Source organism: Ovis aries, chromosome 21 (genome assembly GCF_016772045.2).
Source record: "Ovis aries strain OAR_USU_Benz2616 breed Rambouillet chromosome 21, ARS-UI_Ramb_v3.0, whole genome shotgun sequence".
Classification (NCBI taxonomy): Eukaryota; Metazoa; Chordata; class Mammalia; order Artiodactyla; family Bovidae; genus Ovis; species Ovis aries.
Genome location: NC_056074.1, coordinates 37,018,707 through 37,077,345, shown reverse-complemented (window position 1 = coordinate 37,077,345; position 58,639 = coordinate 37,018,707). Strand labels below are relative to the sequence as shown.

Here is a 58,639-nt window from a genome sequence, read left to right as displayed (position 1 = left end):
ATAGTGAATCCTTGAACAACGGGTTCTGAGAGTGTCTGATCCTGAGAAACTGTCAGCAAAGGAAGTGTAGCCGAATCCCCCCCAAGACTCACGGTGCTTGTGCTAAGCCACTTCAGTCGTGTCTGACTCTGTGACTCTATGGACTGTAGCCTGCCAGGTTCCTCTGTCCATGGGAATCTCCAGGCAAGAATACTGGAGTGTGGTGCCATGCCCTCCCCCAGGGGATCTTCCACACGTGGGAATCAAACCCGCATCACTTACATCTCCTGCACTGGCAGGCGAGTTCTTTACCACTAGTGCCACCTGGGAAACCCAAAACTCACAGGGGATAAGGAATTATCCTATGGGAGAAGCCTAAAAACAGAGACGGTGAAGGGCCATTCATGGCTGGGAAGGGAGTGATTATTTGTGGTCAGAAATGCTTAGAGGGCACTCACTCACTCTAAGGGCACTCTAAATGCACTCACTCTAAGCTGAGTGCTTAGAAAGCGGTCTTCTGGTTCAGCAGGCAAAGGTGAAGGAGGCCCAGATTGGAAGTTTGGGACTGACATTTACACGCTGCCATATTTGAAATAGATAACCAACAAGGATCTACTTACTGGACAGCACAGGGAACTCTGCTCAATATTCTGTAATAACCCAAATGGGAAAAGAACTTGAAAAAGAATAGATAAGAGGAGCCTGGTGTGCTCCAGGCCATGGGGTTGCAATGAGTCAGAGACGACTAGGCAACCGAACATGTATGAGCGGAACTGAATCACGTTACTGTACACCGGAAATCAATTGCAACTGGGGTTTTTATATTGTATCAAAGTCTGATCTGCTCATTTACAGAATAGGTTTGAGGACCCATGCTTTAGACAAATAGATGATCTGAGCTCAGCTTCCAGGCTCCAGTGGCTAGGGCAGCCGTCCTTCCAGAACAAAAGGCACAGGACTCTCTTCAAGATTTCTTCTCAGAACATCTTGTCGTGTCCACTACCATGAATCGCAGCATCACCAAAGCCTCAGACTCACGTCCATCAAGTCAGTGATGCCATCCAGCCATCTCGGCCAATCAGTCCTTCCAAAGAAATCCCAGGGCTGATCTCCTTTAGAATGGACTGGTTGGATCTCCTTGCAGTCCAAGGGACTCTCAAGAGTCTTCTGCAACACCACAGTTCAAAAGCATCAATTCTTCAGCACTCAGCCTTCTTCACAGTCCAACTCTCACATCCATACATGACCACAGGAAAAACCATAGCCTTGACTAGGCGGACCTTAGTCGGCAAAGTAATGTCTCTGCTTTTGAATATGCTATCTAGGTTGGTCATAACTTTTCTTCCAAGGAGTAAGCGTCTTTTAATTTCACGGCTGCAATCACCACCTGGAGTGATTTTGGAGCCCCCAAAATAAAGTCTGATTGTTTGGTTTTCATTGTATTTATTTTTCTCACCAATATCTATTTATGGTAATGATACTGATTTTTCATCTAACTGTATAGATTTTCCTTTTAAATAAACCCACTAAGTTGAAAATGAGACAACTTAAAGTATCAAATAGAAAATAATAGAGGTAGCATATTGTACGGCAAATGCAGTGAGGGTGATGTGTGTGGCTGTGTTTTGATGCAGGGCTCCTGCGGTTGTGCCTTGATCCTTCTTCTTAGCTCTTCCTCTTCCCTCTGCAGATTTGCTAGTTCTCCCCACTCAGGCCATCCGCTCCCAAGAACCACTTATGCTGATGACCTCCAAGCCCACATCACCAGTTCAGCTCCTCCTGAGCCCTAGAATGGATAATCAACCACCAGTGGGACAGCTCCACACCGGTGACCCATGGGCACCTGAACTAGAAAGCTTCCAAAAGCAGACTCTTGGTCACAACCCCACCTCTTTTTTCTGTGTTTGCATCCCAGGGAAAAGCATCTTTATTGGCTCAGAGCTTAGTGAGTCCTCCCTTCCTGGCCTCTACATCTGAACCATCTCCATGACCTGTTGTTGATTCTACTCCCTAAATACCTTTTGAACCTATCCATGTGTCCTTCCAGCCACTGCCAAACTCTGGGGCCCCCATCTCACACTTGGATATACCCGGCCACCTGGAATGATCTTTCTAAACTTCACCCCCACCCTGCTTGTTGTCATTGCCATAAGGATAGAGTTCAAAGTCTTCCAGTCCGCATAGGAGTCCTGAATGGCCCAGCCCCTCCCCGCCCAGGCTCAGCTTCCAGGCTTGGCTCTCCTGAAATACACTGAACTCTTCAATTTGCTAAATATGTGCTGTTCCTCTTCAGCCTGAGGCCCCCACATCTGTGTTTCCTCTTCTTAGAAGTCTCGATAGCCAGCCTGTGTTAATTCCCTCTCATCCTACAGAGCTCCAGAGGACCACTGATTCCCATAAAACAACTTCAGAAATTTACAGGCAGGGCTTCCCACGTGGCACAGTGGTAAAAAAAAAATCTGCCTGCAATGCAGGAGACACAGGTTCAATGCCTGGGTTGGGGAGATTCCCTGGAGAAGGAAATGGCAACCCACTTCCAGTATTCTTGCCTGGGAATTCCCATGGACAGAGGAGCCTGGTGGGTAACAGTCCACGGGGTTGTAAACATGTGGACGTGACTGAGCATGCACTTGTGCACGTATCCGCTGTCCCCGCTCATCTGTGCTGTCCAACAAATGAAACATTTTTAACAAAATAGGAAAAGAAGTCAGTTTATGGAACATGTAAATGAGAAGAAAACAAAACTGCCCCCTTGTCTCCCAATCCCTGCTTCTTCATCCCTGGCCCTGGGCAGAGGGTTGTAACTGGTCTAGTCTCATTTTTTTCCTTCACAGTGGCTGTGGTTCCCAGGGGACAGCAGTTCCATTCAGCTCCCCAGCCGTGGATCCTGGGGGAAAACCAGAGAAACACGATTGGGCCTGGAAGAGCCATCTGAAGCAGACGGATGTAAATTCAACTCTGCAGTCCCTTCTCCAGCCAGGGCTAACCCTCCCCACCACCCCTGCCCCCCGCCCGACAGCTTCTTCCATTGGAAGAGAACCTGATTCTTGCTCTCGTGCTCTCCAAGCCAGGGTCTCAGGTATCGCGTGATCCTTTCCCACTCCTGCCCCCAAATGAGGCACCACCGCACAGTGGTTAGATCTTGAGTCAGACAGACATGGTTCAAGGGTCCGCTTAGTATGTGACCTCAAGCAAGTTGCATAACCTGAAGCCACACGGTTTACTGAGAAGCCCCCTGTTTACTGAGAAGAAAAACAATGAGACAATGGACGTTTCGCACTTAAACAATCAGGTCTGTGGGGAGAAAATGTCAGCCATTATCATCATTAACTTTTTATTTAAAAAAAAAATCACTACATAAAAATTGACTTATATTATGTATGATTCTTTGAATTTTAGCACCTGTATAGATTCATATCCCTGGAGAAGGAAATGGCAGCCCACTCCCGTATTCTTGCCTGGAAAATTTCATGGATAGAGGAACCGGGTAGGATACAGTCCATGGGGTTGCAAAGAGTTGGACATGACTGAGTGATAAACATATAGATTCTTATAATTATCTCCATAACCAGATACATAACTGTTCTGTTATTTAACCTCCCCCACAGAGAACCAAACCATTCTCCTGCTCTGCGGTATCCTGACCCCCACTCATAACCCTTGACAGCCACTGATCTACCCTCCTTCCCCATCCCCCTGTTCTCAAGAATGTCAGATAAACGGAATCTCACAGTATACAAACATTTGCGACTGGCTTCTCTCAGTCAGCATAAACACCATTGTGATTCATCCAAGTGGGGCGAATCAATGCTTCCTTCCTTTTTCTTGCCCAGGAGTACATACTTGCTGAAAATTGCTTTCTCTTTTTTCATCCCAACCAACTGTTCGGGTCAGATAAATACAAATAGAGTCTACAGGTCTTGACCTAGGAGTCACTTTCCGTAGGGAAGCTGGTAGCCCCATATTTTGCTGGGTCCTCTTCCTATTGACCAGAGAAGGAAATGGCAACCCACGCCAGTACTCTTGCCTGGAAAATCCCATGGATGGAGGAGCCTGGCGGGCTGCAGTTCATGGGGTCGCAAAGAGTCGGACAGGACTGAGCGACTTCACTTTCACTTTCACTTTCCTATTGACGCCTCATAAGTCCTCCTGAAAGAAGAGCCCTGAATCTAAATGTACATTTAAAAAAATCATCTTATTTACTAATATTTATTCATTTACTTTTGGCTGTGCTGGGTCTTTGTTGCCGCGAGGGCTTTTCTCTAGTTGCAGCGAGTAGGGGCTACTCTGCAGTGGGCGGTGTATAGGCTTCTCATTGCGGTGGCTTTTCTTGTCTCTGAGGGTACAGGCTTTGCTAGTGGCGGCTCCGGAGCTCTGGAGCACAGGCTCAGTAGTTACAGGGCACGGGTTTATTGGCCACACAGCATGTGGGATCTTCCCACACCAGGGACCGAACCCAAGTCTCCTGCACTGGCAGGTAGATTCTTTGCCACTGAGCCACCAGGGAAGCCAAGTCTAAATGTACAGTTTGCTGGAGAGAAAAATCACTGGTCCCCTTAATGGTAGCAAATGGAAGATCCTAAAGTGCTGGTAGGGAAATACGATTCTGAGCCTGGAACCCCTTAGGCTTCATGAATGACAATTTGCAGCCAACTGGCCAGGGAGAGTCAGGTGGCCAGTTCTCCCATTCCCCGCCCCCACTATACAATCACGGGGCAGCAAGGCTGGTGCCCGTGGGTGGAAGGAGAACTCCAGAGACCAAGAGGAGGGGGAGACTGAGCAGGAGAAAGAGGTTGTTTGTGGCTCTGAATAGCATCCTTCTTTGCACTGTTTTCTTCCTCCTGATTGGCCTGGGGGCACATCCCAGCCACTCCCTCGGCTCTCATTCAGAGTTATTATTGTTATTATCCTTTCTTAGCACCATTAGAGAACAGATATGACACTGCAGCTGTGGAATTGAAAGATGCTTGCTTCTTGGAAGAAAGATGATAACAAACCTAGGAAGGGCATTAAAAAGCAGAGACATCATTTTGCCAACAAAGCTGTGCTTTTTCCAGTAGTCATGTACGGATGTGAGAGCTGGACAAATCAAGCAGGCTGAGTGCCAAAGGACTGATGCTTTCAAAGTGTGGTGCTAGAGAAGGCTCTTGAGAGACTGCAAGGAGATCAAACCAGTTAATCCTCAAGGAAACCAACACTGAATATTTATTGGAAGGACTGATGCTGAAGCTGAAGCTCCAATACTTTGGCCACTTGATACAAACAGCCGACTCGTTGGAAAAGACCCTGATGCTGGGAAACATTGAGGACAGGAGGAGAAGGGGGCGACACAGGATGAGACGGTTGGATGGCATCATCAACTCGATGAGCAGGACTTTAACCAAACTCCGGGAGAGAGTGAAAGACAGGAAGCCTAGCGTGCTGCAGTCCGCGGGGTTACAAAGAGTCGGACATGACTGAGGCTGAACAGCAACAACGCGATACTGGCCTCCGAGTTGCCCCTGTGCTCAGCTGCTCAGTTGTATCCGACTCTTTGTGACCCCAAGGACTGTAGCCCGCCAGGCTCCTCTATCCATGGAACTTCCCAGGCAAGAATACTGGAGTGGGTTGCCACTTCCTACTCCAGGGGATCTTCCAGACACTCTGAATTGCCCTAGGAATGTATTTTGTCTGTCCTTCTGTGCATTCCTGGGTGGTCTAGAGCAGAATATTAGAGCAACTGCTCACGGGAGAGGGAGAAAGAGAGGAGAGATTGTCTTTGATTTCTAACTGAAAAGTCCATGCCCAAGTCTCAGAGTCTTCCCAGTGCCTCTCTGGCCCTCGGGGGATACACCACAGCAGTGGCGCTCACAGGTGACCCAGTTTTGTTTGCTAGGAAGCTTGTGAGCTCTGGCTCAGGGGAAATAAGCTTGTCTAGGATTGCAGAGCAAAGGTAGCGGTGAGGCTGAGCTGTGGCCAGCTGGTCTGCGTGTCCCAGCTGGGGCTGAGGCCAGCTTTCACTTCCTTTGGAAATCCCACACACTGGGCCTCAGAAGCTTCTGCAACATGCATAGATCCTAAATTCCCTGGGGAGTTTTGGTTGATGGGTTTTCTGAGCAGTAGGTCAACTTCAGTAATATGACACTCAAAGTTAGAACTTTCTGACCCAGGGAACAAAGATTACAATCCCAAGAATCCTAACAGCCAGAAGACCAAATGTGTGACTTAGAAAATACGTACTCTCTTACAAATGAACTTACTCACAAAACAGAAAGAGATTCATAGACTTAGAAAACGAACTCACAGTTCCTGGGACGGTTGGGGGTTGCGGGAGGAGGTGCGAGGGTGGGGGGCATGGTGCAGAGCGGGTGGGATGGGGCTGTGAGATGGATGGATAGTTAAGAATTTGGGGAATTCCCAGGTGGCTCTGGTAAAGAACTGGCCTACCAAAGCAGGAGATGTAAGAGACACAGTTTCGATCCCTGGGTCCAGAAGATCCCCTGGAGAAGGGCATGGCAACCCACTCCAGTATTGTTGCCTGGAGAATCCCATGGACAAAGGAGCCTGGTGGGCTACAGTCCATAGGGTCGCAAAGACTCGGACACGACTGAAGCAACTTAGCACGCATGCATGTACACATTGCTGTATTTAAAATGGATAATCAACAAAAACCTATTGTATTGGCCGCAGAACTCTGCTCAGTGTTATGTGGCAGCTTGCGTGGGAGGGGAGTTTAGGGGAGATGATACCTGTGAATGTGTATGGCTGAGTCCCTTCACTGTTCACCCGAAACTATCACAACATTGTTAATCGGCTATATCCCAATATCAAATGTTTTTCTCATGTTAAAATAAATAAATAAATAAATAAATTTTTAAGTACATATTCTCATCTGGACTTGGCAACAGGGGAGATCTAAGTAGTGTCATGAGCTCAAATACCAGCTCTGCCTACAGTCTGGAGACCTTGGATAGACCCTGGGGTTCAGGCTCTTGAGGTTAGGGTCCTCTGGGTTCTGCTGTACATTCTGAGTCACTTCACACATGTCCAGGTCTGTGCAAGGACCTTTTAAAGACATGGAAGGGGAATGGGGGTGGTCCTTGCTTCCAAGGGCAGGTGGAGACTCAGCCCACGTATAAGGTAGGACAGGAATGTTGGAGAAGGAGATAAGGAGGACATGATTCAGGTCAATAAGCACTGTAGGAATCAAAGGTGTGATGTTGGTGTTTGAGGAGGATTTTCGGAGGAGCAAGAAGGGGACCTTGGAGGCAGGGGAGGTGCAGAGGCAAAGACACCTATGGAGAAGGGTGTGGTTCATCCTGGGCCAGCAGGAGGCTATAGGAGACTCAAGAGTATGTGAACTGAGAACTTCCAGATGTAGTACAAGCTGGGTTTGGGAAAGGCAGAGGAACCAGAGATCAAATTGCCAACATCCATCGGATCACAGAAAAAGCAAGAGAATTCCAGAAAAACATCTATTTCTGTTTCATTGACTATGACTGTGTAGATCACAACAAACTGTGGAAAATTCTTAAAGAGATGGGAATACCAGACCACCTGACCTGCGTCTTGAGAAACCTGTATGCAGGTGACCAAGCAGTTAGAACCGGACTTGGAACAAGGGACTGGTTCCAAACTGGGAAAGGAGTACATCAAGGCTGTATATTGTCACTCTGCTTATTTAATTTCTATGCAGAGTGAAAAGTGAAAGGGTTAGTCACTCAGTCATGTCTGACTCTTTGTGAGCCCATGGACTGTAGCCCACCAGCCTCCTCTGTCCATGGATTTCTCCTGGCAAGAATACTGGAGTGGGCTGCCATTTCCTTTTCCAGGGGATCTTCCTGACCCAGGGATTGAACCCAGGTCTCCTGCATTGCAGGCAGGTTCTTTACCATCTCAGCCACCAGGGAGAGTACATGCAAAATGCCTGGCTAGATGAAGCACAAGCTGGACTCAAAGATTGCTGGGAGAAATATCAACAACCTCAGATATGCAGATGTTACCACCCTTATGGCAGAAAGTGAAGAGGAACTAAAGAGCCTCTTGAGGAAAGTGAAAGAGGAAAGTGAAAAAGCTGGCTTAAAACTCAGCATTCAAGAAACAAAAATCCAGTCCCATCAATTCACGACAAATAGATGGAGAAAAAATGGAAACAGTGGCAGATTTTATTTTCTTGGGCTCCAAAATCACTGCAGACAGTGACTGCAGCCCTGAAATTAAAAGACGCTTGCTCCTTGGAAGAAAAGCTATGACAAACCTAGACAGCATATTAAAAAGCAGAGACATCACTTTGCCAACAAAGATCCGTCTAGTCAAAGTTATGGTTTTTCCCGTAGTTGTGTATGGATGTGAGAGCTGGACCATAAAGAAGGCTGAGCACCAAAGAATTGATGCTTTTGATCTGTGATGTTAGAGAAGATGCTTGAGAGTCCCTTGGACAGCAAGGAGATCAAACTAGTCAATCCCCAAGGAAATCAACCTTGAATATTCATTGGAAGGACTGATGCTGAAGCTGAGGCTCCAATACTTTGGCCACCTGATACGAAGAGCCAGTTCATTGGAAAAGACCCTGATGCTGGGAAAGACTGAGGGTAGGAGGAGAAGGGGGTGACAGAGGATGAGATGATTGTATGGCATCACCAACTCAATGGACAAGAGTCTGAGCAAACTCCGGGAGATAGCAAAGGAGAGGGAAGCCTGGTATACTGCAGTCCAAGGGGTCACAAAGAAGCAACTGAACAACAATGAATAACAGGAGACTCTATAATACAGATGCCCATCCAGATCCCCGTCACCCACTCCCCAGAGCTGTGAATGTCTGCTGCTGCTGCCCCACAGAGCATCCTTCTCCAGAGAACTGCCTTTGGCTGAGAGGAGCCACCTGGTCCTTACACTCCCCAGGGAGTGGCTGGCAGCTGATGACTGGGTGATACATGGTTACAAAGACCCACCCTCTCCTGTCCTGGTGGAACAGCTCTGTGGGGCTGTTCACACTCCAGAATTCCCAAGAGATCAGGCTGTTTTCAGACTAGAGCTGAAAACAACTCTGCTTGGCTTGTTCACCTAACCTGCCCTGCTTGCCTCCTTCCTGACCAGTTTTCATAATTTGCACAAAAACCCCATTCACATTCTGCCTCTAAGGAACCCACCAACTAGGTCCAGCACTGGGCAGAATTAAGGGGTCCTTGGATACTAGACAAGGATGACAGGGTATGAGATGGTTGGATGGCATCACTGACTTGATGGAGTTTGAGCAAGCTCCAGGAGTTGGTGATGGACTGGGAAGCCTGGCGTGCCGTGGTCCACGGGGGTTTGAAAGAGTGGGACACAACTGAGCGACTGAACTGAACTGAATGCTAGGATATCTGATTTGTAGGCAGACCAAATAGAAGGAAAACTGGCTTCTTCAACCTGTTCTCACCTGTGCCACTTTACTTTTTTTTGTTTTTTATGTAGGCCAGTTTTAAAAGTCTTTACTGAATTTGTTACAATACTGCTTCTGTTTCACATTTGGGTCTTTTGGCCATAAGACATATGGGATCTTAGCTCCCCAACCAGGGATCGAACCGGTTCCCTCTGCATTGGAAAGAGAAGTCTTAACCGCTAGACCACCAAGGAAGTCCCTGCCACTTACTTTTAAAGTTCAGCAAGTCAAAGGGAAGCCTGGTGTGCTGCAGTCCATGGGGTTGTAAAGAGTTGGATGCAGCTGAGTGACTAAACGGAACGGAATGACTGAACTGAACTGAACTGAAGTCAAAGGGGCCCACCCCACTTTCTCCTGGGTGCCTACCCCAGACAGAGAATTTCCTATCGATTTTCTCATGGTGCCAGAAGTGCTTTGGTTTAACTAAAGAACAGTGGCAGGTTCAGATTCTGCTGCCCCAGAAACACCTCTGCTGTGGGGTGGTCCATCTGCCTGACCCCAGCCCAACAGGGCGGGGGTTCAGCCTCCTTGTTGGTGAAGGCTCTTAAAGGGACAGAGACTGGTGGTGTGTTTGTTCCTCCACATGGTCGGCCCCTTAAGAGGCATATGAAGAAGAAAGCCGATAGTAGGGCAAGGCCACCTCCCTCCTACACGCCCCCTTCTGTTTCCAAGCCATCTCCTTCCTTTCCCTGTCTACTTCAAGTACTATCCACAAGTTCAACTAAACATTCACCAGGTGCCAGGCACAGTTCTGGGTACTGGGCTACAGCTGTGATCATCATGGTGAAGCCTGGCTCCTGGGACTTCACGTTCTAGTCAGTGGAGGCTAGAAAAGGGAAGTATGCTAAACAGAAATAGTATTATCTACTTTAAAGAAAAAAACAGTAATGGCTTAGAGAGAGGCTGAGTCCTACAGGGATGGGCCACCACGGGTAGGGGTCAGGGAGGGCCTCTAGGAGTTAAGCCATCAGTGCTGAGAAGAGGCTGGTCCAGCAAAGATGTGGGGAAAGAGCATCTAGGCAGAAGGAACAGCAAATATGGAAGTCCTGGTGTGCACTGACCACACCAGAGCTGGGGGATCCAGGGGAATCTCTGGGGAAACTCAGGTTGTTCTCCTTTCATTGGTCCTTGTAGGGATGGTCAGGGAAGGAGGGAATCACCTCTATGTGCCTGAAGTTTCTACACCTTTACCCCCAGTGGCATTTGACAAAGTGGAGCTCTCTGCGAAGGTATCTCTCCTCTCCCAGACAGTGGGTGGGTTTTCAACAGCAGCCCCAAGGCTTTCAGAATAGTGCACAGCCTTGCGCTCTCTGTTTAGTTCCTCGTGGGGTCAGATGCGTTGGTCACTCCCTATACCGGACCCCTCCTGACTCCCATGTGCCTAGGATGATGAAACTTCCTGTCTGTGTGTGAAGGCTTTAACTTCCTTCTCTTTGGACACGCAAACATGTTGAAAACTTACAAACTGAAACAGTACTTTTAGCAAGGTAGGCCCAAAACATCTCTTAGAGCCAAAGTAACAGGGGCCTCCATCTCCTCTCCCAGGAGATGTGGAGCAAGACAAGGCACTGATTAACCTCCGAACAGACTCCCTGCCAAGCCCTCCCTAACAGGTCAGCCAGGCCCCAAAGTCAGCTTCTTTCCTCCACTGACCTCTGGGCTGCCTGGTCACTGGCTTGGCTCATGACAATTTATTTTACTTAATTGTCAGAAAGATGTCCAGGGGTCTCAGCAGGAGAGCAGAAGGGATTACGAGCTTTGAACCCCAGTGTCACCCTCTTGTCCCTTTAGCTAATGGCCCTTGAATTAACTCCAGACTTCAGGACCATGAGATCTGATCCCATCAGCTTGGTTTGCTCTATGAAAATAAGCATAATAACTACATGGAGGGGGCGGGAGAATCATTCGAACCCCTCCCAAGTCTCAGGGTGATGTCTGCTTGGCTTCATCACTCCGTGTAAATTTTTGACAGTTTCCCTTTAGGGTTCTTCAAGGACCATTCTCCTCCAGCCACCGTGGGTGACATGAAGGGAAACCCAGACCCCATGTTAGGGAGATGCCTGTCCTCTGTTCTTTTACCCAGGCACCCCTCTGGCAGGCAGGAGAGTGAGACTGGTGAGGGTCCACGACACAGAGCAGGCTAGAAAGCATGGCGCGGGGGACACAAGGAGCGGAACTCAGTGTGAAAGAGATGGAGACAGTGGGAGTGGGTGGGTGTCAGGGCAGGGGACACTCAGATGACATGGGTGTGACTTCCTGGGGCTCAAGGAACAATCTGAAGTCACTTGATTGTAATAATGAACAGCCTGATTCTGCTGCAGTCCAGCAGCATGTTGGATCTTAGTTCCCCAACTAGGATTCGAACCCTCACCCCTTGTATTGGAAGGCTGAGTCCTAAGCACTGGGGGCCTGGAAGTCGCCCCGCTCATGTCTCCCATCATGATGCTTTTAGCTCTCAGAGCATCTGTTTTTATCTCCCCAGAGAAGCAAGAACAGTGTATTGATTCTCTTTCCTCATAGCACAAAGCATAATGTTTACTGTGAAGTAGAATTTAAGTAAATATTGATGGGTGGGTGAGAAATGGTTGTTCTGTCTTTTCTTGGAAGAAATGATCCTTCAAGAGCCATCATTAGCCAAGCACTAGATTCTCCCTGGCCCCAGCGCTGGTAGAATACTTCATCACACCATCCCTTCCTCCTTGCAAGAAGATCCAACCTGTCAACCCTAAAGGAAATCAGTCCTGAATATTCATTGGAAGGACTGATGCTGAAGTTGAAACTCCAATACTTGGGCCACCTGATGCGAAGAACTGACTCATTGGAAAAGACCCTGATGCTGGGAAAGACTGAGGGTGGGAGGAGAAGGAGGAGGAGGATGAGATGGTTGGATGGCATCGCTGATGCAATTGACATGAGTTTGAGTAGGCTCCGGAAGACGGTGATGGACAGGGAAGCCTGGCATGCTGCAGTCCATGGGGTTGTGAAGAGTCGGATACAACTGAGCGACTGAACTGAACTGAACTGATCCCTTCCTGGGGACAGAACAGGTGCTCCTACTGGTAGAGAGCCCTCCTCTCTGAAGGTCATTCTCCAGAAATACCTCCTCATCTGCAGAGTCTGGGTGGGTGTGAATTTGGCTCCAACAGGTCTCCCTCTCCAAGGGAGCTTGACCTCGCAGAGCTGGACCTCTGAGCCTGGAGGAAAGGGCCTTGTGGTCAGGTGGGGCCATCCTCAGGAATGCTCTTGGAGAGCAGGGTCCTGAGCAGTGCTGAATGAGATGAAGTGAGTCCCCAGGACAACAGAGTACAAAATCCAGAAACAGCCGCCATGGCCTATGGAGAGCTTATACATGACAAAGGAACCGAAACTTTCAGTTGCTCAGTATGGACTGAGCATACGAGTCATATGACCTGTGGACTGTAGCCCACCAGGCTCCTCTATCCATGCAACTCTCCAGGCAAGAATACTGGAGGGGGTTGCCATTTCCTACTCCAGGGGATCTTCCCAACCCAGGGATCGAACCCAGGTCTTCCGCATTGCAGGCAGATTCTTTACCGTCTGAGCCACCAGAGAAGGCAGCATCACAAATTGTGGGGAAAGAATAGCTGGTGTAACACTTAGTGTTGGGATAACTGGAGAGCCCTGTGGAATCAGAAACACCGGGAGGTGTTCCTTTTGTATTCCAGGATACATTCCAAAGAAACTGGAGATTGGGTATAACAAACGAAACCATCCTGGGACTTCCATGATGGTCCATTGGTTAAGACTTTGCCTTCCAATGCAGGGGGTGGGGGTTCAATCCTTGGTCAGGGAGTTAAGATCCCCCAAGCCTTGGGGACAAGAAATCAAAGCCTAAAACAGAAGCAATATTGTAAACAATTCAATAAAGTCTTTTAAAATGGTCCACATTAGAAACAACAACAAAAGGAAACCATCCAAGCATTAAAGGGAAACATGAATAAATCCCTCTATAATCTTGGGCCAGGGAAATCTTTCCTAATTTTGACTCAACATCCAGAAGCAATAAAGGGAAACATCAATAAGTTTCATGTAACTGAAGTTTTTGTCATGGCCCCAAAATTAACTTAAATAAATAAAATCTTAAAAGACAAATGACAGACTGGTTTAAAAAAAAAAAAAAGATTTACAACTGCATCACAAAAGAGTTAACATTCTTAGAATAAACACAAAGTGCTTCTAATATAAATTGAAATGCCAACCAACTGTGAGAAAGATGCACTACAAATACAGTTTACAGAAAAAGAAAAGCAAATAAATATTTCAAAACTACATAAAAAGATGCTCAACCAAGCTTGTAGTTAAAGAAATGCAAATTGCTCCAAGGAACTAATTCTTGCTGATCAGATTGGCAAAAATCCAAAAGTTTAACAAAACACTCTCTTGTCCAGGCTGTGAGAAGACAGACATTCTCACGCTTTGCTGGTGGGAATGGAACCGTCCCGTTGACAGGGAATTTGGCAATACCTGCTTGGGTATTGGCCCTTTGATCTTGTGATCCCACTTCTAGGAATCTATCTTAAAGATTCACCACAAACAATACAAAAAGACACAGGGGCAAGGCTATTTATTGCAGCCTTATTTGTAACAGCCTAAGCCTGGAAAAAATGCCAAGTGCCCATCAATAAGCAGAATAAACAATAGTACATCCACACAATGGAGTACTTTGGAGCCATCAAAGGAATGAGCAATCTTCCTCAAAAAGTTGAAAATAAAACTACCATCCAACCTAGCAATTTCACTTCTTGGTATACACTAAAAAGAATTTAACTCAGGGCCTCCAAGAGACCCTATGTTCACAGCAGCATTACTCATAGTAGTTAAAACCTGGAAGCCACCTAAATGTCCACTGATGGATGAATGGGTAGGGAAAATGTCATCTATACATACAGTGGAACATTATTCAGCCTTCAACACAAAGGAAAATCTGCAATATGCTACATGGATGAAACTGGGGACATTAGGCAACTGAAATATACGATCTCAAAGAGACATCTGGGCTCCCATGTTCACTGCAGCCTAATTCAAAATAGCCCCAAAGTAGAAGCAACACAAATGCCTATCAATAGATGAATGGATGAAGACAATGGGGCATAAACACACAGTGGAATATCATTCAGCCTTTAAAAAGGCAGAAAACCCTCTCATCTGCACAATGTGGATGAACTTCATACTAAGTGAAATAAGCCAGTCAGCGAAGGAAAATTCCTGCATGATTCCACGTATGCTGTGCTGTGCTTAGTCGCTTCAGCCATGTCCGACTCTCTGCGACCCCATGGACTGTAGTCCACCAGGCCCCTCTGTCTATGGGAATTCTCCAGGCAAGAACACCAGAGTGGGTAGCCATTCCATTCTCCAGGGATCTTCCTTACCCAGGGATCGAACCAGGGTCTCCTGCCTTGCAGGCAGATCCTTTATGGTCTGAGCCACCAGAGTAACTCTGTTAAATGGATCCCAAAGAAATTGAGTTTACATAGCTCACCCTCTTCCAACAGCACAAGAGAAGACTCTACACATGGACATCACCAGATGGTCAACACTGAAATCAGACTGATTATATTCTCTGGAGCCAAAGATGGAGAAGCTCTACACAGTCAACAAAAACAAGACCAGGAGCTGACTGTGGCTCAGATCATGAACTCCTTATTACCAAATTCAGACTCAAATTGAAGAAAGTAGGGAAAACCGCTAGACTATTCAGGTATGACCTAAATAAAATCCCTTATGATTATACAGTGGAAGTGAGAAATAGATTTAAGGACCTAGATCTGATAGATAGAGTTCCTGATGAACTATGGAATGAGGTTCGTAACATTGTACAGGAGACAGGAATCAAGACCATCCCCATGGAAAAGAAATGCAAAAAAGCAAAATGGCTGTCTGGGGAGGCCTTACAAATAGCTGTGAAAAGAAGAGAGGTGGAAAGCAAAGGAGAAAAGGAAAGATATAAGCATCTGAATGCAGAGTTCCAAAGAATAGCAAGGAGAGATAAGAAAGCCTTCTTCAGCGATCAATGCAAAGAAATAGAGGAAAAGAACAGAATGGGAAAGACTAGAGATCTCTTCAAGAAAATTAGAGATACCAAGGGAACATTTCATGCAAAGATGGGCTCAATAAAGGACAGAAATGGTCTGGACCTAACAGAAGCCGAAGATATTAAGAAGAGGTGGCAAGAATACACAGAAGAACTGTACAAAAAAGATCTTCATGACCCAGATAATCATGATGGTGTGATCACTCACCTAGAGCCAGACATCCTGGAATGCAAAGTCAAGTGGGCCTTAGAAAGAACAAAGCTAGTGGAGGTGATGGAATTCCAGTTGAGCTGTTTCAAAGATGAAACTGTGAAAGTGCTGCACTCAATATGCCAGCAAATTTGGAAAACTCAGCAGTGGCCACAGGACTGGAAAAGGTCAATTTTCATTCCAGTCCCAAAGAAAGGCAATGCCAAAGAATGCTCAAACTACCGCACAGTTGCACCCATCTCACATGCTAGTAAAGTAATGCTAAAAATTCTCCAAACCAGGCTTCAGCAATACATGAACCATGAGCTCCCTGATGTTCAAGCTGGTTTTACAAAAGGCAGAGGAACCAGAGATCAAATTGCCAACATCCACTGGATCATGGAAAAGCAAGAGTTCCAGAAAAACATCTATTTCTGCTTTATTGACTATGCCAAAGCCTTTGACTGTGTGGATCACAAGAAACTGTGGAAAATTCTGAAAGAGATGGGAATACCAGACCACCTGACCTCCCTCTTGAGAAATCTGTATGCAGGTCAGGAAGCAGCAGTTAGAACTGGACATGGAACAACAGACTGGTTCCAAATAGGAAAAGGAGAATGTCAAGGCTGTATATTGTCACCCTGCTTATTTAACTTCTACGCACAGTACATCATGAGAAATGCTGGACTGGAAGAAACACAAGCTGGAATCAAGATTGCCGGGAGAAATATCAATAACCTCAGATATGCAGATGACACCACCCTTATGGCAGAAAGTGAAGAGGAACTAAAAAACCTCTTGATGAAAGTGAAAGTGGAGAGTGAAAAAGTTGGCCTAAAGCTCAACATTCAGAAAACAAAGATCATGGCATCCAGTCCCATCACTTCATGGGAAATAGATGGGAAACAGTGGAAACAGTGTCAGACTTTATTTTTTTGGGCTCCCAAATCACTGCAGATGGTGATTGCAGCCATGAAATTAAAAGACGCTTACTCCTTGGAAGGAAAGTTATGACCAACCTAGATAGCATATTCAAAAGCAGAGACATTACTTTGCCAACAAAGGTCCATCTAGTCAAGGCTATGGTGTTTCCTGTGGTCATGTATGGATGTGAGTGTTGAACTGTAAGGAAGGCTGAGTGCTGAAGAATTGATGCTTTTGAACTGTGGTGTTGGAGAAGACTCTTGAGAGTCCCTTGGACTGCAAGGAGATCCAACCAGTCCATTGTGAAGGAGATCAGCCCTGGGATTTCTTTGGAAGGAATGATGCTAAAGCTGAAATTTCAGTACTTTGGCCACCTCATGCAAAGAGTTGACTCATTGGAAAAGATTCTGATGCTGGGAGGGATTAGAGGCAGGAGAAGAAGGGGACGACAGAGGATGAGACGGCTGGATGGCATCACTGACTTGATGCAGATGAGTATGAGTGAACTCCGGAAATTGGTGATGGACCGGGAGGCCTGGTATGCTGCGATTCATGGGGTCGCAAAGAGTCAGACACAACTGAGCGAGTGAACTGAACTGAACTGAAAGTAACTTCCAGTTAATCCTCTTTGCAATGCCAGCTGGAAGGAATGCTCCTCTAGGAGGTAAACAGGGAAGAAGTGCAAGCGTCCTTATCTCCAGTTGACGACTGACCACATGGAGCCCCAGAGAGACTGGCAACTTGCCCAAGTCCACTTAGTTAGTTAGCAGCAGAGTTGGGACCAACTTCCACAGGTCTGGCTTCAGGCCTGGTGTCGGATCAGGCACATGCGCACACCATCACCGTTACTAGTCTCCACCCAGAGAGTTCCCCATAATAAGCACCGCAGGCCCTGGGCCTAGGGCTCACAAGCTTTGCCAAGGCCCAAGAAAACGTGTTGGTCCCTAAATTCAAAAAGAGAATAGCAGGACTTCCTTGGAGGTAGACGATAGGCATCTGCCTGCCAACGCAGGTGATACGGGTTGGACGCTGGTCCTGGACGATCCCGCATGTTGCCGAGCAACAAAGCCCGTGAGCCACACTACTGAGCCCGCGTGATGTAACTACTGAAGCCTGTGTGCCTAGAACCTGGACTCCGCAAAAAAGAGTGCAGCAACGAAAACCCAGTGCAACCAAAATAATAATTTTTTTTTTAATTTTTAAAAAGAAACCAGGAGGAAGAAAGGTTGGAGATGGTTGAAGTATGTGATTACCAAAAACAAAGGGGTGATGTGATGGTAAAGGAAAAAAAGACGAAGAAAGAAAAACAATAAAAGCATAAAAGTAAATATTGAGAATTTCCTGGTGGTCCAGTGGTTAGGACTCTGCACTTCCACTGCCAAGGGGCTGGGTTCAATCCCTGTGGAGAGAACTAAGATCCTGCCAGTCACGTGGCCTGGCAAAAAAAAAATTTTTAAGGATGTGTTTATAAACTGCGACATTGTCACGTATTCAACTGCAATTGAGCTCAACTATTTTTAGTTACTTTTCCATTAAGTTGAATGAGGTGTGTACCTACATTTTAATGTATTTGCTGTGATGCACAGTGGCACCTCCAAAATCAGAGTGCTGGGCTCCTCAGAGGTCTTCAGACAGACACTTGGTAGTAGAACTCTGTAAGGCACAGGTCTAGGCGCCCCAGCTCCAATGTCCTGCCTCTGAGATAATTGTATTATTTGGTAAAAGGATACCAGCAAGCCAGACAAGAGAGCGCTTGGCAGAAACTCCTCCTGTCTCCAGTTGAGCCCTGGGGCCCAAATGCCACTTTGAATCACTCATCAGCTCCATCTTCTAGGTTTACTTAAGCAGTCATTTAAAATCAGACACTCTGAGGGGCCGTTGCTGCTGCTGCTGCTAAGTCGCTTTAGTCGTGTCCAACTCTGTGCGACCCCATAGATGGCAGCCCACCAGGCTCCCCCGTCCCTGGGATTCTCCAGGCAAGAACACTGGAGTGGGTTGCCATTTCCTTCTCCAGTACTGACTGATAAAAGACCTGATGAGACAATGCTTGGGAAATGAAGGGGTGAGAGTGATACATCTAATGTTACCTCTGGAAGAAGAACTGCAACCCTGGAGGCTGCTGAAAGATAGCCTGAGGGAGAAGCTCCATGAATGGGAGCAGATCCCAGAGAGAATCACAGAGAGATAGAAGCAGAGCCCTGATGGAACCATGCCTGAAGCCCACTTGATTTCTCAGCTACAAGAGCCAACAAATCCCCTTTGTTGCTCCGCTAGTATGGGTTGAGTTTTGTGGCCTGAAATCAAAACCATCCTGACTGAGGTAGCCCTCCCAGCTCTCTCATCCCTCTGATCCAGGAGAGAAAGCAGCAAGCAATCCAGAAAAGAGATCTTAGCTCCCTGCCCAGGAATCAAACCTGGGTAGATTGGGTTAAAACCAGGCATCCTCACCAGTAGACCACCAGGGGCTAGATGCTAGAAGAAAAATGGTCTTGGCTCTTTCCCCTGTTTGAAAGCAAGAATGTTTCTAGGAAGCAACAACTGCAAAAACGGGTATCAAATTTATTATTAAGACACAGCGCAACATTTAGGAGAGCACACAGGGAAATAATATATTTACTTAAGTCAGAAGTTAGGCGGAAATACACACCCAGAGAGCAGAGCATAAAAAGCGCCACAAAGGCGATACGAATCACTTCCATAGGGCAGTCCTTCTGGGTCTTTGTTTACCTTTGGCAGATTATCTTTTGTTCGTTTGTTTTAAAATTTGTAAATATTTATTTATTTATTTATTTGGCTTTGTCGAGTGTTCGTATGGTGTGTGGGACCTAGTCCCCTGACCAGGGATGGAACCTGGGGTTCCTGAATTGAGGACGCAGAGTCTTAGCCACTGGACCCCCAGGGAAGTCCCAACTTGTTTCTTTTTTCACACTTGACCTGTCCTAGGACCCTCCCCAACATACGTGCTCAACTTTTTGCTAAGATGGATCTTACCTCAGAGGCTTGTAGGTGCGTGCCCACACTTATGGGGTGGAGCCCCTCTCTTTTTGATCCCCAAGGAGCCTTCCTGCATGTGTGCAGACAGAGAAGCTTTCCTTGACCTCAGGAGGGGTCATTGTATCTCTATCCGAACAGAGCTTAGCTTCTGCCACTAGCTTTGTCCTTGGAGTGTCTGGGTGAGAACAAAGCTTCAGTTTTACTCCACTTGACAAACTCCAGCTGTCCAGCCCCTGGGGCCCACCTGTCTCCTGCCTCGCATCCTCCTTGGCACAACCTCAGGAGTCTTCCCCTCGAGTACTTTCTTGGGGGTTGGCCAAGAGGCAACTCAGGCCCTCTGACCTTACTCTCACTGTGACAGAGCCAACCTGAAATCCGAGAGCTTTACAGAAACATTCCTTTCCCTAGACATGGCCAAGAGGATCAGGGTGTCCTGGAAGCTGGGCTTGGGGTGGGAGTGTCTGTGCTGCTGGGCCCAGCATTTTTGTTTCTCCCTCTCATGCCCTCCATGCCCTCCTAGCAATAAGCTGGGTAAGCAGACAGAATGCCCAAACCCCACTCATCCATTGCATAAGCACTTACTACCCCACTGTAAGACACCCCATAATGGGTCCTAGGCAAAGAGAGAGGAGCGGTGAGCAGAGGACAGGCTGTAGCAGAGGGCTGACTACCCTGGGCAATGGGAGGGGGGCTAGGAGGAGTCAGAGTGTGGGGTCTAGAAATTCCCTTGTGGTCCAGTGGTTAGGACTCTGATCTTTCACTGCTGGGGCTCGGGTTCAATCCCTGGTCGAGGAACTAGGATCCTACAAGCTGTGTGGCAGAAAATAAAAAATTAAACAAAAAAGCGAGTGGGCTTTGGATCTGAAGTGCAGATGTGCTTGGACAAGTTACTTTGTAATTCGGTGCCTCAGTCTTCTTATCTGGCAAATGTTTGACATATCTTGTAAGTATTCGCTTTTTTATTATTATTTGTTTTTATTATTAAGCATCAATTGTATTATTATTGGATTCATTTTTAAGAAAGAGAATTGACTTTAACCCACCCAGCTGGGCAGAGCTTGGGCCTGTGGACCCCTGATCTTGGAAAACAGGAGTTTTCAGCTCAAGGGCTTTAGGCAGGGACTTCCCTGAAAGTCCAGTGATTAGGACTCCATGCTTCCACTGCAAGAGGCACGGATTTGATCTCTGGGGAACTAAGATCCTATGAGGCCAATTCCAATTTTGCCTCTGAGGTTCTCATTCTGGGCTTTTATGCAGAAATGCAGGAGGGGTCCTCTCTAATTCTTTAGTTAAGTGCAAAGAACCATGTTGGAGGGAAGGAAGGACCTTCCTGGGACAAGGATTCCTCCTTTTCACAGCAATTCAATTACACGCAACCAGAGTTTGCACCGAGTGCCTGCCGTGTGCCAGGGTTCAGGCTCACGTACCGGGAGCAGAGAGGAAAACAAGGTTCCTGAGTCCACTGAGCCCTCAGTCTCGAGGCCACGGAGCGATGATGATGATGGAATGACACAGGTGCCCACTGTCATTCAATAAAGGCTGAAGGGACCAAGGTCAGGGGAAGAAAGACGTTAGCTCTGAATCCTGGAAGACTCCTCAGCAGAAGCAGGATCCAGACCAGGGGAGCTGGAAAGAAGGGCAGGTCTTTGATAGGCTGAAGGGCACGGCTCTGGGGAGGAAAGGCATAAGAAAAGGCACAGAGGTACGGCCCACATGGCCCTGTTGGACACAGTCAGGACGGGAGTGGGTGAGGTGGGACGCCAGGGGAGACACCAGGAGGACTGAGGCCTCCTGCAGCCCCAGCTGGCTTGGCCACCTGTCAGACAACTGTGCCTGGCACTCGGGGGAGGCTGCTGGTAGCAAATGCGGTGAAAGGTCAGTGAAGTTCAGAAAGACAAGAGTGAGCGACTTCCCTTGAAGTCCAGTGGTTAAGACCCTGCGCTTCCACTGCAGGTGGGTGTAAGTTCAATCTCTGGTCAGGGAATAAGATCCCATGGGCCATGCAGTGCAGCCCCAAGAAAGGAAAAAAAAGACAAGGGTGGGGGCTTGAGGGGGGCAGCGGAGCGAGCATCCTTGACGGCCCCACCACAGGTGCCCAGTTGGTTTGATTCCAGCTCCAGTTTCCCTCTGACTCCTGGAGAGAAGCACAGGGCATCTGGAATCTGTTCTGGCCAGTTCTGGGCAGTGTTTCCACAGGCCCCACTCTCAGTTGCTAACTGCTCCTCGCTCACCCCAGGGCCCCATGGGGGGCTGACTTCAGGGCTCAATGCAGCCCTTGTAGCCAGCAGGTATGGCCGGCAAGGTAGTCATTACAGACGCTCGAAGGGATTGTGGTCAGACACTACTGGAACTCACTTGTCACTGCGTCTCCACGGCTCAACCCAGTACTGACTGCATAGCTGAATTGTCTGACCGCCTCTTTAGTTGTTCCCTACAGGGCAAGCGGTGTGTATGCGGGTGTGATTTTTATGTGTGTGTGTGTGCTGAGTTTTTCATAAATGCGGTTTTGAGAGTGGACAGCTCTGCATTTTCTCCTTTTTCTCTGTCCCTTTCTCTGCTGCCTTTAGCACTTTGTCTGCTTGGCCCAGGAAGCAATGCTCACTGCTTAGCATCTAGCCCTCCATCTTTCTCACGCTCGCATATCCATCTGCACACACTGCATTGAGATTTAATCTCAGGAAGCAGACAAACATAATGAGAAAATGCTGGCTTGGGGGTCAGGAGGCCTAGGTCCTGGTCATTGGCTCGACGACACACCTTCTGTGAAGCCCTGAGTCAGGCCCCTTCTCTTGGTGGGCCTCAGTTTCTTTATCTAAGGCCTGGCCCAAAACCAGCATTTCAAAATGTTGACTGAATGACTATATTAGATTAGACAGTCTATAAATGAACTTCCTGGCTTGAAAATGCTGTGACTCATGAAGGAATTAGTTGCCCTTTAGGTGATCTAAAAAGTAAATTGGGCAATTCCCCAGCAGTCGTGTGGTTAAGACTCTGAGCTCTCAATGCAGAGAACACAGGTGTGATTCCTGGCTGGAGAACTAAGATCCTGCCTGCTGCCCAGCATGGTCAAATAAAATAAATTAAATATATATATATATATATGTAGAAAAAAGAAAATTGACTGGAAAATGTTTTGCAAGTGACAGATAATGTGTCTCTCTCTCCAAATGTGGGGACAAAGCCCATTCTAATCACAGGGCAGGGACTGGAATAGGGGGGGGGGGTGGCGCAAGTGGCAGAATGCTGCCCCGAAGGAAAATTTGGATTCAGTACCCAGAAGTTGGGGTGGATGTGGGGAAGTAGGCGTGGATCTTGGGGAAATCATCAATTTCAGAAACAGCGAAATATCTGGATTGCTGCCACTACCACCACATACACACCCATAGTACTGAAAGGACAGCTGGACATGTGAGCAAGTATGAAAAAAAATAGAGAGAGCTGCTGAATTCCAACTGACTCCAAAGAATTACAAAAGGCAGGGATGTGTGAAAGGGGGTTGGAATGTCATCCGTGCAGCAAGAACTAAAAGAAGGGAAGGGAAAGAGCGCGTTGTACCCTCCCTTGGGAAGGTTCCCCTGGGTCTGGCACAGGCATCTGCCCTAGACCACGAGCTCCATCTGAATGGCGGGCGAATCCTCTGCTGAGAAGGCCAAGGGTGGGCTGAGGCCCTGCTGAGGGACTGGCATTGCCGCAGTTGGGAAGCAGTTCCTACGTGCCCTGATATGTAGGCAGCCTCAGTGGCAGGGACCCAGACTTTTTTGGGAAAGTCCACACGATCCTCAGATTCCCCCCAGGAATGAGGGCTGCAAACCCTGGGAACAGGCATTACTGACAGCTCCCCAACCTTGGTGTGTCCACCTCTGCTTACAGACAAGCCTCAGGCCCATGGGGAGCACAGGCATGTGAGGAGCCAGCCTTGGTCCCTGTGAACAGTATATTCTAGGAGGAGATGTGAGTTTGATCCCTGGGTCGGGAAGATCCCTGGGAGAAGGAAATGGCAACCCACTCCAATATTCTTGCCTGGGAAATCCTGTGGACAGAGGAGCCTGACAGGCTACAGTGCCCAGGGTTGCAAAGAGTTGGATATGACTTAGTAACTAAATAGCAACAAGCCTGGAGTACTCTCAAGGCTCAGGAGTGGGTCTGGATCCAGCTGCCCCACTCAGGGATGCCATGGAATAGTCAAGGGTCCCCAGGCCTTCTAGTCACTTCATAGGCCTGCCAGCCACAAGCACCAAGCTTGGGAGATAACTCAAGACCAAGTGCACAGCCTGAACCTTGTCATGGGGTCCCCAACGATGCCCTCTAAAGCATCACAAAACTCCCACCAAGCAGTCTCTGGTTACTAACCAAACCAGCTTAGTGGTTTTAAAAACTGCCTGTTATAGCTGCTAGTGGAATTGCAGCTTTGAAAGTGCCAAGTGTCAACTGCCAACTGGGGCATGTTAAAGCTGGTCAAAAATGGGGGCTGGCTTATCTTTGCCTGGATTTGGAGCTGAGGAACTGCTCTCTACCTACAAGCCTATTTCAGTCTCCAGGCAACTGGGATCTCAAAGGTCTTCTTTCTTTGTGCTTCATGGTCCAGGGTCATGGACCATGAGAATTGTACTATGTACTTGCTCCTTAGAAGAAAAGCTATGACAAAGTTAGATAGCATATTAAAAAGCAGAGACTTCATTTTGCCGACAAAGGGCCATACAGTCAAAGCTACAGTTTTTTCAGTAGTCATGTATGAATGTGACAGCTGGACCATAAAGAAGGCTGAGGGCCAAAGAACTGATGCTTTTGAACTGTGATTCTGGAGAATACTCTTGAGAGTCCTTTGGACAGCAAGGAGATCAAACCTGTCAATCCTCAAGGAAATCAACCCTGAATATTCATTAGAAGGACCGATGCTGAAGCTGAAGCTCTAATACTTTGGCCACCTGATTCAAAGAGCCAATTCATTGAAAAAGACCCTGATGCTGGGAAAGATTGATGGCAAAAGGAGAAGGGGATGTCAGAAGATGAGATAGTTAGATAGCATCACCAACTCAATCGACATAAATTTGAGCGAACTCAAGAGACAGTGAAGGACAGAGAAGCCTGACATGGTGCAGACCATGGAGCTGCAAAGAGTCGGATATGACTTTGCGACTGAACAACAATCAGGGTCGCAGATCTGGAAAATTATCCCACAATTAGACTGAGCTCCAGTCACACAGCCTTGCCTCTTACCCAGCTGTGCGACGTCCAGCCCAGCAGTCACTGAACCAAACCACTCTGACAGTCAGGTTCCTCCTCCGAAAAGCAGAGACTGCTTCTAGTGCCACGACCTGCCCCACCTCCTCCTCAAGAGATGCAGCTGGTTTCAGCAATAATAAGGTGTCAACTTACTTTATGTAAACTCTCTGGCCATGTTATGTTTGTAGAATATAACGATTCTGAGAATGCTCTAATCTCATCTCCAGGAAGCATGTGGCTTTTTTTTTTTTTTTTTGGCTGCACCATGCAGCTTGCTGCATCTTAGTTTCTTAACCAGGGATTAAACCTTGGTCCCCAGCAGTGAGGCTGATTCCTAGATGGTGCAGCTGGTAAAGAATCCACCTATGCAGCGGACACAGGTTCAATCCCTGGATTGGGAAGAGTCCCTGGAGAAGGAAATGGAAACCTACTCCAGTATTCTTGGCTGGAGAATCTCATGAACAGGAGAACCTGGTAGGCTATAGTCCAAGGGGTTGCAAAGAGTCAGACACAGCTGAACACACATGCACGCATGCCCCAGCAGTGAAAGCTCCAGATCTTAACCACTGGACTGTCAGGGGATTCCACGCAGAGAGAATCCATCCTTCTAGTTTTCCTCCCTGGCCCCTAGTGACCTCCCACAAATTCCTCCAGTCGAGGAAACTCTCTGTGGCCACCACCACAGGCAAAGGGAACAGGTCCACAGAGCAGGGAGACCCTGATCCCACATGCCGTCAGTGTCCCCATGGTCCAGGTGGTCACAGACCACTCCGCTCTGCAGCGTTCTCAAGTCTCTGCCAGGAAATAATCCTCAGACCCCACAGAAGCTCACGTACTCTCTGCATCTTCCTCGTGGAGAGCAGGAAGAGCTGGTCTTACTTAAGACAGAAAAAGCAAACCTACGAGGCAAGAGGTGGGAGGTCTGTCAATAACAGGACAGGTGAGTAAGAGCTGGCCTCTTAAATGAATCTAACACTCAGTTCTTGGTGGCCTGGGAGCCTGGCACTTTAAGGGTCTTGTAGGGAGGAATGGGTGGCCCTGCCCGGGTGAACAGGGCAGGAGCTCCTCTTCTGCTGCAGGAGGTAGGTACAGAGCAGGTCACTGCCTATGGCCCTGGAGAAACGTTCAGAGCACAGGAGGGCACAAAGAATGGAAATTCTCAGCTCTGCAGGGGTATAGGGAAGCATCATGGAAGCTTTGTGAGCTGGGTGTCAAAGGCTGGGTTGTCTTCAGACAGAAAAGTCAGGGCAGCACACAGCCTGGACAGAGGTACCAGCTGTCAGAAGCCCTGAGGTGCAGGGGACTGCTCCTGGGGAGCAGGGAATAGCTGAAGAGGAGGACCTGGGGGGAGAGTGGGTGGCAGATGGGCAGGGCCTCTCCCTCCACGGTAGACCTGGACTTTTATCCCGAGAGCAGAGTAGAGCCTGGCAGGTGTTATAAGCGGAGGAGTAAAGTGCTTACCTTTGCATTTCACAAAGCTGAGACAGACAGAAAAGAGACTACAGTCATCCATATCTGTGGCTTCCTCGGCCACAGATTCAACCAACGGATCAAGATTATTTTTGAAGAAAATTCTAGAAAGTTCCAAGACGCAAAACATGAAATTGCCATGTGCCTGGCATATTTACATAACATTTACATTGCATTAGGTATCATAAGTAACCTAGAGACAATTTAAGGTACACAGGAAGATGTGCATAGGTTATATGCAAATACCTTACCACTTTATTTTCTTTCATTTTATTTTTTGGCAGTGCCACACAGCATGTGGGATCTTAGTTCCCCCATGAAGGATGGAACCCATGCCCTGCAGTGGAAGTGCAGAGTCTTAACCACTGGACCGGAGGGAAGTCCCAATACTACATCATTTTATATAAGGGACTTGGGAAAGATTGAAGGTGAGAGGAGAAGGGGATAACAGAGGATGAGATGGTTGGATAGCATCACCGACTCAATGGACATGGGTTTGAGTAAAGCCCGGAAGTTGGTGATGGACAGAGAGGCCTGGTGTGTTGTGGTTCATGGGGTCACAAAGAGTCAGACACTACTGAGAGATTGAACTGAACTGGGCATCTTTGGATTTTGGTACCCCCAGGGGTTCTGGGGATGCTGGTAGTTAGAGAGGGGTAGGGCTGCAAATCGTAGTACAGGCAGGAAATAGGAGCCAGGGGCACTGGTAGCCACCCAGGTTGACTAGGGCCTTCTCCATCATAACGATGAGGTATTCTGGGTCCTGCCCCTCTTCCTGGGACATGTAGGACTCCCCTCTGCTGATCACTGAGGCCCCATCCGCTGGCTCAGCCAGAAAAACCAGCTTGCCTGGACTGCCCCTACTGCCCTTCCCAGAAAGTCAATGAATCATCCTTCCACCTTCTACTGACTCCCAGCCTGGTTAGCCCTGCGCTGTTCTTTATACTTCAGCCTCCCCTCTGCCCCAGGCTACAGGATTCCTAACAAGCTTCGGTGTCCTGTCCCCGCCCCTCCCACCCACTACTCAGTGCAGCCTGAAACTCAAGCTTCTGCCTCAACCTCCCCCAGCAGACAGAGCAGTGTGCTTGTGCAGCCTCGCTGGGTGTGGGTGAAGCGAGTGTCCACGGCACAAGAGGCAAAGCAGACACCAGTCTCCACTTCCACAAGGAGGCAATCCCAGCCTCTGCCTGCCCAGCCTTGCCAAGACAAGCACACCACACTACTCTTGCCCCCTGTCCAAGGCTGCCTTTTGTGGAACCAGGCCTCTGCTGATTTGGCCAAGGTGGGCCTGACTGAGCCTGGACTGGGTGACATGGGTATGCCGTGTGGCTGGATATAAGCTCATGGGGTGCAACATGAATCATGGTGACAAGAGCACCCAAAGTGTGTGTGTGGAGGGGTGGGCACCCAGGGTAGCATGGGGTAGGGTTGACTCCAGAGACTGTAAATAGATACAAGCATCAAAGTTGAGAAAGGGAGACTTCCCTGGTGGTTCAATTGTTAAGACTCCCAGCTTTCACTGGAGGGTTCGATCCCTGGTCTGGGAACCAAGATCCCACATGCCATGTGGTGTGGCCAAACAAAAAAAAGTTCAGAAAGGCCAGGTGACTTCACTGACGCTTTCAGAATGTGGGCACATACCCAGCAGGTCCTTTGGAAGGATATAGGAAGAGACTAGTCAGAGACAGGGTATTCCACTGGGCCTGATCTCAGAGAAGGGCCCTAGGGCTGAAATCTATCAGAACTGGAAGGGCCCCTGGACTGCGCTAGGGTCTGGGATACCCGTTAGGATGGAGCCCAAAGTCCAGTGGGAAGTCAGACAAGTAAATGACAGCCAGGGCCCGTGGGACAAGGTCTCTGCCACAAGTGCGGTTGTGGACTCTTCCAGAGGGAGCTCCCATAGATGCCATAAGGCCTGAGTTGCCTTAAAAAGTGAGCCTTCTAGGACTTCCTTGGCAGTCCAGTGGTTAAGACTTCGCCTTCCAGTGCACGGGGGTGAGGGTTCGGTCCCCCACTGGGGAGCTAGGATCCCACACACCCCAAAACTCCAAAACATAGAAGCAATGCTGTAACAAATTCAGTAAAGACTTAAAAAAAAAAAAAAAAGAGTCTTCCATTTTCAAGTTATCCTCTAACATCCCAGGTCTTGACCTTAATCTCCTGAGAAAGGGGGAACCTGAGTGCCTAGACTAAGTCTACATTGCCGGATGGATTTTCAAGAAACAGTTTAAGGACAAACTCTCTGAATCATGGTTGCAACATCCAGAAATGTACCAGAATCTGATTCAGTATCATGGTTTCCAATTTCTGAACTCTGATTTCCTCACACTTCACTTTACTAACTCCAGGGAAAATCCTAGATATTTAAAAACACCGGCTGGTCAGTGAAAACATCGTTTAACCCATTCTTGCCCAATCCTCAGCCATGCTTCAGGTCCGGGTGATCCTCTTCATGGTCCTCAGCTTTGCACAAACTATGTTGGGCTCTGCTTTTTCACATAACATTGTTTCATATACTTTCCAGCAACACATTTATCCATTTTAATGACCACACCCTCAAGTGTCTTGTCCTTCATTTTCAGATTGTGTTTCTGCCAGTGATAATGGCTTTAGGCAAGCCCCAGCGTTTTATGGGCCTCTCACTTCTTTTTCTGTAAAATAGGCTGATCTGGAAACTCTAAGGTCCTTTCTAAGCCTTAATATTCTGAGGTCTATGATTTCCCCGCTGTGGAATCATAGCCTCATAGCAACAATCCCTAGAAAGGAGAGAGCTCCAATATCTGTTGAGAACTCAGTGTGAGGCAGAAAAGCAATAAGAAAGAAAATGGGTCCATAAAAAAAAGAAAAGAGAATTCCCTGGTGGTCGGTGGTTAGGATTCTGTGTTTTCACTATGGAGGTTCTGGATTCAATAAGATCCTGCAAGCCACGCAGTGAGGCCAAAAAAAAAAAGGGAAAAAATTCTTTAAAAAAGAAGAAAAACAAACAAAAAGTGACACCTCCTCTTTCCTGCAGAAACACCATCTGAGGCCTGGCTGGGTGAACTAGACCCCTTTGTTCCTTCCAGCCTGGACACCTAATCACACTAGGGAATGTGGCTCACCCTACAATAAAATCTTCCAGCGGGCTCCTTCCCTCCATGACAAAGCACTTTTGGAGCCCAAGCCCAACCCCTCCAGCCCAGCAGAGTGCTGAGTCATGGCGGGACAGCAGCTCTCTACCCCACCCACCCCCACAACCCCCGCTCCCTCCCTCACTCCTCTCCAGTTCCCGGATTAGCAGATTAGCGGTTGTTCTCCAGAAACTACAGGCCTGGCTCTTCCCTCCTCTGAGCCTCCTCCTGCCTAGGCGGCTGTCCCGGGAGGCCTGCCAAACTCCCCTCCTCCACAGAGTCACGAGGAACTGGAGGAGAGGGAGTGGGGGAAACCTGGTCAACAAAGGTCCAAAGATCAGGCCAGGGCTTCAGAAGACTCTAGAAGCTTGGAGATGGCAGTTCTGACACCCCAGGGCTCCCAGAAAGTGTGGAACAGGCCCAAGCAAACACACACACACACACACACACACACACACACACACACACACCCCTACCTGCACCACCCGCAGACACACACACACACCAGCACAAGAGTCCCCTTTCATTTTTCCCAGCCAGCCTCCCCCAGCGGGACCTTCTACATATTCCAAGCTGATTCTGTTTTGCCATGATGGTGACTGTAGCTGCATGTGTTGAAGCAAGCACAGAGCCAAGAAACCTCTGTTTTGCACTGGAACAACTTCTGGTAGGTCCAACTTAACGTTGGCTGTGTCCACCTGGATGTCCCAGAGGCCCTGAAACTTGGCACAGCTAATACAAAACCACACTGGCCTTCTTCAACAGTCTTCCCCCAAAACTGCATTTCCTTCTGTGCTCCCATCCTCAGTAAATGGCAGCAGTAACCCAGCTCCCCAGGCCAGAAAGCTGGGGGCTCTCGTGCCCACTCCCACCCCTTACCACCCCGGAGACACTATCAAATCAGCCACCTCATCCTGTCTGTTCTATCTGCTCCATATCTCTCAACTCTGCTTTCTCTCTCCTCTGCTCACTGAGAGCTAGGGCTATTACCTCCAAATAGGTACTCAGACCTCTTGTCTGACTTTAATCCATCCTCCACCTTCAATCGTGCATGTATCCATCCATTCAGTGCATACTGAGGACCAAGTTCCAAGCATCTTGCAAAATGCCTGAAGTGTAGGATGGAGAAGACAGGACCAATGCCTGCCTTCCAGGAGCTTACAGTATATAGTTAACAGGGAAGACGATCCAAAAATGATTTACGTGTCTGCAATATACAGTTAAACATACGAATATCTCTTTCATAGTATGGTTAATCTTCACTATTTAACAAGCTACAAGTATCAACTTAATTTATATTTGCATTTTGTTTATGGCATCTTTGGGCTTTCCTGGTGGCTCAGTGATAAAGAATCTGCCTGCCGGTGGAGGAGACATGGGTTCAATCCCTGGGTCTGGAAGATCTCCTGGAGAAGGAAATGGCAACCCACTCCAATATTCTTGCCTAGGAAATCCTATGGACAGAGGAGCCAGGTGAGCTGCAGGCCCCTGAGTCTGACATGACTTAGTGACTATACAACAACAACATGGCATCTTTTGTCTTAATAGCTTTTCATTTTTATAATTGTATGATTTCATTTAAGTGAAATTCTAGAACATGCAAAGTTAATTATTGGAAAATTTCAGAAGAGTGGTGGTTTTGAGGGAAGTGGAGGAAATCTACCAGATAGGGGTTCAAAGGGAATTTCTGGGATAATGAAAATGTTCTGCATCTTGTTTCAGCTGTATTCAAATGTCAAAACACATTTAATGAAACACCTAAGATTCTACATTTTATTTATGTTAATTATACCTTAATTTTTTAAAAATGAAAAATCACTCATTTTTGCAAAGAAAAGAATTTTGTTGACTACCTGCTTGGTACCAGTCAGCTTCATATTCCTAGATTCAGAATATTTTTCTAGGTATGCCTCCTCAAAGATATAACTCCACATATTTTGAATTCATCAAGCTTTGGTGGGATCACACCCTTTGTTCTCTTTCCCTGGGCACTTGGTCCTACTGAAAGAACTTCCCTGCAGCTTGCTTGCTTGCTAAGTCAATTCAGTTGTGTCCGACTCTGTGCAACCCCATAGACGGCAGCCTACCAGGCTCCGCCATCCCTGGGATTCTCCAGGCAAGAACACTGGAGTGGGTTGCCATTTCCTTCTCCAATGCGTGAAAATAAAAAGTGAAAATGAAGTCACTCAGTCGTGTCCGACTCTTAGTGACACCATGGACTGCAGCCTACCAGGCTGCTCTATCCATGGGATTTTCCAGGCAAGAGTACTGGAGTGGGGTGCCATTGCCTTCTCCTCCCTGCAGCTACCTTAATCCAGTCAAGACATTTGACCTTGATTTGGTCACTGCCAGGAGGATTCATCTTAATCAGCCTTTGTTACTCAAAGTATTTCTTGATTTTGTTTTTTGCTAATTGAAAAACAGAGATCTATCTTAAATACTACAAGTCCCAGAAATTTTGGAATTGCTTCTTTCCCCTTCTCTCCTGCTTGCAGAGGCCAATTCGGATCTGAATTAATCCCTTTCCTGTAATTCAATGCGCCTGATAACCAAGGCACTCTTATAACATTCTGCTTTGCAACCCTGTTACTTTTGGAAGCTCTTTTGGGAACTTGAGTGTCACTGATTTTTCTCTAGTTTGGCAGAGTCTTTCTTTTCTAAAGACTTGGTCTTTTTGCTTTGGGTTCAAAAGTTGGTCCTTCTTCCTCTGTCATCGCCTCTCTGTGGAGGCTGGGGTGAGGTGCGGTGAGAGTGGGGGTGACCTCGGCCCCCCTATAGCCCAGAATATCCCACCATCCACGTCACCAAACCAGCCAGCCGCCCAGATTTTCAAGTAGTCAAACCTGGCAACTGGCTTCTTTTTTATGACAGCCTCCGAAGAACACTCTGTACGTCCAAGTTCTAAATGATAATCCTCTATATAGTTTTCTGGTAACGTTATAGGGTTTGTTTTGTTTTGCTTAAGGCTTGGATCTTTAGTCCATCAAGAACATATTTTGAAATACTGAGTCATTTTCCCCCACATGACTATCAATTGTTTCAACATCATTTGAACCCATTCTTGCCCTCCCTCCCAATTGAAATGCCACTTTGCTGCTAAGTTGCTTCAGTCTTGTCTGACTCTGTGTAACCCCATAGACAGCAGCCCACCAGGCTCCCCCTTCCCTGGGATTCTCCAGGCAAGAACACTGGAGTGGGTTGCCATTTCCTTCTCCAGTGCATGAAAGTGAAAAGTGAAAGTGAAGTCTCTCAGTTGTGTCAGACTCAGCGACCCCATGGACTGCAGCCCACCAGGCTCCTCCGTCCATGGGATTTTCCAGGCAAGAGTACTGGAGTGGGGTGCCATCAATTCCCATTCCTATGAGGTAGGACCGTTTAGTAGTGTTGATCTATGCATCTCTTCCTGCTCTAGTACCAACTCGTTTATAGTATATTATACTACTTTTTTTATATATCAGGGAGGGCAAATCTAACCTCATAACATTTCCCCCCTAAAATGCTTGTCAGCTTTTCTATACACTCTTCCAAATGAACTTTAGAATCATTTTGTCAAGGTTCCAAAAGACTACTGAGTTTTACAGAAGTGAAGTGAAGTGTAAGTCGCTCAGTCGTGTCTGACCCTGCGGACTGTAGCTTACCAGGCTTCTCCGTCCATGGGATTCTCCAGGCAAGAATACTGGAGTTGGTTGCTATTTCCTTCTCCAGGGGATCTTCCCGACCCAGGGATCGAACCCAGGTCTCCCGCATTGGAGGCAGACGCTTTAACCTCTGAGCCACCAGGGAAGCCCCTGAGTTTTATAGAAACTGCCCTGAATTTATAGGTTTATTTGGGGGAGAATTGACAGCTTTACAAAACTGAGGTTGGCTATCTAGAAACATGGTGTCTCTTCATTTATGAAGTTTTGTTTTCTGCCCAGCAGTAAACATACATAGTTTTCTTCACATATTTGATAATTTTATTCCTAGGTACTTTGAGCTTTTGTTGCCACTATAAATGAAAGCAATGCTTTCCCTTCATTATGTTTTCTAACTGGTGGTGACTATTACATAGGAAAACTGCATCTGGTGACTTAACCATACTCTTAGCCTACTAGTTTTTCTGTTAATTCAGTATAAGTTTTCTTAAAATTAACACATTATTTCTCTGGACAGAAACCCTTTAGTGTCTCCATGTTCTTCAAGATAAAATTGAACCCCTTTTTACAGCACACCACCTTTCCTAACTTGGCCCCTATCCTACCCTTCCAGCCTTCTCCAACACTGAGTCTCAGGCCAAAGTATTTCCTTAAGGTGCCTTGGACAGGCCATGCATTTCCACACCTTATACCCTTGAATATAGAGGCTTCCCAGGTGGCTTAGTGGTAAAGAAATTCGCCTGCCAACAAAAGATATTCTGGTTTGGGAAGCATCTGGATTGGGAAGATGCTCTGGAAAAGGAAATGGCAACCCACTCCAGTATTCTTGCCTGGGAAATCTCATAGAGGAGCCTGGCAAGCTACAGTCAGTCCATGGGGTCTCAAAAGAGTTGGTCACAGCTCAGCAACTCAACAACTGCTTGGAATTCTCTCCCCACCTCCCTCTTTACCTTTCCTTCAGACTTTGCTCCTGTGTCACTTTCTTAGGGAAGCTTTCCCTGACTTCTTATCCCAGACTGGGTAAAGCCCCCCTCGTCTGTAATCTCCCACTATCCTTCTGCTTACCTTATTGTACCGGGCTCTTGTCCCATTGAAAACTTTTCTCGTGAAACTAGCGAATGATGCTAAAGCTGAAACTCCAGTACTTTGGCCACCTCATGCGAAGAGTTGACTCATTGGAAAAGACTCTGATGCTGGGAGGGATTGGGGGCAGGAGGAGAAGGGGACGACCGAGGATGAGATGGCTGGATGGCATCACCGACTCGATGGACGTGAGTCTGGGTGAACTCCGGGAGTTGGTGATGGACAGGGAGGCCCCGCGTGCTGCGGTTCATGAAGTCTCAAAGAGTCAGACACGACTGACTGAATTGAACTGAACATATGTTCATTTTGAAATGAATACTCAAGAGAAACCCTTATAATTTAATCAGCAACTTAGTATTTTAGTAAACTTCTTTAAAAAACACTATGATGGAAACAGTTGATTTACAATATTGTGCTAATCTCTGCTGCATAGCAAAGTGATTCAGTTACAGAGACCTATCTTTTTAATTTTTTTGTCTTTTTAATTAAAAAAAATTTTTTTAAGGATTTTTTTAAAAAGTGTGGAGCTAAAAAAAAAAAAAAAAAAGTTTGGAGCTTAAACTTCTAGTTGCACGTTTGTTAATATCCTGCAAAGGTTCTTGGGTAGGTCCTCCAACCCTGTGTTTCAGACCCTGGCTACTGGAGGGTAGCCGACTGGGAGCAGGTGCTTGGCGGGGCTCCATTTCTGCCATCCACGAACTCACACCCACTCCGTGCACAGCTGCAAGCCACACCCATTGCCCCCTCCCCCAGGGTCCCTGGCATCTATCACGCAGTGCCATCAGCTTCTCTCCAAGGACAACCCGGGGGTGGCTCCCTGTAGGGCCTCCTCAGCCGAAGGCTCCTGGGACTGGGGCCGATAAAACAGGCCATTTCAAAATGGCCTCGAGGTATCCTTTCAAGATCCAAGTGGCTTCGTCCCTTTCTTCTAACCCCGGCGTTTGTGTTTTAAGTTACCAGAGATTTTCTCAGAGACCAGAGCACGGGGTCACAGGGTCGGACACAACTTAAAAATTGAACAACAGTGGCTCAGCCCCACCGTTCTCTCGGGAAGGCGGTCTCCGCCGTCTCTCAGGAAACACAGCCCGCCCAGTCTTTGTTGTATCAAATGCACGAGGAGCCATGTTTGCTTTCAGCAAAAGGCAGACAGGGTCTCCGGAGCCAAAAGCGGGAGGGGGGTGGGAGGCCGACCTGCGAAGGGCGTTGGACCCCTACCCCGCCTGCATTCGGCGCCTTTCTAGGCTTTGAGGAAGAGAAAGCGAGCCCCACTCACTCGGCCTCCCCGGGCCCACGGTCACCCTCCAGGTTCCCTATTCGCATTAAAAGGTAACCACCTCGGGCTGTGCGGGTGGCAACTGCGGCTCTAGGGCTCGGAATTTTCAGGTGCCCTTGGCCAAGAGTCTCGGGGAGCCCTCTGGGACCTCGGATTCGCCCCGACGCCCCTGGGATTGATCAGTGGCAGTTTCCCGTCGTTTCCTAGACCCCAGGACGCCATCGGGGTCAGGGCTCCGAGCTGGGCTTCCTGCCCCCCGCCCCACTTAGGTCTTCTCCAACCCCTTGACACGTTCCCAACGCTGCAAACAACAAGCAGCTCCCTTCAGGGCCCCCAGGCCCCACCACCGCCGCCCCCCCTTCCCCGCCTCCGTCCCTCCCCTCCCCCAGCTCAACATCCCAGCTGGTTGGAGCCGCGCTTGCACCGGAAGGGGCGGGGCTCGGCGGGCGGGCAGCGTGATTGGCCGCGGCGGGGCTGACGCCCGCTCCGGCTATAAGAGGCGGGCGACGGCCACCTGCGCCACAGTCTTCGCGGAGAGTCGCCGCGGTTTCCTGCTTCAACAGTGCTTGAACGGAACCCGGCTGCTCGTCCCCCCCTCACCCCGGCCGGCCACTCAGAGCCAGCCTTCGTCACCACTTGACAGCGCCCTCCGACCGGCCCAAGGTCCCCGCCGCCACTCCAGCGCCGCTCAGCCGTCGCCGCCGCCACCACCACCACCGCCCCTTTTCAGCCGCCCACCATGACGACCGCATCCCCCTCGCAGGTGCGCCAGAACTACCACCAGGACTCGGAGGCCGCCATCAACCGCCAGATCAACCTGGAGCTCTACGCCTCCTATGTCTACCTGTCCATGGTGAGCGCGGGCTGGCCGGCGGGCGGCGGGCGCGACCTCCCCGGGCGGCGGGGCGGGGTGGGGGTTGGGGGTGTGGCTCCCTGGCGGGCCCTCGCGTCTCCAGCCAGCTTCCCGCCTCCAGTCTCCCGCCTCCTTGCGCCCTTCCTGGAAAATGGAGGTTGCTTCAAATCCCCGAGGACTTCTGCGCAGAAATTCTGAGCAGTTGTCTCCTGGGAGTGCTCCCACATAGGCCAGGGTAGCTTCTGCGCACCGTTTTTTGTTTAAAGGGAGCCGAGTTTCCTTACGGGGTTGCTACGCTTGCCACCGGTACGATCCTGCAGTTTGGAAAGTGGACTTCAGCATTTCCATCCCTTCTTGTGCCTCCGGCCACGTGATCGGGGGAGGAGGGGTGGGTTGGGTGGCGTTAGGAGGTTAAGCTCCCACCCTTCTGAGCGCGGCGGAGCCTTCTGGGTAATGGTGTCCAGCCAGCTCTGGGGGCTGGCGCGAAGTGGTTTATCTCTTGGGCCGAAGAACCGGCCGCACCTCTCTTCTCTGCTTATCTCTTAAGTCCCACTTAAATGGAAGCATATCTAGAAATCTCCCCTTCTGCCGACACTGGCGCTTTCTAAGTCACCCGTCCTTGCGCCCGGCTAGTTAATTTACCTTTTTTGTGTGTAAGGGTTGTGGCGTAATTGAACCCTTAGTTCTTGAATAAAGCCCACCAACAGTTACGGGGCCAGATATTTTTCCACGCAGTAATGCGTGGAATCGGTTTTCCAAAATCTTTGTTTTAGGCGGTGTGATAGGAGTTTTAGTTAGAATGTCTTAACCGCCAGCGTTGTGCAAATCATCCAAGAACAGACATGTTGCAGATGGGTTTGGAAGAGACCTCGATCTCTGTGACTGTCATTCCATTTTAGGAACACCTGAATACAGCAAGGATGTAAAACGGAATCAAATTTTAGTTTTCTACTGGTAATATATTTAGCATTAAATGTGCAGTAGCGTTTCCGGTAACTGTTATCTTGCCTACGTGGGATAATTTTAGAAATCCATCAGCCTGCTGACAGCTCAAGTTTGAACAAGGATTGTTCAAAGAGAAGGCACTAATAGTGCAGGGTAAATACTCCAATGTCTCTTTGAGCAAATTTGACACTGGTTGTAAAAACCTTACTTTGCACTAACAGAAATGTTTAAAGAGTTCCATAGTAGAGACGGTTCCCATGATATTTTACAGGAAGCAAACTTCCAGTTTCAAGGACCAAGTTTCATTTTTGTGTTTCAGAGTAAAAATGAATTATTGTTCAATCAGGGAACACACCCTACTCCAGTCTCCTTAGGCTCAGAGCCTTGCTGGGTTTTGAGAAACCAGCTGGCAGACTGCCTTCTCTGGGGACTGTCTAACATGTTCATGTTCTGCTTTCAGTCGTACTATTTTGACCGTGATGATGTGGCTTTGAAGAACTTTGCCAAATACTTTCTTCACCAATCTCATGAGGAGAGGGAACATGCTGAGAGACTGATGAAGCTGCAGAACCAGCGAGGCGGCCGAATCTTCCTTCAGGATATCAAGGTAAATGAAAGATCCTTGGGTTGTCTTGGCAATCCTTACGTATCAGAAATCCCTGATGCCAGCAGTTGTCACTGTTAGATGAGACATTGGGCTTTAGTCTTTTGTGCTTTTTCAAGCTTAGCATTTAAGCTAAAGTGGGCCAGGATATTAAATTGGAAGCTGTTGTCAGGGGGACCTCGGCGCTCTTCCTTCTGCCAGCTGCAGTTGCTTGTTACACACTAGATGCTTGCTGGCTTGGCATTTTTATGTAGAGGTTGCAGGTACACTGACCTAAGCTCCTCTCGTTCAGAAACCAGACCGTGATGACTGGGAGAATGGGCTGAATGCAATGGAATGTGCGCTGTGCTTGGAAAGAAGTGTGAATCAGTCGCTACTGGAACTGCACAAACTGGCCACTGAAAAAAATGATCCCCATGTGAGTACACTGACACCTGGGAGCAGATGGAGGAAATAATTGCCTGAGGGGCTGGGGAGGCTTACCAATAACTTTCTTGCCTATTCTCTTTTTTAGCTGTGTGATTTCATTGAGACTCATTACCTGAATGAGCAGGTGGAAGCCATCAAAGAATTGGGTGACCACATAACCAACCTGCGCAAGATGGGGGCCCCTGGATCGGGCATGGCAGAGTACCTCTTTGACAAGCACACCCTGGGACACAGTGACAGCTAAGCCTCAGGCTGGCTCCCCACAGCCACACGGGTGACTTCCCTGGTCACCAAGGCAGTGCATGCATATTTGGGTTACCTTCATCTTTTCTATAAGTTGTAACAAAACATCTACTTAAGTTCTTTCTTTAGTACCATTCCTTCAAATAAAGTAATTTGGTACCCAGTTGTTGTCTCTTGAGTTTTGGGGATGGGCTGGAAAAGTATCTAGGTCAGCTTGATTGAATGTGTAAGTACCACCATGGTTTAGTCATGCTAATCAAAATGGAACACCGAGGAGGATTTGTCTTTATTTATTAAATTCCTTAGTTTGGGAAAGATACCAAGGCTTGAGTGTATTGAATTCACACAGAACTTAAGGACTCCTGATTCTGAATTAGGTGTTACGTGTTTCCGGCATCTCTAGCTTTCACAGTTTATTAAAGTAGAATTGCAACTACTGATTTGTGTTATCCATGAAGCTAACCATTTATTTCAGGCTGTCATAGAAACATACTCTTCGGTGTGGACAGCTGTATGCCTATGACTGGATCAGTGTCCTGCTGGTGTACACGCAGGTAGGACCAGGCTGGTGGAGCATCCCCTTTGGAGGAAGCAGGCTAGGAATGTGCTTCATCCCTAGTGAGAATTTGAGAAAGTTTACATGAGTACAGAAAGATAACCTTCATTTCAGTACGATAGTAGCTGCAACAGGAGGGCAAAAATTGAGACATCTGAAATATTCACCAGTGAATAGCGTTGGAAGACAGCAGAGTCCTTGCTAGCCAGCTATATTACCCTCTCAACCAGCTGCAGTGATTTGTTAAATGTTTTCAAAGCTATGTATTATGACCACAGAAGAACTGCTCTGAGAATCTAGAAATGGGAAGTTATACTTCCTCTCACATGGTGATTGGGGGTGGGGAAGTGTGGGTCTAACTGGGTGAGTGGATGTCCAGGAAATCTGGAATAAAGGGAAACCTCTGGTGGTATTGCAACAGCTTAAGGTTGACCTCAAAACAGGAAGAACTCATTTAAGTTCAGAAGTCTTGAGTGAGGTCCCCAAAGCATAAGATGCCCCCACCTTATCTGCCATTTCCCAGGGTTGTGGATGGTATACTCAGAAGTGCTTCAGGACCCCTGTTAACTGTTAGGGGGCAGAGCTCATGTGACTTCCCAGCTAAGCCTGGGCAGTAAGTTGAGTTCTTGGGCTACAGCTTAAGAGTCCTGAATTCTGCCCCATGTGTGTGTTTGCCACCCCTGCTTAAAGTGAGCTGGGTCCATTGGTAACATCTACCCGTCTAAACCTGGCCTCATGGCCTTTCAACATTCCTGTCAGTACCACCTCACCTTCCTATACCTGGGCCCCAGAGAAGTCCTGGTGATGCCAACCTCTTGGGTAAAGTAAGCAAAAGCCGCCCAACACTTTTCCATGGGCCTGCTGTGGCATCCCGGTGTGTATCCCAGGCCAGTGCTGGGCGTAGGGCCAGCATGCCCTGGCCACCGCAGGACCACCAGAGAATTGTGAACGAAAGGTGGGATTCAGAGCAAGGGAAGCTGGGGAGGGTCACCCCTGGGGAGCTGGGGGGTTAGTGACCCTGGTCTGAGTAGAGGACAGACCTGTCTTCCAAGTCCCAATAAGGATCTCCATGATCTTTGAGTATAGTGTGTATGTTGCTTGTCGATTGTCCCAAATGCGGTTCTCTGAGATGTTCAGGGGCCTCTGACATGTCCATCAGGTTAAACTCGACAGTTTTCCTTCTCATGTGAGTAACTTCTGGGTGCTCCGTTGAGGCCCCAGCATTCTCTGGGAGCAATTCAAAACTCTTCTTGGACCTGGGGGTTGCAGGCTGAAGGCTTTGATCTTTGACAGGGTCATCTATGCCTGAGATTCTGCGAAGACTTGAGGGTGCTGACTGTCCAGGTGGAAAGACCATAGGGGTGTGGCTGAGGGGTGTCTGTGGGGCACTGTGGTAGCCTGACCTTGCATAGAGCACCACGGACTTGAAAACATCTTCCCCCTTCCAGGCCTTGCTGTCTTCCTGGTCACTAGTGTTCTGCCCGGCCCCTCCAAGGTTCTTGGGCTGGTTCTCATGTGAAAGGACTTCTTTCTTGGGACACAGGAGTTTGGTCTTTGAGTTTGTCCTAGGGGACGGGCGGTCGTGGGATTGCAGCCCTAGGAAGCGGCCAATGATGCCAGAGTGAGCACCCTCTTGCTCCTCTAGATCTGGCTGAAACTCCATGTCTTCCTTATCCAGACTGGAAAGAAACAGAAGACTCAAGAGTTAGTGGAGGGTCAATGGCCTGAAGCCTGATGTGACTTCTTTAACCTCCCATCTCCCTCCCTCTGGCCCCAGGCCCAGAACACAGTCTCACCTCACCTTAGACTCGCCTCTCTGCTGATCTGTCCTGTGCCTCTCAATTGATCCCTCCTGGCTGAGCTCACCTCTTGTCCCTGTTAACATCCAAACTTCCCAGCCAGGAATTTAAGGACTTCCTCTTCAGCACCCACATTTTCCTTTTAAGACCCATCACTCCAGGCAATCAACTGCCAGTCCCCAGGTATGGGTAAAAACCTGACTTCCTGGGAACCCAAAGCCTTTACTCTGCAAGGGAAAACCTACCTACCCCAGAATGTGGCTGCCCTGGCCCGTGTCTAGATTCTCCCCATGCTTCCGGGTCCAGCTCCTAGTCCAGCTGGAGGCCACCTCTCAGGTGGCCAAAGGTGATCTCTGTTCTACACTCTGTCCCTTACCCAGGCATCCAGTACTTTGTACCTTGTATCAGAGACTGGGCCCTGGATTTGAGCTCCCTCACTAAACTGCTTCTTGTAGGCAAGTCTATATGTTATTAGTCTGTTATCCACCTTCCCCAGCTGCTGGAGTACAGTCCATGGAGAACTCAGAGGTGACCTCCAGCAACATTTCTGACCTAAGCAAGCCTCCATCCTTAATCATTTGATCACTTATCCAAACCTTCCTTACACAAACTGGACTCTAGCTAATTCTACTGACAGCTTAATAGGATATTCGGTTCTTAGAAAGAGAACAGTGCTTTTAATCCTGTGGCAGAAAACCTTGATGGGACGGACCCTGAGATGCAGCAAACACTCTCCAAAGTGCCCCCCGCCCCCCGACACACACACTCTGTCATTCTGGGGAGACAGAGCTGTCTGGGGCGGCTCCTTGGCCCACTGTGGCCCAGGTACAACTCTAGAGGTTCTAACCAAATCAGGGAAACAGGACCCATGCAGGGTGAAGTGTGGCCACTGTGGATGACATGAGGCCTATATTCTGTAGCAAGAAGTCTACTCAGAAGGTGCCTGTGATGACCCAACCTCCTGCTTGCTCCCTTGCCCAGGGAACCCCACTCCCACTCTTCATTCCACCCCAGCATATTAGAAAACAAGAGTTCTAAGCCAGAGTCAGCAACCAGGCCCTGACATAGCTGCATCACTAACCACTGAATGCCCTTGAGTAAGTCTCTTCTCTCTCTGAGCCTCAGTTTCCAACTCTGGACACAGAGGGGTTTGATTGGAGGTACCTAAGGGCCCTTATAGCTTTAAGAGTCCTTACACAGCACAAGATAAGTGTTAAGGGTGTGGAGTTGGAACCAGACATACCTGGCTCACCTGTGCTGCTTGCTAGCTATGTGACCTTGGGTGGGGCAACTGATTTAAACTCTCTGAAGTGAAGTGAAGAAGTGAAGTGAAGTCGCTCAGTTATGTCCGACTCTTTGTGACCCCATGGACTACATGTAGCCTACTAGGCTCCTCTGTCCATGGGATTTTCTAGGCAATAGTACTGGAGTGGGTTGCCATTTCCTTCTTCAGGGGATCTTCCCGACCCAGGGATCGAACCCGGGTCTCCTGCATTGTAGACAGACGCTTAACTGTCTGAGCCACCAACCTGGACTTAATCATCTAAAAACTAGAGATAACAAACCAAGGTTAGTGGAACAACAACAAAATAGCTTATATATATGTATATAAAGAGCATAGTACAATGCCCAGCACTTAGTAAGACACCCAATATGCATTAAGTGGCTTCCCTGATGGCTCAGTGGTAAAGAGCCAGTGCAGGAGACATGGGTTCAATCCCTGGGTCTGGAAGATCCCCTGGAGGAGGAAATGGAAATCCACTCCAGTATTCTTGCCTGGAAAATGCCATGGACAGAGGAGCTCGGCGGGCTACAGTCCATGGGATCACAAAGAGTTGGGCATGACTGAGCAACTGAGCATGCATATGTATTAACTGAAAGTTCTAAATTAAGCAGACACTTGCATTTGGGGTTTTACACCCACTGAAGTGGCTCCCTGGCACTTCCCACCTGATGTTGAAGGTGGAGCCAAAAAAGGAGGGTCGACGAGACTGGGCAGACGCAGCTGTGTAGGGGGGATGTGGTTCTGGCTCATTCCAGTACATATCTCTCTCCATCGGTGGCAAGTCCTGGTGCATCTCATCTACAGCCAACAGGGACACCTGGTCATGAGGGACAGAAGAAGTCCAACTGAAAGGTAAGCCCCAACTGACCATGAATTTGTCAGGTGACTCGGAGAGGTCACTGGTGGCTCAGATGGTAAAGAATCTGCCAGCAATGTGGGAGACCCAGGTTTGATCCCTGGGTTGGGAAGATCCCCTGGAGAAGGGAATGGCAATCCACTCCAGTATTCTTGCCTGGAGAATTCCATGGACAGAGGAGCCTGGTGGCCTACAGTCCTTGGGGTTGCAGAGTCAGACACAAGTGAGCAACTAACAGTTTGGAGGGGTCACTTCTCTCTCTTTGGGCCTCAGATGCCCTTCTTCTGAAATGAAGAGACTGATGCTACCTATAGCCTCAGAAGTTAGACTGAGAATCCTGGGAGTGAATGGTTGGAGGGCAATTCACAGAACTGTGGGGCCCCCTCCCTGGGTCCAGGGGACAGGTTCTCTTCCTCCCCTCATACCTGCAAGCTCCTGTCGACAATCCAGTTGGTCTCAAAGTCATCGTCATCCTCTCCGAATGGGTTGATGAGCTGCTCTGCCACCTCAAGGGTAAATGAGGTTCCGGAAATCCTCAGGTAGAGCCCCCTGCTGCCTTGCTCCCACCCTAAATGTGGGCTCCTGCCATTTCCACCCCTCCATCCCCTCAATGATGTCCTTCCTGCCTGACTACTGTCTCCAAAGCCACAATGTAGGGACCCTCCTCTCCTAGTTGGCCATGACCGTTGGGCAGCAGTCAGCCTTGTCCCAGGGAGGCTCACTTTCAACCAGCCGGCATAGAAGAGGAACTGCAGGAACGTGAAGAGGGGTACAACAAGGTCCATCTCGTGGCCAGGGTAGGCCTTGGCTGGGTTCAGAAACTGCCGCCCAATCAGGCAAGCCAGGAAGAAGCTGTATACCGCCACGGTCACCACCTGGGGGGGAAGGGAGGGAGCGGCAGATATGGGCTGGGTGGGGACTGTGGGATCAGGCAGCTCCCTAGGCTGGGAGGACAGGCCTTGCCCTGACGTGCACACTCCTGTGACTTTGGGTCTCCGTGATCTCCTCTTTAAAATGGGGAGGGGATTCCCTGGCAGTCCAGTGGTGAGAACTCCACGCTCTTACTGCCGAGGGGCTGGGTTCATTCCTGGACAGGGAACTAATATCCCACAGTCCTCGCAGCACAGTCAAAAATTTTTTTAAAATTAATTAAATTAAATGGGGGTAATCACATTGCCTCCATTGCCTGGACCAGGCAGGGGCCCGAACTCTTTGAACTTGGTGCTAAAAAGACCCTGCAGAGTCCAGGCGTGACTCCCAGAGGAAGCTTCTTCAGGCTCTAAGTGAGCCCTTCCCATCATAGGCTGCTCCCTGGGTCTTCTGAGTTTCCCAAAGGGGCAGCTTCACCAGTCCAGTCCTCACCTGAGTGTACACCAGTGGGATACTGATCCAGTCGTAGGCATACAGCTGTCCACACTGAGTACGCAAGGTGTTCATTTCCTAGGGGAGCAGGAAGAAGGGCTGGAGTCTTGACCACCACCTGCTCTCCAGGCTCAGCCCCCAGCTCGTCCCCGGATACCAAGGCCTGGAGCTCAGACCCTGGCTGTGTGGTCATGGACAGCTCACTTAACCTCTCTGTGCCTCAGCCTCCTCAACTGTCAAAAAGGAACCAGGATCTTGGAGGTCCACTTTAAGAGAGGATGGGAGGGGAAATTGAAAAGGGGCCACCTTGGGCTATGGAATCCTGTTGGAAGAGATCTTACAGTCCCAAGGCAGTCTCTGGGAAGACCCTCAGGGGCTCAAGCCTTCTCTTTGTAGGAAACTTGTTCCTCATGGGGCAGGACCCTGCCCGCTCTGCAGCAGCCCCATCAATGTAATGGGCTCACATTGAGCAGGCTCTGGAGCAGGATAGGGTCCCGAATTCGACCTCCAATCCATGCCTTTGTTGACAAGTTGGCAAACCACACCCAGGGCATCCAGAACGAGTTGTGTGGCAAGCTCAGTTTTTGCAAGTGCTTGTGTTCCGAGGGTGTCATGAAGCCTGCAGGAGAAAGTGGAGAAGACAGTGGGTAGGAGGAGCTGCAGAAGGGGTGGCTGGCCAGGCCCTGCCTGGTGGGGTCCAGAGTTCAAGGCCAAGTCCCTGCTGAGCCCACAGGGACCTCAGAGCTTCTTTGCCATCCTCTTTCTCTCAACAAATAATCACTGAATTCTACTCTGTGATACTCTGGGCTGAAGACGTGAGAAGGATCTGTCTTATTAACCAGGATCTGGTCAGGCAAGCCAGAGAAAGAGGTTGCTGACATACAGGCTGGACACTGGACACCAGGAAGTGAAAGAGCAGACGGAGGTAGACTCTGCTTCCTCACTAGTTCCCGAAGCCCTGCTGGGGCCCTCAACCCTCACTCTTCGAAGCTTCATTCCTCCATGAGTCCTTAGCCCTGTCTCAAATCCCTGTCCTCTGAGAGTCGGTTCCTGGCCTGTACCCACTTCAGACCCCTGACTCCGCCCCGCCCAATTCAGGTCCCCGCCTACCAGATCTCGACCCCATCCCACCCCTGGTCCCACCCAATCCTCAGCCCAGGGGCCTCTGACTCCACCCATCTTCAGCTGCGGCTCCGCCCCATCACCCTTTGGCCCCGCCCACCTGCTTTCACCAGGTGCTGCGGGCTGGGAAAGCGTTTGTAGACCGCAGCGCTGACGCTGCGCAGGATGAGCACGTTGCCTAGGTTGACATAGCGCATGAGCGTGCGCCGCAGCATCCGGCCTTGCTCATCCTTGCCCTCAACGAAGGACGACACCAGGTTCATGAGGCGGTCGGGCCACGGTAGGTTCTCATACTGGTTCCACCAGCGTGTCACGACTAGCGTCACGTAGAAGCCTGGGCAGAGGGGTGTGGGGGGCGAGGGGCGAAGGCCCACGCTGCGGCCGAAGCCCAGCGAGGGCGATGCCTCGGTTTCTCCATCCTTCTAATTGGCTGAACCCAGCCCCAACCCTGCTGGAAGGCGCTCGGGAAGGAGAGACCATCAGAGCCTTGTGTGAAGGCATGAGAGCCAGGAGTTCTCTCTGTGGCCCCACTGGCTTTCCCGGAAATCCTCCAGATCCCTCCCCTCCTGCATAAGGCTCCAGAGACTACTATAATGTCAGCACTGCTCTCAGAAAGTGGGATCTCAAGTGCTCTTAGCCGGACATCCTTCCTAATGCCTAATGTCAGTCCCTCTGGCTGCAGGCTCTCCATTTCCCTGAACCACCGAGAGGCACTGATGTACAACTGGCCTTCCCAGGAGCTCCTCGTGATCTGCCTGTCTGGAGCCTGGAGAAGCCACCAGGACCCCCACGCGCAGAAAGGGGGGCTCACCCAGCACGAAGGAGATGGGGATGAGCTGGATGTAGCTATCGCAATACAGAGTCAGCTTCTCAAAAATCACCTGCTGTTCCTCCGTGAGGGCCATCCTGGGGGAGGGAGGGGTTGGGGTAAAGATGTGTAGACTCTAGGAGGAGATGGCTGAGACCTGTCCCGTGATAGCCTCATTTCCTCCCTGTCTCTCATTGGCCTGCCTGGGGCCCCTCCTCTGGCCTGAGCCAGGTCCCTCTTCTTTCTCCCACAGCCCCCAAACCCCAAAGGGGCCTCTGCTCCATGCCTGGAGGAGAAACCCTCAGGGGGTTTTCTGTGAGGTCAAGGAAGGCAGGTCCTGCTGAAGGAGTCCGTTTTAGGCACTGCCGACCCTTTTAAAGGATCCAAAAGACAGTTGTTTGAAAGCAGGTTGAGGGACTTCCCTGGTGGTCCAGTGGCTAAGACTTCCACTCCCAATACAGGGGCCCAGGTTCGATCCCTGGTCAGGGAACTAGATCCCACATGCCACAGCTAAAGATATAGCATGCCACAACTAAGGCCCAGTGCAGCCAAATGAATAAAAATAATATATTAAAAATGTTGAAATAAAGTGTTTTGTCTTTTAAAAAAATGTCTGGTGAGGGGATGAATCAGTAGAACACAGAGGGGGTTTTAGGGTTTAGGGCAATGAAATTATTCTGTACGACACTGTAATGGTGGATGCAAGTCATTACACATTTGTCCAAACCCATAGAGTATACATCACCAAGGAGGAACCCTAACATAAACTATGGACTTTGGGTGATAATGAGGTGTCAGTGTGGGTTCATCTATTATCACAGACATCCCACTGTCTGGTAGGATGTTGATAGTGGGGAAGGCTGTGTGTGTGGCAGGAGGGGGTGGGGTACATGGGAATTCTCTGTACCTTCTGCTCAGTCTTGCTACTACCGTAAAGCTGCTCTAAAAAATAAAGCCTAATTTTCTAAAGTATATTGGTGCCCTAGTAACAACCAAAGAAAACAAATGTGCTCTGTTATTAGTATTATCCTTATGGACTCGAGAAATTTATGTATTTGATATTTTTCAATTCATTGTCATCATTAATGCATTTTCATTAAAAATGCTGTTATATATTCTGTAGTTTTATTGACCACAGAATATATTGCTATATTGCTTAAATAAACGTTTGTATTGGGGAAAAGAAACGGCATGGTCTGTGAGAGAAACCATGTGGGGTTCAGGAAAACAGGCTAACTGGATGGGACCAGAGAAGGGCCCTCCCTGGGGTGGAGGAAAGGGTTTCTGAGACGCTCCGACCTGTACTGCGTTTCCCTCCCAGGCTGTCTCCTTTCTTCTCCCCAGCCCCCAGGTCCCCAGCCCCCGGCTCTAGGGCTTTTCCACAAGCTTAGCGCAGCCTTATAGGTCTCTGTGCACTGGGCTCCTAGATCACTGAGGCCCTCGGAGCTCCAAGCCTTGGAGCTGTCCCCCATGTTCCTCCGAACCTGTAAATGAAGCGGATGATATAGTAGCAGAGCAGAAAGATGAGAAACTCGCCATAGAGCAGTTTGTAGATGCTGCCTCGCCAGCACAGCAGCAGGCGGGAGAATGAGCCTAAACGGGCGTTGGCCACTTGGCTCGAGTAGGTGACGGTCATGGCCAGGCACTGGGCTGCAGCAGGTGGGCTTGGGTCCTGGTGGACAGACAGGGCGGGATGCTGGTGGAGGTGGGCAGGAGGGAGCAGGGACCTCTTCAGAGTCTGTCCAGGACTCATGAGTGACCCTTCCCTGCTCTGGGCCTCAGTTTTCTCATCTGGACCCTGGGAAGTACCCTCCAAGAAGCTAGGGAATTGAGCTCAGGTGCTGTCCTTAGCCTTGGCATGGAGGGCACACAGAAGTCTGTACGCTTTAATTGTGGTACAAAGGCAGCAACACAAGTGTCCAAAAACCTAAGTGTGGGCTCCTTCCTGTGTTCTAAGCCCATCATGTTCAGTGCCCACCCCCCAAGCTCTGCCAGCCACCCTGGAATGAGAACTGGTAAGGGGCATGATCAGCCTTGGCCGCCACCCTGTCCTCAGTGCCCAGAACAGAGCTTGGATGGTAGAGACGTTACTGAATGGTGACCCCAGGGCCTTTCCACCTGCTGATCTTCGTTCCTGGGGGATGCTCTTCCTAATCTAACTGTACGGCCCACTCCCACTTTAGATCATTTCCCCAGAAAGGATGTCCCCAGCTACCCTACCTGGAAATAACACCCTAGTACCACCAGCCCTCTCTTCTCCTCACCTTGCTCGATTTTTCTACATAACACTTATTGTGTTACACTCGTGGTTATATTTTGCAGGCTACCTGCATGTTTACTGCTTATTCCCTCCTGGGAATGGAAGTTCTCATAGGAGGTGCTCAAAAAGAATTTTCTGAAGCAATGATTGGCCACCATCCCCCTATCTGTTCTGGTGCAGCCACACTGGCCATCTCTGTGCCTGGTGTTCCCTAAGTTACTCCCTCCCACCTCAGGGCCTTTGCAGAGACACACAGGTGCCCACACACCTGTGTGTACCCACCATGTGCACATGTGCAGGGTCAGCCACCCCAGTGGCCCCCAGAGCCCCAGCCCAGCCTGCTGGGATAACCCCTTACTTACAGTTGGGGCTCCTGGCTGGTCAGGCGATCCCGCAAAAGGTCTGGCCACAGGACTGTTGGGACTCTCTGGGTTCCTAGGGCCAGTGCCCCTGCCCACACTTAGGGGTTGGCACTGCCCACGCGTGTGTTATATGGTCACTTGACTCCCTAAGCCAGAGGCCCTCCACAAAGGAGCCCTTGTCTTGGCCCCCTCCTCGTAATCTCCCCTTAAACAGCAGGCATCACAGTCCAGCCAGGCCCTCTCTAATTCCTTCCGGAGGATGGGGGGGTGGGGGTTGGGTTGAGACCAGGGCTGGAATTGAGGGCAACCCCTTCCACCTTGGGCTCTGATGATCCTGCCATTTCCTCTGGGCCCTAAACTGAGGGGTCTGTTTCTGATCCTTGAGGTCTTACAGGGAGAGCAAGATCTTGTGGGGAAGAGGGGGCCTTGGGCCTTATCTCCAATGCCAGGAGCCGTCAAGAGAGGGGAGACTTTGCCCAGGCCCTGTGGGCTTGTGCAGCACTTTGGGTACCAGAAAGAACGCTGGACCACAGTCAGAAGTTCTGGCTTCTAGCCCTGGCTCTGCCACCTGAGATGACCCTGGGTGGCCCTCTGCTCCTCCCTAGGCCTCAGTGTCCCTCTCTGAAAAGGATGGCGTTGCTTTAGAACTCCATCCCCTCAGGGAGATGACAAAATTCTGCATATACTCGTGAGGAGCTCTGATTGGCTGCTGGTGACATCATAGATTATTCGGGCTGTGATTGGCTGGCAGGGCCCAGTCAGTAGGTTGCTTTAGAGCCATGGTAGGAGAAGGCGGGGCAAGGGGGCTGCTGTGTGGGGACAGGGCCTGGTGCGGGATGACACAGCAGTGCTCATGCTGTTGGCTCCCAGCCAGCCCGTGCAGTAGGGGAGTGCCTGCCCAGGTCCCCAAGGAAGGCTGGTTAATATCTCAACAGCTGGTTCCGTGCATTTTAATACATCAGTCCATCGAACTCTAAGCTGCTGGAAGTGATGGGGTCTAGGAGGTATCTCCTCTTGTATTAAGTGAAAGCTTGAAGCAGCCGTGGCTCTTGGTCTTCGGTGGCTGTAAGAATAATCTGGAATGTTTGTTAAATATGTGGCTTCTCAGGATCTTTCTCCAGAGCCTGATTCTGAATCCTGAGGGATGCTGTATGTCTAACAAGCACTGGGGGAATTATCATGCCAGTGGGCTCCCAACCACACATTCCGAAGCCCTGATTTACAATGTGACCTTGAGCCTTAAAATAAACCCACTCCTTCCTGCCCCCTCCCTCTCTCCTTCACTTTCCCCTTCCCTCCCCACCCCCGCACCCCGCCCCAGTGTTAACGCTGCTGAGACTGAAGGTGATTTTTGGGCACGGCATTCTGGCCTTTATAATTCTCTGCCTGGAAAAAGAAACAATTCCACAGCGACCTTGGGTGCTCTTCTAATCACAGCAAACAATCGTGCCATTACTATTATAAGGGAGTCTCTTCAGAGTTCAGGGACCATCTTCCAGGAGTGTTTGCTGCATCTCTGCTTCCTGTGCTGTGGGAGACATCTTTCTCATCACTGTCCTTAACTGAACTGGGGAAAGGGGCAGGTTTACCTGAGCCTCAATCTCCTCACCTGTGAAGTGGGACAATAATGCCGACCTCAGCAGCCAGGTGAGAATGTCGGATGCGGAAGAGAGTCCTTGTGTCTGTTAACTCTCCCTGGGGAACATCCGCAAATCCCTGGGCGGTGGGTGGCATTTTCCAAGGTCCCCTGGTGAGTCTAGTGTATGGGGTGGGTTGAGGATCACTGCTTTGAGAGAATTTTTTTCCCTCTTCCCCCACCAACACATGACAACACTCAAGAGGGAGAGCTTTCCATTTAACACATGATTAATAGACATTTAAAAGTAAAATAGAAACATATGCCTGCCACCACACTTGGCCTGAGGACGCTCTCTCGGTGTTGGAATAAAATGAACCATTTACCTTTGTGCAATCAGGTTCCTGCCTCTAACTGTGGTGGCCACTGGAGGGCGCCCTTGACCAGCTGGCTTTGGCTCGGGAAGGCTGATTCACTGGTCTGTGTGGATGGTGAAACTGGAGCTGGATGGCACTTTCATCTCCTTGGCCCTGACCAGCAGCCACAGAGCCAGGAGAGGCAGTCGGGAGATACTGGAGTCCTCCCTTCCTTTCCCTGAACCTCGGGTTCCTTGGCAATGTGTCCCAGATCCCAGCAGGACCAGCTGACAGAGTTGCCCCAGGACATACCTAGAGACACCCCATGAGCAGCTGCTCTTGGTCACACCCCGCTCCTAAGACAGGCACACCCCAGGCATAAGTCATGGTCTTTCCCACCGGCTCTCAGTCATGTAAATGTCCCCAGCCAGGCAGACATGGCTTGGGCACACAGAAGGGCCACCATGAGCACTGACTGACCCAAGCCATCCTGGACGAAGGTCCCAGGATAGGCCCCTGCAAGGATGGCAGTCTCTCGTGCTTTCCTTTCCACAGGCAGCCAACAAACCATTTCTAGAGCCAGAACTGAGCCTAATCCGATTCCTGCCTTCAAGAATTCATGACTGGACTCCCCTGGTGGCCCAGTGGTTAAGAATTCACCGGCCAATGCAAGGGATATGAGTTCAGTCCCTGGTCCGGGAAGATTCCCCATGCCATGGGACAACTAAGCCTGAGTGCCACAACCGCTGAGCCCACACAACCTAGAGCCCATGTTCCTCAACAAGAGAAGCCACTGCGATAAGAAACCCATGCACCATGACAAAGAGTAGCCCCCGCTCCAGCAACTAGAGAAAGCCTGCGTGCAGCAATGAAGACCCAGCACAGCCAAAAATAAACAAATAATTTTAAAAAAAATCATGGTTAATAAAAACCAGGATAATGCTTAAGTAGCTCTAACACAGAGGGACAAGGCCTAATATCTATGCCATGTGCATGGAGCTCAGGGAAACTTTTACAGAGATGGGAGCATTTGAGCTGGGTCTTGAAGTATGAGTAGGAGCTTGTGTGAGTTGAGAAGAATGAAAATGCATTACATATCAGGGGAACAGCCCATGAAAAGTCACAGAGGCATTACTGAGAATAGTTAAGTAAGGCATTGTTATCCACCTTGTACACAGAAGAGGACACTGAAGTTCAAAGCCTGCTTTGTCCAAGGTAGCATGGTTATAAAGAGCTAGGCTGGGATTGGAAACTGGGTCTTCTTATTTTAAATCCTGTGCCTTTTCCACCAACCTGTTGTCATCTTTCCAGTGGAGGTCGGTTTCTGAGCGGTGAGGTCTCACTGGTTAGGGTAGTGGGGTTGAAAAGAGGTCTGAGGGATGGGGGATGCACAGAGGGGCACACAGAGGGGGACTCTAACGGCAATAGAGATCATGCCTTTGAACCCCCCAGCAGAGAGCCATCTCTGGGGGCAGACGTAGCAGAGCTGGGCAGATGCGTGGAGATTCCAGAGGTGGAATGCCATGGCTTTCTCATCTAGGGTCACCATGGCAACAGGAGAATCACAGAGGGCCTGCCACTGTGGCCTTCCAGGCCCTGTCTCAGCTGGGCAGGAAGGAGGGGACCCAGCTTGGCTGGGGGCACTGGCAGGGGGCCCTGAGGTGGGTCAGCCAGGCCTGGATGCTGCCTCCAGGCTCTGTGTAGGGCACCTGCCAGCCCATACCCCTCTCTTGGGCCAATCACTGTATGAACAGGGCAGAAGCCAAGAAAGGAAAGGAGAGGTCTTGGCACAGCCGGACAGGGGAGCAGAGGGATCCTACCAGCCTGGGGCCTGGAAGCAAGACAGTTGACAACACCTCTACCCTGAAGCCAGCAGCCCTCATCCCTGAAGGGTCAAACAGACTCCACATTCACAGATATGAACACATGAGCTCTGGCTACTGCAGGAAGACAACAGGGACCAGGAGAGGCAGAGAGGCTGGGACACACTCAGATCCAGCTTTACCAAGCCCCGTCCTGCCAATGACAATGGAATAGCGTGGAACAGGCCAGAGCCGGCCCAACCACTGATGCAAATCGAGAGGACTCATCACCGCCTTGGGGAGAACCCTGGGATCTCTGAGTTACCCCATTCCCATGGACTCTGTCCCCCTGAGGTCAGCCAGGTGAGGCACAGACCCCATCCACACCCCCCAACCCACCAGCTCAGGATTGGGGCTAATTGGCAGGGGAGGGGGAAGAGGGGCCTCGCAGGGGGACTGCACTGGGTGTGAGAGCACAAGGTGCTGTTAGGCATTCCCCACGAGTCAGGAGCCTCAGTTTTCTCATCTGTCAAATGGGCATGTAAGCAGTTTCACAGGCTATAGACAAAGAAATCAAAGTGTAGAGGCAGAAACTGACTTGCCTTGAGTCATAGAGAATTAGAGTCAGAGCTGAGATGTATGGGCAGGTCAGAGCAGTGTGTCTCCACTGTTCCAGCAGATTCCTGAGGTTCAGCTCCACAAGCCAGCACTAACTGTTGGCTGAAATTGGTGTTGTGCTGGGCATTGTAGGAGGTAAGAAGAACAGGGAACGACGGTTTCTTCCATGTCTTCAGCACTTACTGGGTGCCAGGCAGTGCGTGTGTGCTCTGTCCCCTCAGTTGTGTCCAACCCTTTGTGACCCCATGGACTGTATGAAGCCCTACCAGGCTCCTTTGTCCATGGGATTCTCCAGGCAAGAACACTGGAATGGGTTGCCACGCCCTGCTCCTGGGGGATCTTCCCAGTCAGTGCCCTAAAACACTTTTTTAACAATGATCTCAGCTCATCATCGGAACTGGGGAATAGGAAGCATTGTCCACCCGTGACAGGTGGATGTCAAGCCCAGAGAGAAGGTAAGTAACCTGCCTGTCTCCATTCAAACCCCAGCCCTCCTGGTCCCAAGCCCTTGCGGTGATGCCTGGGTAAGCTGCCTCCTGTTTGGACCAGCCTGCTCTGAGTCTGCGTAAGGCTTTGAGGCAAGCCTTCCTCAGGAGGTGGCCAGACCCAAGAAGAGTGGGAGTGGATAACACAAGGGCACGTAAGAGTAAGCCATGGGGGCCATCAGGACCACCGAGCGAGCTGCCTTGAGTAGCCTTGACCGGCCTCAGACGCAGGTTGCCTGGCAACCCCAGGTCCATTCCATCTCCAACGCAGGCCAGGCCTCCAGAGTCAGCAGGTAAAACTACAGGACAGTCAGTGGCATATGAATGTTGGATAAACAGTGAATAACTTTTTAGTGTAAATATGTCCTACACTACATAGGTTCCTGGGGGAGGGCATCTGGAAGCAATGGCCCTTTCTATGCTAGCATCTCAGCTGCAGTGAATTGCTCCATCCATCGCCCCCTCCTTCCTACTGTTGACTTCTGGAGCCTGGCTGCTCAAAGGAAGGAGGGGTTGTCTGCAGTCCAGGTGTAACAATATCATTTAGAAGTTTTATTATTTTTTTGAAGATATTTTTCTAGGTGAGATTAACTTTTATTTATTTTTGGCTGTGCTGATTCTTTGCTGCTGTGTGGGTTTTTCTCTTATTACAGGGAATTATTATTATCCACAAGGGAAGCCCAAGAATACTCAAGTGGGGAGCCTGTCCCTTCTCCAGCAGATCTTCCAGACCCAGGAATCGAACCAGGGTCTCACCTGCATTGCAGGCAGATTCTTTACCAACTAAGTTATCAGGGAAGCCCCTTATTGCAGGGAGCAGCAGCTATTCTCTGGTTGTGGTGCATGGGCTTCTCATCGCAGTGGCTTCACTTGTGGAGCACGTGATCTAGGGCGTGTGGGCTTCAGAGGTCTCAGTTCCCAGGCTCTAGAGCGTAGGCTCAATAGTTGTGGCATACGGGCTTCGTGGCTCCGTGGCACGTGGGATCTTCCCGGATCGGGAATCAAACCTGCGTCTCTTGCATTGACAGAGCGATTCTTTACCACTGAGCCACCAGGGAAGCCCTGGAAGGTTTTTTTAGAAATGCAGACTCCAAGGCCCCATCCTAGACCTGTTCAGTTCAAATCAGTATTTGAACAGGGTCACAGGAGATCTGTGTGGACATGAAAGTTTGAGAGGCTAGCTTCGGACGATGATGAGAGAGATAAGGGAGATTTATTACTGTACTACACGCTTATTGTAAACAGGAAAATATAGAGCAGCAAAAACACAAAAATCACCAAAAGTATCATTTTGATGTATTTCATTCCAGTCTTTTCAGCAGCTTTTAGTTTATTCAACCATTACCAGTATCTAATTCCAGAACATTTCTGTCATCCCTAATGGAAATTTATTCTCATTACACAGTCACTTCCCATTCATTAGCAACCAAACCCTAGCAACCATTAATCTGCTTTCTATCTCTATGGATTTGCCTATTCTTGACATTTTATATAAATGGAATCATAATAGCGCTTGTTCTTTTATGTTTGGCTTCTTTCACTTACCCTGGTGGCTCAGAGGGTAAAGCGTCTGCCTGCAATGTGGGAGACTTGGGTTCAGTCCCTGCAGTGGGAAGATCCCTGGAGGAGGAAATGGCAACCCACTCCAGTACTCTTGCCTGGAGAATCCCATGGATGGAGGATCCTGGTGGGCTACAGTCCACAGGGTCGCAAAGAGTCGGGCACAACTTCACTTTTCACTTTTCACTCTCACTTTTCTTTCACTTAGGATAATGTTTTCAAGACTCATCCATTTTGTTGCATGGATCAGTACAGTCCTTTTTGGGTTGAGTAGTATTTAATCGTATGGATGTTCCACAGTTTTTTTACTCATTCATCACTTGATGGATATTTGAATGGTTCTGATTCTTTGTCTATTATGTATATTCATATACAAGCTTTTTCTTTTTACTTCTGTCTTCTATGGACCCAAGAGTGAAACTGATGGGTCATATGGCAATTCCATGGTTACCTTTTCAAGGAACTACCAAGCTGTTTTCCACAGTGACTGTGCCATTTTACACCCCTGCCAGCACAGCATGAGGACTCTAACTTCCCCACATCCTCTCCAACACTTTATTTTCTTTTCTTGTTGCTTAGTCGCTAAGTTGTGTCCGATTTTTTGTGACCCCAGGGACTGCAGTATGCCAAGGCTCCTACGTCCTTCACTATCTCCTGGAGTTTTCTCAGATTCATGTTGAGAAGTCGGCGGTACTAGCTAACCATCTCATCCTCTGTCCGCGTTCTCCTTTTGCCTTCCATCTTTCCTAGCATCAGAGTTCTTTTCCAAAGAGTTTACTCTTCACATCAGGCGGCCAAAGTATTGAAACTTCAGATCCAGCATCACTCCTTCCAATGAATATTCAGGACTGATTTCCTTTAGGATTGATTGATTTCATCTCCTTGCTGTCCAAGGGACTCTCAAGAGTCTTCTCCAGCACCAAAATTCAAAAGCATCAATTCTTCAGTGCTCAGCCTTCTTGATGGTCCAACTCTCACATCTGTACATGACTACTGGACTACTGACTATTTTAGAAGAAATGTGTATATACTAGTGGGTGTGCAGCGGTACCTTACTGTGGTTTTGGTTCGCACTTCTTTAAAGACAAATGACGTTGAACATCTCATTCTCCCACTCTTGGTTGTCTTTTCACCTTCATGAGAGCTTCCTCTGATGCACAGCATTTTTAAAATTTTGAGCAAGTCTCAGTTCAGTTCAGTTCCTCAGTCGTGTCTGACTCTTTGCAACCCCATGGACTGCAGCATGCCAGGCCTCCCTGTCCAATACCAACTACCAGCGTTTACTCAAACTCATGTCCATTGAGTTGGTGATGCCATTCAACCATCTCATCCTCTGTCATCCCCTTCTCCTCCCGCCTTCAATCTTTCCCAGCATCAGGGTCTTTTCAAATGAGTCAATTCTTCACATCAGGTGGCCAAAGTATTGGAGTTTCAGCTTCAGTGTCAGTCCTTCCAATGAATATTCAGGACTGATTTCCTTTAGGATGGACTGGTTAGATCTCATTGCAGACCAAGGGACTCTCAAGAGTCTTCTCCAACACTACAGTTCAGAAGCATCAATTATTTTGTGCTCAGCTTTCTTTATAGTCCAACTCTCACAGCTATAAATGGCTACTGAAAAAAACATAGCTTTGACTAGATGGACTTTTGTTGGCAAAGTAATGCCTCTGGTTTCTAATATGCTGTCTAGGCTGGTCATAACTTTTCTTCCGAGGAGCAAGCATCTTTTCATTTCATGGCTGCAACCACCATCTGCAGTGATTTTGAACCCCCTCAAAATAAAATATGTCATCGTTTCCACTGTTTCCCCATCTATTTCCCATGAAGTGATGGGACCAGATGTCATGATCTTCGTTTTCTGAATGTTGAGCTTTAAGCCAACTTTTTCACTCTTCTTTCATTTTCATCAAGAGGCTCTTTAGTTCTTCTTCACTTTCTGCCATAAGGGTGGTGTCATCTGCATATCTGAGGTTATTGATACTTCTCCTGCCAATCTTGATTCCAGCTTGTGCTTCATCCAGCCCAGCATTTCACATGATGTACTCTGCATAGAAGTTAAATAAGAGGGTGACAATATACAGCCTTGACGTACTCCTTTCCCGATTTGGAACCAGTCTGTTGTTCCATGTCCAGTTCTAACTGTTGCTTCCTGACCTGCATACAGGTTTCTCAAGAGGCAGGTCAGGTGGTCTGGTATTCCCATCTCTTTCAGAATTTTCCACAGTTTGTTGTGATCCACACAGTCAAAGGCTTTGGCATAGTCAATAAAGCAGAAATAGATGCTTTTCTGGAACTCTCTTGTCTTTTCAATGATCCATCAGATGCTGGCAATTTGATCTCTGGTTCCTCTGCCTTTTCTAAAACCAGCTTGAACATCAGGGAGTTCATGGTTCACATACTGTTGAAGCCTGGCTTGGAGAATTTTGAGCACTACTTTGCTAGTGTATGAGATGAGTGTAATTGTGCAGTAGTTTGAGCATTCTTTGGCATTGCCTTTCTTTGGGATTGGAATGAAAACTGACCTTTTCCAGTCCTGTGGCCCCTGCTGAGTTTTCCAAATTTCCTGGCATATTGAATAAAGCATTCTTTCACAGCGTCATCTTTTAGGATTTGAAATAGCTCAACTGGAATTCTACACCTCTACTAGCTTTGTTCACAGTGATGCTTCCTAAGGCCCACTTGACTTCACATCCCAGGATGTCTGGCTCTAGGTGAGTGATCACACCATCGTGATTATCTGAGTTATGATGATCTTTTTTGTACAGTTCTTCTGTGTATTCTTGCCACCTCTTCTTAATATCTTCTGCTTCTGTTAGGTCTATATCATTTCTGTCCTTTATTGAGCCCATCTTTGCATGAAATGTTCCCTTGGTATCTCTAATTTTCTTGAAGAGATTTCTGGTCTTTCCCATTCTATTGTTTTCCTCTATTTCTTTGCATTGATCACTGAGGAAGGCTTGCTTATCTCTCCTTGCTATTCTTTGGAACTCTGCATTCTCATGGGTATATCTTTCCTTTTGTCCTTTGCCTTTCACTTCTTTTCTTTTCACAGCTATTTGTAAGGCCTCCTCAGACAACCATTTTGCGTTTTTGCATTTCTTTTTCTTGGGGATGGTCTTGATCCCTGTCTCCTGTACAATGTCATGAACCTCCCTCCATAGTTCATTAGGCACTCTGTCTATCAGATCTAGTCCCTTAAATCTATTTCTCACTTCCACTGTTTAATCATAAGGGATTTGATTTAGGTCATACCTGAGTGATCTAGTGGTTTTCCCTACTTTCTTCAATTTAAGTCTGAATTTGGCAATAAGGAATTCATGATCTGAGCCACAGTCAGCTCCCGGTCTTGTTTTTGCTGACTGTATAGAGCTTCTCCATCTTTGGCTGCAAAGAATATAATCAATCTGATTTCAGTATTGACC

The 58,639-nt window shown here is 48.8% G+C and overlaps 2 protein-coding genes and 2 long non-coding RNA genes across 6 annotated transcripts; 2 read left to right on the top strand and 2 right to left on the bottom strand.

Moving 5' to 3' along the window:
• Positions 1-2,674: 2,674 nt before the first annotated feature.
• LOC114110147 (uncharacterized) lies at positions 2,675-34,466 on the bottom strand. 2 transcript variants are annotated; one of them, XR_003586497.3, is made up of 3 exons: positions 34,046-34,466; positions 3,020-3,221; positions 2,675-2,866 (listed from the first exon to the last, which is right to left on the bottom strand). It is a non-coding gene; the product is annotated as an uncharacterized LOC114110147 (long non-coding RNA). The 2 variants fall into 2 exon arrangements; XR_006057497.2 differs by lacking the exon at positions 34,046-34,466 and adding an exon at positions 15,643-15,997.
• Positions 34,467-35,857: 1,391 nt separating this feature from the next.
• On the top strand, positions 35,858-38,573 carry FTH1 (ferritin heavy chain 1). 2 transcript variants are annotated; one of them, XM_060403847.1, is made up of 5 exons: positions 35,858-36,189; positions 36,456-36,495; positions 37,595-37,741; positions 38,031-38,156; positions 38,253-38,573. In XM_060403847.1, the coding sequence occupies exons 1-5, from the start codon at positions 36,173-36,175 to the stop codon at positions 38,409-38,411; spliced, it is 489 nt and encodes a 162-aa protein (XP_060259830.1). In that variant the 5' UTR covers positions 35,858-36,172; the 3' UTR covers positions 38,412-38,573. The 2 variants fall into 2 exon arrangements, with proteins under 2 accessions (XP_060259830.1, NP_001009786.2); NM_001009786.2 differs by lacking the exon at positions 36,456-36,495 and having other exon boundaries at positions 35,883-36,189.
• Positions 38,574-38,684: 111 nt separating this feature from the next.
• Positions 38,685-49,463, bottom strand: BEST1 (bestrophin 1). Its single transcript, XM_027959721.3, has 11 exons — positions 48,821-49,463; positions 47,683-47,870; positions 46,202-46,296; positions 45,491-45,724; positions 44,733-44,887; positions 44,269-44,346; positions 43,629-43,781; positions 43,332-43,412; positions 42,716-42,867; positions 40,007-40,645; positions 38,685-39,025 (listed from the first exon to the last, which is right to left on the bottom strand). The coding sequence occupies exons 2-11, from the start codon at positions 47,832-47,834 to the stop codon at positions 39,007-39,009; spliced, it is 1,758 nt and encodes a 585-aa protein (XP_027815522.1). The 5' UTR covers positions 47,835-47,870; positions 48,821-49,463; the 3' UTR covers positions 38,685-39,006.
• LOC132658348 (uncharacterized) lies at positions 45,528-47,385 on the top strand. Its single transcript, XR_009597832.1, has 2 exons — positions 45,528-45,670; positions 46,073-47,385. It is a non-coding gene; the product is annotated as an uncharacterized LOC132658348 (long non-coding RNA).
• Positions 49,464-58,639: the final 9,176 nt, after the last annotated feature.

What these genes read in the sequence shown, in the direction of transcription:
- FTH1 (NM_001009786.2), top strand. Translation starts at nt 36,076, where the DNA reads ATGACGACCGCATCCCCCTCGCAGGTGCGCCAGAACTACCACCAGGAC. An exon ending in TCTTCCTTCAGGATATCAAG is followed by an intron (nt 37,742 to 38,030) that starts GTAAATGAAAGA and finishes CCTCTCGTTCAG; the next exon opens with AAACCAGACCGTGATGACTG. An exon ending in CTGAAAAAAATGATCCCCAT is followed by an intron (nt 38,157 to 38,252) that starts GTGAGTACACTG and finishes TCTCTTTTTTAG; the next exon opens with CTGTGTGATTTCATTGAGAC.
- BEST1 (XM_027959721.3), bottom strand. Translation starts at nt 47,834, where the DNA reads ATGACCGTCACCTACTCGAGCCAAGTGGCCAACGCCCGTTTAGGCTCA. An exon ending in GCAGCACCTGGTGAAAGCAG is followed by an intron (nt 44,888 to 45,490) that starts GTGGGCGGGGCC and finishes TTTCTCCTGCAG; the next exon opens with GCTTCATGACACCCTCGGAA. An exon ending in GGCTCCACCTTCAACATCAG is followed by an intron (nt 40,646 to 42,715) that starts GTGGGAAGTGCC and finishes GTTTCTTTCCAG; the next exon opens with TCTGGATAAGGAAGACATGG.